Source organism: Delphinus delphis, chromosome 15 (genome assembly GCF_949987515.2).
Source record: "Delphinus delphis chromosome 15, mDelDel1.2, whole genome shotgun sequence".
NCBI classification, from domain to species: Eukaryota; Metazoa; Chordata; class Mammalia; order Artiodactyla; family Delphinidae; genus Delphinus; species Delphinus delphis.
Genome location: NC_082697.1, coordinates 44,047,004 through 44,118,859, shown reverse-complemented (window position 1 = coordinate 44,118,859; position 71,856 = coordinate 44,047,004). Strand labels below are relative to the sequence as shown.

Sequence of the window (71,856 nt, the reverse complement as noted above, 5' to 3'; positions counted from 1 at the left end):
ATTTTCACTGAATTCCGTAGCTAGTGATTTAGTCTCCAATGTTGCGGTTTGGGGTTCTTAGTGCTTTTGTTTCTTCAAAGAGATAATTCTCTGACGCTCATTTTCCTTGATGCTTTTGGGTGGTTTGGAGGGAGCTGGACACAGCTGCTGTTATTGTAACATCTTTAAAGGGAAGACTCTTGTACTCATTCCCATGGCGACTGTAACAGGTGAGCACCAGTTTAGTGCCTTAAAACAACACAGATATGTTGACTTACTGTTTTGGGGGTTAAAATCAAGATGTGGGCGGGGCTGTGTCTCCTGCGGGGACTCAGGAGAGCCACCTCCTTGCCTGCCCAGCTTCTGGACCTGCTTGCATTCCTTGGCTCGGGGCTCTTCCATCTTCAGAGCCAGTCACAGGGGTTCAGTGTTTCTCCAACTATATGGTCCTCACTCAGACACCTCCCCACCCCCACCTCCCTCTCTCACTTATAAGGACCCTCGTGATGACGCTGGGCCCTCCAGTTTATCCAAAAGAAACTCCTCATCACAAGATCAGCTGATGAGTAACGTTAATTCATCTGCACCGTTGGCCCCCTTGCTGTGTAACATAAGGTATTCCCAGGTGTGGGGTTTCGGATGCAGGTGTCCTTAGGAGGGGAGTACTGTTTTGCCTGCAGACAACTCCTGAACGCTTTTTCCCAAATCCACTCCCTCACCCCCTGGGATTTGGGCCCCCTGACATTTGCTGAGCTGCATCTGGCAGCAGTTGTGGGCAGGGAACCCATCATAGACATGAACTGGGGAGGGACAGTCCAGAGGGAGTGACCTTCCTGGGTCTGAGCTTTGTACAGAAAGAAGCCCCCTTCCCCCATGGAAGCCTCCCTTGGGCCCACCTCTCTTGAATCCCCTCAACAACCATATTAGGTAGTGATTTTCCTCTCAGCCATGATTAAGGAACTGAGGCCCAGAGAGGTTCGGGGTTGTAGAAACTCAGCCAAGAATAAAGAGTCTGGAATTGTAGCCCCGTGTCCTGAGTTCCCCCAGCACGCTGGAAATACCCCAGGAACTTAACTCAGGAGAACGTGGCAGGAAATCACTCCTCGCCCCTCCTTATCAAGCCTCTCAGCTGGTCTCCAAATATGGCACGAGGGCAGAGAAGTTGTTTCACAGACACACTCGTGGATTCTGAGCGTTAAGGGTGTTTTCTGTTACAGAAGGGTAGCTTCCTCTCAGACTGCTGGCTGGCTGTATACTGCACAGAGCAGGGGATGTGGCCAGCGCCCCTGTAGCCCCACTTTCTCTCACGGCACACCATCCTGACATCCAGCTGCTCCCCTCGTACCTCTATGCTCTGGACAGGCAGGGGCTGGGGTGAGGGCACCCAGCTCTCTCTCCCGTCCAGCAGGAAAGCTCTGAGCTCCCACGGTGGTCACCTGCTAATAACACAGTCCCCTCTGCTGCAGAGGAAGGCAGCCAGCGCCTTTCAGGGAAAGAGAGACCTGGGAGATGCACCCGCCCGGGGGTCTGCCCCTGCAGCCCTCGACTCCTCGCAAGTGATGCCCCCAGGGTCGGACCCCTCTCAGACCTTCTGCAGGCCTCCTTGTCTGTCTCTGCCCATGGAGAGAACGGGGTGTTTGCGGGCAGGGTCTGTACACATAGGCATGCTGGCCTGTCACACGAGTGTACGCGAGACACCTGGAGGTGCAGAACAGCTGGGGAGGAAGGGCAGGGAGGCTACGGCCAGGTCAAGTTCCGCCCAGGAATGTGGAGGGGTCCAGGAGCTCTAAATTCAGCCCTGAGTTTCTGGGTCATTAGGAAAGCATATTTTTCAAGATAGCAAGATAATCCATGTTTTATTCAACACTTTGCTAGCTTGAGTTAAGAATTTTAAATATTTAAACCTACAGTAAATTGCCCAACCATCTCTAGGGCCAGCTGGGAACTGGATGGCGGGGGTGTCAGGAGTAGGTGATGGGAACACAGCAGGGTGTTTGGGATCAGAAACCCCTGAGCACACCTGACAACCTCACCCAGGCTGGCAGGCCCCAGGCCTTGGTGGCAGCCCCTCCTCCGCTGAGGTTCACATCCCCAGCTCTGGTTTTGTTTTTTAGAAAAAATTATTGATAAATAAAAAGACAACAGCCAAAACATGGAAGCAACCTAAATGTCCATCAACAGATGAATGGATAAAGATGTGGTACATACATACCATGGAATACTACTCAGCCATAAAAAGGAACGAAATAATGCCATTTGCAGCAACATGTTGCAACTAGAGATTATCACACTCAGCGAAGTAAGTCAGAAAGAGAAAGACAAATACCATATGATATCACTTAGATGTGGAATCTAAAATATGGCACAAATGAACATATGTACGAAACAGAAACAGACTCACAGACATGGAGAACAGACGTATGGTTGCCGGGGGGGAGGTGGGTGGGGAAGGGAAGGACTGGGAGTTTGCGATTAGCAGATGTAAGCTTTTATGTATAGGATGGATAAACAGCAAGGTCCTACAGTATAGCACAGGGAACAATTAATAATACATTCAGGGCTTCCCTGGTGGCGCAGTGGTTGAGAGTCCGCCTGCTGATGCAGGGGACACAGGTTCATGCCCCGGTCCGGGAAGATCCCACATGCCGTGGAGCGGCTGGGCCCGTGAGCCATGGCCGCTGAGCCTGCGCATCCGGAGCCTGTGGTCTGCAACGGGAGAGGCCACAACAGTGAGAGGCCCGCGTACCACAAAAAAAAAATAATAATAATAGTAATAATACATTCAATACCCTGTGATAAACCATACTGGAAAAGAATATAAAAAAAGAACGTCTATATGTGTATAACTGAGTCACTTTGCTGTACAGCAGAGGCTGGCACGACACTGTAAATCTATACTTCAATAAAAACATAAAGAAAAGGGGAGAATCAAGTGTGTATCCTGCCTTTCCTGTATTAGCTGTATGTTAGGGCAACACAATAGCTGATGAAACCCATTTTTTCTCTATGAAAATATTCCAGCTATTAAATGAGATAGTAATAATAGAATTAAAATATCATTATTTTGCCGCCCCTGGTCAAATAATAGCAATGACCATCAATGGCTGTTAAGAAAGCAAAAAAAGGGAGAGAGAGAGACAAGTGGGCATTCTGTACCTCCTGAGGGAAGGACCCCGCACCTTCCACGATGGGTCATTGCAAATAAATAACCAAACGAACAAACAAACCCATTCCTGAGGTTGATCAAGCTAGAAGATCTAACTACCCCCTTGCAGACAGTACAGGGGACAGGAGGACGTGGTTAAAAAACACCGTGGAGATTCGGCCAACAGATCCAGACCATAGAACCCTCTGCAGGACAAATAACCATCTTCTAACCAAGTAGAGAGAGGAGCGTACAGATGAAAAGAGGCTTAAGAGACATGACAGCCAATTGCAGTTTTGCACAATGTTTGGATCCTGGCTCCAACAAGCAGCAAAAAACAGCCCGTAGGAAAGTTGGGGTAATAGGAACCCCAATTGTATATTTGATGGTGATTATCATTTTTAGGTAGGTTCATGCCATTAGACTATATACTTTAAAAGATTCTTTCCCTGTTGGAGATATTTTCTGAAATATTTGCAGATAAACTACTAACCTTTCTGGGATTTGATTCCAGTGGGCTGGGGGGATGGGTGGGATGCAGGAGAAATGGGGTTGGCTGTGCAGTGAACTTCTGAAGCTGGGTGATGGGTACCCAGAGGTCATTATATTATCAATTTTTATTACATCATTCCCTTGACTTTTATATGTGATTGAAAAATGTCCATTTTAAAAAGTTAAAATTGCAAGGAAAGAGCCGGAATATACTGTAGGATGAGAGTTTAAGGGACTGATGGTTTTTTCCCATGAAAGCATTCTCCTGCATGTGGACATCGAAATGCAGGAGAATTTGCCCTGAAGAAACAAATCTACGTGCCCTGAACACATTCACTACATGAAATGAGGAGTGACCCAATAATGGCTTCAGTGCAGAATTGGGTAATAATTGTGAAAAAAGCTCTCTCCCTTCCCAACTGCTGGTAACTCCTCCGTTTCTTCCTCATGTAATTGTTCTGACTTTTATAATGGCCTGTTGAGTAACAGCATGTCTCTGCAAAGTCTCACTTTGGAATGAAGGGAGCTTTTGTTGAACTAAAGAGGTGTTTGGGAAGTGAAATGTTTGATTGGGTTTCGAAGCTGAGCGCTGATGCAAGTGCCGGAGATCACTGTCAGCTCCAGCCATGAGCAGACAGTGCCCCGGGGATGAGCCGGCCGGCGCTGTGACTGAGGTCAGAGCTCCAGGTGGCTGGAGGGTGGAGGAGGAGTGCTGAATGGGGGTCTCGGTGCCGATTTGGCTCCAGAGCCCACGGGGGTAGAGGCTGGCCCAGGAGTGTCTGTGGACGATCGGATCTATGCTTCACCCTCCCGTTTCCTGAAACAGCAGTAACTTTTACCTCTGATGTTATCCAGGCCTGCTGACCTCTCCGATGCCAAATTCAGGGGCCCATCCCCGTCCCCTAGGGCAGGGGTCCCCAACCCCCGGGCCGCGGACTGGTACCGGTCTGCAGCCTGTTAAGAACCGAGCCGCACAGCAGGAGATGAGTGGCGGGGAAGCGAGCGAAGCTTCCTCTGCCATCCCCATCGCTCGCATTACCGCCTGAACCATCCGCCACCCATCCCCCACCAGTCCCTGGAAAAATTGCCTTCCACGAAACTGGTCCCTGGTGCCAAAAAGGTTAGGGACCGCTGCCTTAAGGTACCCCATCCACTGCTCAACCACGTACACTGCAGCATGCCTACCTGGCTGGAGCCAGGGCTCCCTGACCTCCGCATCACCTCCCACAGCCCTGCATGTCAAGTAAGGCCAATGGATGTTAAGGGGCCCCTGTGAGGGGGCCAGGGCTCAGCCCCCAGATATCGGAAAGACCAGTCATGACCACTTTGGTCATTTCTTTGTCATGTCTTTTTATCTCCATGGCAACCCCAGCAAACCCTAGCATCACGCCATTTACAGACAAGAGACTGGGGTGCATGGGAACCAGGGTCCTGCCCCAGGGTCGTGGCCGAGGCGGACTTTGAACTCCAGGTCCTCCTATACCGCCAGGTCCACGACTCCCGCAGCAGAAGGCCCAGAACTGGGGGCAGGCAGGGCCGGACAGGCAGAAGTGGTCACCACGCTGGTGGAGATGGCCTTGCCAGTATCTTGGCTGGCACTGCCTTCAGACACCCAGCAAGTTCGTCCACGGTAAGAAGGTCCAGAGCAAGCGGGGAGGAGCTCCCCGGAGGAGACTGTGGGGAACTTGCCTCCATGTGCCCAGTGCTGTGCTGGCCGCTGAGAGCACAGCAATGACCGAGAGCATCCTCAGCGAAGGGTCCCGGGAAACTACCAACTGCCTTCTCCCCAGGGAGAAGCCCCTCCGTGTAGCGGTTGCCTCTCTCCGAGGTGTGAATACCTCCACTGTGGCCCAGTGACACTGCCCAGCACAGAGCAGAGAGGAGACAGAGCCAGGGCCTTACCTCCACTGGACAGGTGCGCAGGCAGGCGTCACGCACGAGCACAGAAGGTCCTAGAACAATTGGGAAGTCAGAAGCATTCACTAGTGAATATAACTCAACTATTCTTTCGCAGTTTACTTTTGAGAAAGGCTGTGTTTGTGCGGTCTCCCCAGGTTCACGGTTGTCTCTCACAAGCCGGGGGAGTCCAGGCTCCAGCTCCCAGAGAGGAAGGCACCGGTGCCCATAGTCTGGTCGAGACTATGTTTCAGGTGGAGTCGCAGGGCGTAGCCATGCTGGAGGGTGGAATGGTTCTTCCTAAAACACAGCTGCCGGGGACCCCAGGCGACCGCTTAGCCGAACCTGCCCTGCAGATTGGAGTGTAGGCTAAGCGGCCACGGCAGCCAAACAGGGACCCAGGGTTTTCCTCTGCTGGTCCAGGGACGGGAGCTCAGGGAGCTCGTCGTGCTCCTCATTCCGTTAGAGTCACGGGCCGGGAAGTGGCGACAGCCTTGTTGTTCTCCATACCCACGACCCCTGCCCTCAGCTTGTCTGCAAGGCCAGCTCTGTCTGGCACCCTGGGGACTCCTGCCTGGACCACTGCCAACCAGTAAGCGGAACAGAGGCCGTGCAGGGGGAGGTGACGAGGGCGCGGGAGATAAACTGGGAACACACGAGTTCCATGGCCCAGGAACCTGGACACAGTTTGAGGAGCAGAAGAGGCCCATGCGCAGGGTCCCGGGGCTCGGGGCATGGCTTTGGGCCTCGTGGCCTCTGGGTCCGCACCGCCCTCACTGAGGGCTACATTCACTCTGCACCGTCAAACATCACCTGTTAAAAAGCCACTTTCAGGGAATTCCCTGGAGGTCCAGTGGTTAGGACTTGGTGCTTTCACTGCTGGGGCCAGGGTTCAATCTCTGGTCTGGAACTAAGATCCTGCAAGCCAGGAGATGCGGCCAAAAAAAATCCACTTTCAGAGGAGGTGGGTGGGGAGGGGAGATAGGAAGAAAGTGGTCACAAGGCAAAATCTTCCAGTTATACAACAAATAACGTCCTAGGGATGTAAATACAACACGATGACTAGAGTTTACGCTGCTGGGAAGGTACGTAGGAATGTTGGTGAGTCAATCCTAAGAGTTATTACAGGAGAGCTTTTTTCTTTTCTTTTCAGTGTATCTATAAGAAGGTGGATGCGAACTGAACTTTCTGTGGTCATCATTTCACAATATATGTGAATCAAACCATCATGCTGTACATCTTAAACTTGCACAGCGATGTGTGTCGATGATTTCTCAATAAAACTGGAAAAAATCTGCTCTAGACTAGGAAGCAGAAATCCGTGTTACCACAAAGTTGGTGGCGACTTTAAAACTTTGGGGGAAGCTGGCTTCCGCTTGGCCTGTTTTCTGTGACACACAATCACGGTGTTAGTAAGACCTACCTCCACGATGTCGTGAACCGCTTATAAACTCAGTTGTGTTGACTCCCTAGTTATTCTTGGCCTTACCACCAACCACACCTGTATCACTTGCTTCTGACCTGGAGTAAGATTAATGAATCTCCCGGGGCCTCAGTGTTGGCTCCTGACTTAGTGATAGCCCATCACTGGGGAAAGCTTTGGGGGGTTCCATCCGGTTCCAGAAGCGCCCCACCCCCACTGTTGGGTGGACTCAGCCCTGCGGGCATGATTAGCAAGGTAACCCCAGAGGTCTGGGCTCCCTGGGCTGGAAGGAGTAGCCAGGCCTCAGCACGAGGGACCCATTGCAGGTGAACCGTATGGAGACAGCCAGATCAGGCTGGGCATCAGAGGTGGTTGGAGTGCAGAGTTTACAGGGGAGGGGGGCTCCGAATCCCTGGGAGAGTGCAAGCCCCCCGCTCCCCACACCAATGTCGCTGGAACGTGGGGTCCCAGAGGTGCAGCTGTTCAGTGGGCCTCCTGAGATCCACACTCACAAACCCACAAACACACACGCCTACCTACACGTTGTAGCTCCTGGACGTCATTCGTGATTTAAACTGTGAGTTTCTCCTCCAGGTTTAAAGCAAGGTGCCTGGGGGACTTTGGAGAACTCTTTCATTTCTGGTCCTTAATTCAGGGCCTGTGAAAAAATTGGGACAAAAGTAAGAGAAAAAGGGCCGATGACGTTAACAAATGATCTTTAATATTTCTGCCGTGCCAGCTGGCCGGGAACCCGCTTCAAACCCATTTCACCACCCTGGGCCGCACTCAGGTCTCCAGGAGGGAAGCTTTGGAAAGACCAGAGCAGGCCCACGTCCACGTTGGTCTGGGACGCTCAGGAAGGTGTGATAGAATCAGGCTTCTCTTCTGGATACTCTCGGTTGTGGTTTTCAAGCCTCCACCTTTCCCGAGCCCACGGCCCTCTGCACTGGGCATGAGGAATGCCCGTCTCTGCTCTGGGAAATCCGGGCGACGCCAGCCCCACCGGGGTCACACGCCAGGGGAGCAAGCCAGCAGCTGTGCTATTTTCAACTAAAAAATAGGGCAAAACTTAAGCGTTACAAAGCTTTCATATGCGGATCAACAGCAGTACCTAGTTGTAATTTATAAACAAACACACATCCACTGAGGGTGATATGAAAAATGGTTAAAAAGAGGGGCTTACTCACAAACCTCCAAGTGCCCAGGCCCACACGGACACGTGTCCACCACAGAAAGGGCCCTCACGCCAGCACTTCCGGGTCACTCCAACTGAAGGGAACTCGAGGTCACTTGCTCTGACCCCTCATTTCACAAATACGAAGAATCAGGTCCAGAAAGATTGAGTGACCAAGTGGAAACATTTGCTTAGCAGTAGAAACCAAACTAGAATCCAAGATGTGTGTGTGTGTGTGTGTGTGTGTGTGTGTGTGTCTGAGTGTGTGCATATGTGTGTCTCTGTGCCTGCGTGTGTCTCTGGGTGGGTCTGAGTCTGTGTGTGTGTCTGCATGTGTGTGTGCATCTGCGTGTGTGTGTGTGTGTGTGTGTGTGTGTGCGCGCGCAGAACAAAACCAGTGTTCTGCATTAAGATCATGGAACCATTATTGAAACAAATAAACAAACACATGTAGGGTATCGTCCTAATCCAACAGGAGTCCGGTTCAGTAAACTCTCCTGACTGACATACTATGAGTAAACCATGTTCACAAGAGTTTATACTTGGAGACGGAAGTGTTCATCTTTTAACATTCAAGGTTTAAAAGTCTCTGCTGAGTGAATGCAATCATGTCTGAAGCTGCAGAGAAATCCCCTGATCTGCCCGCAGGGAACCTCTCTGGGTGGTGGCATATGGGTGACGTTTTTGTCCCTAATACTTCTCTCTCTTTTCCAACTTTCTATAATAAGTATATATAGTACATTTTTAAAACTGGAACGAAAATGAGAAATTGTAACTGGAGGTCTGCACACAGGCGTCCTGACCTGAAGCAGTTTCGGGCGACACTGCCCGAGTCCTACCTTCCGGTCAGCTTGGCGGGCGCTCCTGGGTGCCTCGAGGCCAAAGCGGGGCCACCCGCCTGACCCGGCCTCTTTCTTGTAACGTCTGCACTTTTTGTTCTGCGTCCAGCTTGTGTTTGGCGCCCAAGGATGGCCTGAGGTTGAAAGCCCCATTTTCCAGATTTCTCCCTGCTCACACTCTGTGATCACACGTGGCGTCACTGCAGGGCCTCAGGCAAACATCTGTCCCAGGCCTCCGGAGAAAACCGGGCTGCCTGAGACATCTGACCTCGAATTCCTTGGTTTATTTCCCTAAAGTGTCTGGAGAATCCACAGCCCCTGGCTCTGCTGCGACTCCCATGGGCCAGGGATGCACAGCCCACTGGGGGAGGGAGCAGTCCCCGCCCCTGGCCCCAGGCCTGCGGGGGAAACTGGGTTTTCTCCCCCTGATTTTTCCCTTTATGAACATCAGTTTTGGCACGGTTAGAAAGCGGCCGGGGCAGATGCTGGCCACCAGCCGAGTCAAAACCATATCCTTTCCTGGGGCCAGTGGTGGTGGGAAAGCAGTTTTATGAGTTAAACTACCGCCATCTCTGCTCTTCCTTTCACAACGTGGAGGAACTTGCTTGGGAAGGGCGACGGCCCCACCTTTGTCGTCCTTTGTTCGTCACCAGGGCCTGTACCGCAGTGGGCTCGGCTGGTCCGGGAGGGCAAGCAGAACTCGCTGCTCCGCTAAACCAGCAACACCGCCCAGAGCACAGGGGCTCTGTCATAATAACCGCCCTCACACCACTGTCAGGGGAGCAGAAAGGGGGCTAACTGAAGGGCCAGGGAAGTTATTCGCAATAACCTTGACCCAAACTACTCTGAACTACTGTCCACTATGTTCGCCGCAGACCCCAGGACAGCAGCGCCCAGCTGGACACCTCTGGACACACAGCCTTTCATTGGCTCTCCTTCTGCTCCCAGAAACACGGATGAGTTTCCACAGGGCTGGGCAGGTAAATGGGCTCGAGTGGGGCTCCAGGCAGAAGGGAGACAGGCGTGCAGAGTGTCGCTGCTGCAATGGCAGCTCCCGGCACCCTGGGGACGCACGGACCACGAGCTCCTTGGTGAGAAGGGACGCGAAGACACTGCTTGTTCCCGGGGAGGGGCGCGAGGACGGGGTTGGGTGTAACAGCTGAGCTGGAGTGTTCTGGGCCAGGGGTGCAGGGTTTGCAGGCAGAGGAGAGAATGTGCAAATGCACAGAAGGGTGGGGCACCAGCGGGAGGCAGGGGAGGCAGGGACAGGGGAGACGAAGCTGGGAGGCGGCAGCTGCAGGGTGGGGGTCAAAGGCCCGCCTGGACAGACATCCTCTCCACGTGCATGTGTGCGGTGGGCAGGGCTGACCTGGCCTGACCTGGGTCAGGGATGTTCAAAGTAAGGTCCAGACCTGGAGCATCAGTGCCACCCGGGTGCCTGTTAGTAACGTGAATTCCCACCCCCTCCGCATTGGTTTCCTGGGGCGGCTGTAACTCAGTACCACAAACTGGGGGGGCTTAAGATAAGAGAAATTCATCCTTCCACAGTTCCTCAGGCTGGAAATCCTGAGTCAAGGTGTTGGCAAGACCGTGCTCCCTCCCAGTCCTCCACGGAAAGATCCTTCCTCACCTCTTCCAGCTTCTAGCAGCTTGGGGTGTCCCCTGGCTTCTGGCCATGTCACCCCCATCTCTGTCATCACCTGCCGTCTTTCTCCCCACGTACCTGTCTCCCCGTTCCGCTCTCCTCTTCCTATAAGGAGACCAGTCGTACTGGATGACGGTTCACCCTAACGACCTCACCTTACCCTGATTATATCTGCAAAGTACATTCACGGGTACTGGGGGTTCCACATACCCTTCTGGGGAGACACAACCGGGGCCTCAGCAAGCCCTCCCGTTTGAGACGCGCTGGTCTGGGCAAGCAGAAGGTCTTCCCATACCTTCCGAGTCGTTCCCCAAGCCCAAGGCTGCAGAGCATGTCTGCTGTTTGAACCTACAAGGTCACCCAGAGTCAGGCTTGGGACCAGCAAGGGTAGGGTTCAGGGATGTGTTTAGTTTGATCAGTAATAAGACTCATAACCTTCTCTCTGTGTCTCCAGGTCACAAAGAGCTTCTCATTCCTCTACCTGTCACGGCCAGGGCCCCTCAGAGCCCACCTGAGACAAGGACCTGGATGCCTAAGTTACAACTAGGTACTACTGTCGACTCAAATATGAAAACTTTGTAACGCCTCAGTTTTGTCTTATTTTTTAGTTGAAAATAGCACAGCTGCTGGCTTGCTCCCCTGGCGTGTGGCCCCGGTGTGGCTGGTGCCTCCCGGATTTCTCAAAGCAGAGACGGGCATTCCTCATGCCCAGTGCAGAGGGCCGTGGGCTCGGGAAAGGCGGCGGCTTGAAAACCACAACCGAGAATATGCAGAAGAAAAGCCCAATTCTGTCACATGCTCTCTAGTGTCCAAGATGCACAGGTGTTTTGGGTGACGCTGAAGCTGGTTCGTGGACAGGAGGGCTTCATAAGGCTGGAATGACCTGTGACCAAGAAGCTCTGACCGAAAAGTGCTAGAGATTGAGCGTCACCTGGGCCAGGCACAGCCCCTGGGCCCTCACCCCTGACAACTCCAGTTTCCCGGGGCCAGCATGTGCATCCCCCCGGGCCTTCTTTCTCCTGGAAGCGCCAGGAGCTGACACCCCTGGGAGGAGACCTGAGTCAGTGGGAGGTGAGGGTCAGAGGACAAATACCCAACCTTCTCATGTGGTGTCACAGTGACCCAACAGGACAGAGAACCCAGCGGAGCTCTGCTCCCCAAAGCACATGGTCCAGCTCCCTCACCCCCACCTCATCCCCCCACTTCCCACCTGATACTTCCAGGGTTCTTCTCCCCAGCTTATCTCAGGGGCAGCTTACGGGGTCCCAACCCAAGGCACGGGTCCTCCGTAAGGCAGCCCACCCTGGACCTACGGACAGAAGTGGACGCAGAGGCCGGACCCAGACGCTTGCCATTGGAGGATGAATCTCCGGCTCGTACATGGGGCTGGCGCAAACGTGAGCATCAGCCTAAATGAAAAGGACCAGGAAGGAGGAACCGCCAAGTGCATACAAGGGTTATGGAGCTTAAAGGCTCATTCTGCTTACCCAGCCTTCCTGTGAAGCCGCAGAGCAGCACGGGAGCTCAGGGCAAAATCCAGATGGCTGTGTTCACGTGGCCCGCGCTCCAGGCTCCCCTGTCACGGGCTCGGGGAAATGTAGGTGGGCTTGAGCTTTCTGAACGGGATGCACAAGTGTCTGAGAGGTCAAAAGACGTAAATCTTAACAGATTTCCTGTCACTCCATTTCCCTGACGAGCATCCGAATGCCGCAGCGTAAATCACACTTGAGCACCGCTGAGTACAGCTCAGTGTAAACTCGTCATGTTCAGCTTTTCCAGTATTATTTGGCAAGGCTTTGTCCTGGAGCATGTATTTTTCACAATAAGTCCGTAGATTTTCCATTTTTAAAAACGTACAGTATCCGTGTTCTGTCAAATAAGTCTGGATCTAGCTGCATACTCATCCCCTCCGGCTGATTAAACACATCACCATATTAAAGGCACCAACAACTCCTAAATAATAAAACTGCTTTACTTTAAAGTAGTGTTTTCCAAAGTCAGTGGGTCATGGGACCTTCTTTTTTTTTTAAGTAACACTCATGAATATCCTACAGCACAGGACACCGGTTCAGGGAACCCTGGGCTTCACGTGTCACGCCTTGAGTGCCCTGCATGACCTGCACGGGGCTGGCGGTGGGTGACTGGAGCTTTCTGTGAGCTCTGATCCCAGAGTCTTAACCCAGACGCCTGGCATCTTGAGACACGTGGAGATGCCAGCGTCCACAGTCGTGTCTGCAATACTGGGCGGGGCGGGGGTGAGGGTGACATTCCCCTCTTTCGGGCATTCCGAGGATACGCTGGAGAATAGCCCAGTTTTCTATTTTTCCATGAACTGGTATTTATTTCTGCTGTCACCGGAAGATCCAGCCACACCAGCACTGCCGCTGTGTGTTCCTGCGGCGGGATGTTGCAATATTGGTCAGACTGGCATGGCATCCACAAGCTCAAACTGACCTTAAACCTCAAGAACCTGAGCGCTAGTTGGAAACACACCAACTATCGGCCAGGCCTTCTAAGAATCCCAGAGAACTCCTAGTGACCGGCTGCCCCCGTAGGCCAGCAGCAGAGAATGAATGTCGCCAGGCCCCTTCCCTTCCTTTCTCTGGTAAGTCCGGTTCCTTGTCATTATATTATCATCACAATCACTGTTTGCTTTCTGGTTGTGCGGATCACACACTCTTTAATTTTCTCGTTCTTATCTTTTTCCCCACACCCAAGAGAAACAGCCCGCACATCAAGCCAGCCTCAACATGGGTTTACTCTGCCGGGAAGGTGGGTCCCAGGGAACCAGCACACAGCTCACGCGATGATGTACATTCTGCACCTGGGACATGCAACTGAGTCTCCCCTGAGACGTCCTCCACCCGTTTGGTCCTCAGGGAGTAAGGCCCCCCGCGCACTTCCTGGGGAGGGACTGGGCCTGGAGTCCTTGGGGCTGCTCCTCCAGCCTGAACGGAACCAAGCCCGGGGCCACGGCTCCGCCCTCCCACCCCCATTTGCCCCTTGCCTCAAGGACAGCATTTGTTAAGCGCTTACTACATACGCACTAATTACCAGCAAAGTGTTCCTACGCCATTTTCCAAGAGAATGGGGACCGGAAAATGTTTCTTTCAAAGCATGAGTGAGCGGTGGCTCTGAGACAGTGGGGAGCTGAGCCCACGCTCTACATCTGGACCCCTGTGGACGCCGTCCCACGGGAGGAGAATTGGGGAGGGGGTGGGGGAGCAAAGCTGGAGCAGGCAGGTGAGGCCTCTCCCCGTCCTCTGCAAGGAGACCCAGCCCCAGCGGGCTCTACCCGTGGAACAGAGCCAAGTGGGCACTCACGTACCCACACCAGCTCCATGCTGCCCAGGCCCCAAGTCGGCGAACACTTGTCAACTGAATGAAGGATCGCAGCACCCCACTTGCCAGGGACCAAGCCAGGACAAAAGGGAAGAAGTTCCATTTGTTGTGATATCTGAGGCGCCGGGATCTCCTCCTCAGGCTGCCTTCTCCTCTCTCTGGGACCAGCCCAGGGTGGCGCCCAGGTGTGCTACCTGTGTGGTCACTGGCTGTGTTCAGAAGGGCCTGCACTTGCTTTACTGCCCTGCTGTCGCGGTCTCAAATCCCCACAATTCGTAAACGAGGACCTTGGAGAGTCCGAGGCTGGTCCCGGACACGCGGCTGCCTTGCCTCTCGGTCCTCAGCTGTGAAATGGGGTGACGGCCATGGCCGCCTCACAGTTGTTGTGATAACTAAACGAGGGGATGGGGGTCAAGTTCTTTGCTGTGTCAAGCATGTAGTGAAAGCCAAAAAGGCACTGGCTTTCAATAGTCTCTTTTCCTTCCTCTCTGTTTTCTTCGTTTCTGGGCTTCATACTGAAGAGGAGGGGCTTTCTAATGAGGTGTGTAATTCTTCACCCTAAAGCTTTCCCTTTGGAGGCCTGGAGGCCAAGAACATGAGAACCGCCCAGCCCTGTAGGGCCTGGGCTTGCTTCCACGTCCTGGGAGCCAAGACCAGCAGAAGGGAGATCGAAGCTAAACCCCCTCCCCACAGGCCCCCGAGAGTGGTGGGGTTCCAGGTCACACGGCCCCTCAGTCAGGCCCGACCGCACCCTCTGTCTCAGCGCACAAGTGGTGGTGTCAAGGGACCCAACCATCCTCAGGTTTCCAATGGGATTTTCCCAACAATTCCTGGAACTGAGAAGTCGGTGGGGTAGGTCATGGGTGAAGCGAGGTCACTGGCCTGGCTCCAGGAGCGTGGCCGCAGATAAGTCCCCTGGGGCAGAGGCTCCCCAGGCTGCAACACCCACACAACCCGCCCTCCGGGCTTCCCCTTGGGACTGCAGAGTTTAGAGAAGCAGGAAGGTGACAGCCCTGACAATGCAGGGTGGGTCCACTCCACCCCCAGAAGCTGCTGCCTTTGCCCTGGAGATAAGCCGTCTGAGGACACAGGCAGTGTGAGGCCCCCAAACACTTTCAATGACATGAGAGCATCACCCTACAGAGCCCAGGATGAGTGCCGCCTGCAACTTCTGGTCCATGACCTTCATCACCTTCGTGGATGGAGGGGGTGTGGTCCTTTTCTACGGGGCTGCACTGTGATTTCAGCTAAGGGTTTTTTTAAATGTCTGTTTATCTATTAATCAATTTATTCCAACTACAGCCTGAAAGAGACGGGCCAGGATTTAGGGAACATCAGAATCAGTTTATTGTATTTGTCTTATGCAGGTGCCATCGATACAGTGCAGATTCACTCTGTGGCCGTGAAGTTCTCAGCACTCCGGACTGGAAGGCATGGGCCCTGGGCAGGATGTGGGGATGGCTAGAGTCAGGGCCCTGCTCTCACGGCACCCTTCCTGGGATGGCTGCTGTGAGCAGTGGACCTCTCTGGGTGAGAGTCCCTTCTCTGGAAAAGTGTAAGCCCTGAACCAAGGCTGTCAGGGCTCCTCCAGCTGCACAGGCGTAGGATCCTAAGACCTTGGGGACACAGCTAGATCACGCTCTCCACGGCCTCTCCACACCCTCCACACAGAATGTACTAACAGTGAACAATCTAAAACGGAAATTAAGAAAACAACTCGGTTTACATCAGAGTCAAAGAGAATAAAATATTTAGGAGTATAATTATCCAAGGAGGTGAAAGACTTGTACACTGAAAACTACAAAACATTGCTGAAAGAAATTAAAGAAGACACAAATAGCTAGAAAGACATCCTGTATGCATGGATTGGAAGACAACATTTTTAAGATGTGAATACTACCCAGAGGGACCTGCAGATTCAGCACAATCCCTATCAAATTTCTTATGGCATTTTTTGCAGAAATAGAAAAATTCATCCTAAATTTCATATAGAATAAGGGACCCTGAATAGCCAAAACAATCTTGAAAAAAAAAATTGGAGATGTCACATTTCCTGATTTCAAAGCTTACTGCAAACCTACAGTAATCAAAACAATGTGGTACTGGCATTAAGACAGATATATAGAGCAACAAATAGAATGGAGAGCCCAGAAACAATGACTCACAGGACTTTCAACAAGGGTGCCAAGACCATTCAATGGGGAAAGGAGAGTCTTTTCAACAAATTATGTTAGGAAAACTGAATATCCACAGGAAGAAGAATGAATTGCCTTACACCATATATACAATTATTTCAAAATGGATCAAATACCTAAAACTATGAAACTCATAGAATAAAACATATGGGAAAATCTTCATGACACTATATTTGGTTATGATTTCTTAGATGTGACACCAAAGCACAGACAACAAAAGTAAAAATAAATAAATTGGATGACATCAAAATTAAAAACTTTTTATTCATCAAAGGACATAACTGACAGTGAAAGACAATCTGTGGAATGGGAGAAAATATTTGCAAATATTATATCTGATAAGGGGTTAATATCCAAAATAAACAAAGAACCTGTACAGCTCAACAAAAACAACAAAACCCAGTTAAAAATGGGCAAAGGACTTGAATACAAGTTTCTCCAAAGACGATATACACCTGGCCAATGAACACATAAAAAGATGCTCAACATCACAAGTCATTAGGGAAAAGCAAATCAAAACCTCACATCCACTGAGATGGTTACTATTCCAAACAAACAAACAAAACCACACAAGGGAAACAGAATGCAACAAGTGTTGCAGAAGATGTGGAGAAATTGGAAACGTGTGCATCATGGTGAGAATGTAAATGGTGCAGCTGTGGTACAAAATAGACTAGCAGTTCCTTAAAAAATTAAAAATTAAAGTAGACAACGATTTCACAACAATATGAATGTACTAAGCCCTGCCGAACTAAACATTTAAAAATGGGTAAGATGGTGAGATTTTTGTTATTCCTATTTTACCACAATCTGAAAAAATAAAGACTATAAACACATACACACAAAGTCATCCACACAGAAACCCTGTCTTCTAAGGAAATACGCCGTGTTGGTAGTGAGTCCGACCTGGGCTTACACACCATACCTATTGGGCCAGGCCCTCTGTGGGCCCGGAACCTGCTGAGGACTCAGGGTGATGGGGGAAGATGTCTCTCGACTCTGGCCCTGTGACCTCCCTGCAGGGCAAGAGATGCTTCCCTGCACCCAGGAGAAGGGAGGGAGAGCACCCAGGTGACACATGCATCTCGGGCTCCAGGGAAGACCTTCTAACAGGGGCCGCTGGCTTCCAGCTTCCCAGTCGGACTCCCAGACTTCATCTAAGGAAAAGCCAGTGCGGGGATGCAGGATGCATGTTCTCTGCCCTTTTGTTATGCAAACAGAAGCCACAGCATTTATCCTGATGTACAGCGTTCCACGCTGAGCAGTATTATCTCTGTTCTACAGGCTGGAAAGCTGAGGTTTCAAGAGGTTAAGTCTTGGCCAAGGCCACACAGCCCGCTGCGGCAGAGGCGAGAGGACCTGGCCGTTGGACTCTGTTGGGTAATATTTCTTACTACTTAACAGACCACCCACGTTTTAGGGGCTTAGAACAACACCCATCTTGCTGTCCCTCTGGTTCGGTGTGGTGGCTGGGCTCAGCTGGGCACCTGGCCTCTCTGTGTCCCCCATGTGGTTTCAGTTTGAGGTAACCAGGGCTGGGGCCGTCTGGAGGTGTGGCCGGGAGGGGGCCTCTCTCCCTCTCCTGGATCCTGGGCCCATCTTCTCCACAGGGCCTCTCTGCTCTCGTGTGGTCTCCCCGGCAGGGTGACTCGGGTATCCCAGGAGCGAGTGTTTCATGCCACCTGGCCTCTCGAAGGCGGGCCTGGAACAGCAGAGCCTCATCTCTGCCAAGGTCCACGGGTCAGAGTGACTCAGAACCCAGCCCAGATTCGACACTGCAGAGACCACAAGAGGGTGTGAACTCTGGGAGGTGTGCTTTGTTGTGGCCTCTATGGAAACCGGTCCCCCTAGGCCCCGGCCAGAGTCCCAACCAGGCTGCGCCCTGTGAAGGGCAGCTGGGCCGACGAAAACCTCCTGCGCCCGCATGGCTGCGGCCTTGGGCTGGTGGGCGCCCGCACTTGGACACAGGGAGGCTGTGCTCAGCCCCTCGGCAGCCCAGCTACTCCGCTGGGCCCGCAGGAGTGGAGGGAGAGGTAGCCCTTCCTCTCGGCCTGGAGGTCGTCCTGTTATTTTCTCCATCTGCGCTGATGGGGAGACAACCAGGAACCAGTGGGAACCTGTCCCAGGTCACGGGTGGCAGGCAAATCCTGCCCATTAAGCCCTCCCTTCCCCAGTCTTGCTGGGTGCACTGTCAAGGGAGCCCCGGAAGCACGGCCATCGTGGTGAACGGGAGCAGCACACCCCGCACCGAGGCATCGCTCTGTCTTTGGACAAAATTTTCCCTTCGTTATGAGGCTGCAAGATGGGTGTAAGCGGCTGAGCCCCTGTGGGGGCACTTTGTCCCTGGGGGCAGCTCGGGAGGGGCAGCTGCTGCAGGGGAGGCGGGGGGACAGGCTTTCTGTCTCAGTCATTACAGGTCCCAGTCGTCATGCCAGCATCTCTGCTCTGTATTCTGGTCTCCATTTGAGGTCAAATTTAGATTTTCTGGCTGATATTTCTTATCTGTCACAGAGTCAGCCTGATTAGACCTGCTAGCATTTTTTATGATCTAACCCAATAATAACAATAATAATTTCAAAAAAAAAAAAAAAACTTTAGGCATCCAGACAAGCAGATTTGCAAAATCAGTGTTAAAAATGTCAGAGCAACTTGGCAAAACTCACATTACGAATATTTCCTGCATCCCCACCCACCTGCAGATGGCTTGCAGGTACTGTGGCCACAGCAGCCTCACCTGGTTTACCTGCATCTCTAACCTGGCCATCTAGTCTCTGAGCCTCTCAGGCTCTTCAGGACACCCAGCCTAAGCTGAAGCCCAGCGTCCTCCCCAAGGAAGGAGGGAGAGCAGGGCTGCCAGAGGAACGTGGATGGAGAAGTTCCGTTCGTGTTTCCTGGCCAGTGTCCACTGGCCTAACGGCTACAACGCTGTCAGTCCCCAAAGCCATCTGGTTGAAGATTCCCAGGTGCTTGGAGTCCAGGACGACAGCCTGGGAACTGGTCTCAGGCCAAGCAGAGGGGACACGCAGAGCCCCGTGGCAGCTGTGGGCCACCAAGTGGGCTCTCAGATGACAGAGATGCAGGCATGGATTCTCACAGGTCTGTTCTCTCTCTGGTCGACCTTCTTCTATAAACGAGAAACCGAGGCACACGTTTGAGTTATGCTGAGTACATTAGCATAACATCCAGGAGTGAGCTAGAAAGTAAGACCGCTGGGTGCTATTCCTGCCCAATGAAGCATTCTCATTACAAGGGATTGGTTAGGTGGTACTTCAGAACTCAAGCCACGACTTCCTGGTCTCCTGTGTACGCAGGTAGGAGCACAGAGAATATTCTCTGTGGCTCTTACTCAGAGGCTAGTCTAGTGTACACACCTCTCTACCCTTAGCTTTTCTCTCTGTCTCCTGCTTTTCACGCTCGGTAGGCCAACCTTTGGGGGCTGTGCCGGGCTGGTATATGTGTCATTGTGTTGAATGTCGGCTGTTGTAGACACACAGACCCTTGTGCACGCGGGGACAGGACCAGAAACATTCCTACATGTGCACCTCCCCCGCGAGTGGTGTTAGCGCTTTTTATTCTGACGGTTGCTGCCCAAGGCCCTGCATAAAGGTTGTGCTGTCCGCACTGCCAGCTCAGCTTTGTCCCCTGGGGATGACGCTTTCCAGTAGGTCCCGACCTACGACGCGAAGCGTGACCATCTTGTAGTTTGATCACATCTCTCATCTTTTCCTCTGTGTACGAGACAATGAGTCCTCTGTCTCTATGTGCTCTGCCCGTTGTCTATGGGGTGGTTGGTCTTTTCGATGCCTCTTGATGAAATACAAAGTGAAGAAACGATCCTCTTTAAGTTTCATATGTGATGCAAATGTTGTTCACACTTGGTTATTCTTTGTAAATTTTGTCTTTTCTTAACATGATTACTGTATATAGTTAGTATAGGAATCTTTTCTTTTAATGGCCCCCTGTGCCTTAACCATGTTTCTCTCTTTCACTCCAAAGTTACTTATTTTTCTAACTCTCCCGTATTTTCTTCTTGTAGTTTCATGGTTTAGTGTTTAGGGGGTTCGTGTTTTACATTTAAATGCTTAATTCAGCCCAAATTTTAGAGCTACTTGTTCTTAGCTCTGCCCTCAGATTTTCTATGTGAGTTCTTTCTCTCTCTCTCTCCCTGGTTTGTATTTTGTGTTTTCTTTGCTGAGGGTGCTTGTGTTCCTTCTGATTCTTTCAAAATTTCGGATTTTGTTTCTGGTCCATCTTGCAGTCACGTCCTGGGTGTGTTGCTCTGAGGGGACGCGGACGAGATTTATCAGTCCACCGGGAGAACCACTATCACCTCCCTCCGTTACCCAGTTTTAGTTGATTTTGTTATTTTTTAAACTCTTCTGGGGTTTACTGCTGCTTTAAATATGACCTGATGTTCTCGGCTTTTGAAGTTTGCGTTCGAACCCTAGGACTCAGCGCAGTGATCTCAGAGGTGTTTGACTTGTCACCAGGAGCACACAGACTGGTTCTTTGAAAGGAAAATCCCAAAACATACTTAAAAAAATGTTAAACTGGGAGGCGTGAGCCATTATGGCATAAATGGAATGACCTCATGTTATTAGCTAGAACTGGGAGGGGTCCTCAGGGTCAGATATCCAGGAAACAGTGCTGGCCTGGCCCCCTCCCCAGCAGGGCGATCTCGGGGGCTCTGGGTCCTCCTGAGCTGAGTGTCATCATGTGAGGACCAAACACCCCAGGTGACCTGAACTCCCTCACCCTCCGTCCCCAGCATGTTGGCTTTGAGTCATCCTGAGACAACTTCATCATCCAGCTGTCCTGTGGCCCGCGAGCCCCAGAGGGGAGGAATTTAGGAACACTGCCCTAATCAGGGCCCTGCCCTTCTGTTACGGAGACCCAGGCTGCAAATATTCGCAAGAAGACTGTCCTGGCGAGTGCCTTCCCTTCCTTCTGTCCTGCCCTGAGGCATCGGACCACAGCTCTGGTCCAGGGCCAGCAAGAGCCTGTTGACGCTCCCCGAGCATCTGCATCCCGGACACGGGGTGACAAAGGCAGTGGGATGTGCCCGGTATCTCGGGCTCACAGTATTTTGAGAGCAGACACTTGAACATGTGACTAAAGGCAAAAGGGCAGCAGGTGCAGGGCGGGGACACTGGTGAGAAGGGACGCTGCTTCCAGAGGACACTGAGGGAGGAGGAAGAATCCCAGCTGAGGGCCCAGTAGGCAGGTGACCAGGTCGGGGGTGGGGCTCCTCTGCCCCCTGCCGTGCTCCCAGCACAGGCCCTCCACCCCACCCCTGCTTCCCACACCCCCTGCTGGATCTTTGCAACATGGTCCTAGTAGAAAGCGCTCACGTGGCCTTGGCCACCCCAGCGCCCCGTGAGGACTTGCACCTCCTTTCCTCAGAGTCATGGTCTCTGCCCTGAAGCTCAGGGAGCAGGGCAGGGGCCCTGTGTGGAACAGTGCATCCACGCCTTTACTAGTCACTCAAGTGCATTGATCAGTACCCGCTGTGACGCGCTCGGGACCCAGTGACGAACAAACTGGGCCCCTACCCGCCTTGGGCTCACCTTCTAGTGGGGCAGCCAACACGCAACTAGACGTGGGTGTGAGGCCAGGTAGGCAAACGTTATGAAGGAAAATGCAAAAAGGCAGAGGGCTCCAGGGGGTCGGGTGCTGACGTTTCAGGCAGGGCGGTCAGGGAAGGCCTGAGGAGATGGCCTTTGAGCTCTGGGTGTCCAGAGGCAATAGAAGGGGTTTGACAGGCCGGCTTCCTAGAGTAAGGAGTTAACCTTGCCGAAAGAACGAAGTTCCAGCTTCTTCAAATCAAGTCTTGGGAAATATCTGGCTTCCTAAGCAGGAGGTGGTCACAGACAGTGGGACAGGCATGGCGAGACCCTTGGGGATGGGTCTTGGGTCAGCAGATGCCAGTCCAGGGAACATGCCAGAGCAGCGCTACTGGCCAAGCTCCAGACCAGCAGGGGCAGTGTCTTGCCCAGCCAGGGCAGCCTGCCAGCCCAGGCCAGAGGAAGGTCAGCAGAAGGCCTTCGCAGGAACGTGGCAATGAGACTCCCGCAGTCACCCTGACCCCGAGTAGACAGGCTCATAAATATTTACTGGACAAGTAGATGAGAGGTTTCTCTCTTTTCTTCTAAAACATTTATTTCCTACACTGTAGCTCATATACCAGTAAGAGGCAAAGTCCACATCAGCTGAACACTGTGTGTGGTGGTGAATTTTGCTGGTTTCTGGGAGCAGATTGAGCCAATAAAAGGTAGTGACCCCTCTGAAGGCAAGAGGGGTCTCTTGTGTCTCCATAGCAAGGATTACAAGGCCCAAGTTTCTATCTCCTGTTAAATGGTGATGCACTTCCGGATGGTGGGATGTCTAATATCTCACTCTTGTGTGTACTTGTCCACTTTGTATTTTTTATTTCGGCATGTCTTTATCATTTAAAAAGGAAGCTCTTTTCCTAAATGTAACATTTCTGATTTTCATAACGCAAAAAGGAAAAGTCGCCCTCTCTGCGCTGAGTGATCAGGAAAACCTCAGAAGGCTCGGCACCACTGAAAGCGGGTCCCTCCAGCGTGTGGGGACACCGGCTGTCAGCCAGTGTTGGGGATCATGTGGCTGCCTGTTTCCTAGGAAGGAAGGACACAGGAGTCCACGCAAAAGGGATCTTTACGGGGAGGGAACACCAGAAACTCATGGCATTGTGTGCGTGGGGAGCTGCACCAGCCCAGGTGGCTCCGGCCTCCCGCAGGAACTCGAGATGCACCTGGAACAAAGCAACTTGCCCACCACATTGTTTCTCCTCCTCAGAACAGCGTTGGCCAGAGTTTACTCCACAGACCAAAGTCCCTTGCGATGCTCTGAGGGATACAAAAACTTCCTTGGCCTGAGAAGTTTGGGAAATGCACATTCTCCGGGCTAGAGACCCAACCTCCACCCGAGCCTCGCTCAGGCTCTGAGGAGACCCCCGAGGGCTGAAATCACATCGCCTCACAGCCCTGTCCCTGACACTCCGACCTAGATGCTGCTGTGACAGGGGCCCCAAACGCTCACTCAGCAGGGCCAGGAAGCAGACCAGCACCTGGCAGGGGGGCCTGAACTGATGGCAAGTGTGGGTCGGCGTTCCTGGGGCTGCCCTGCTGGCTGGTCAGAAAGAGTTAAGGTTTAGGACAGAAAAATGTGGCACAGACAACCCACATCGCTCCTAACGTCCAGGGCCGCTCCCCATTCATGGGAGGATGCTGGGGGCCAGGAGCGCCTTAGGAGGCTCCTGCAGTAGGTTTAGTGAGAGGTGACAGTGACGGGGTCGAGGATGTAGCAGGTGGAAGAGAGCCGACATGGAGAGCAAGTGCGCTTCCCGTGTGCCCAGGGGGCTTGGGACCAACGACGGATGGGCAGAGAGAGTGCCATATCCTGGCCTGACAGGGTCACGGGGGGTGCAGGGGGGAGCTCTACGGTTCACTTGACCTGACACAGCACAAAATAAAGCAAGTCCACTTAAATTAAAATCCCCGCAAGAACACCTTGTTTAAGAAAGCAGCAATGCGCAATTTGTTCGCGAGAGAAAGTCGTCCATGAAAAAATGCTTTTATAGAGATGGGAAAGTTTGATTTAAATAAAAAACGGACTTATGCAAACCAGATTTCTGGTGAGTAATGAATAACTATTGTTTTATCTAGTCAGTTACGTATTAACGGCAGATATAAATTGGTTGCATTTCATTTGAACAATTTTGAGTCATGTCTTTAATCCCCTGAAGAATGATAAAGGACGCCTTCGATGAGTCATCATTCACTCTCTCCAATCCGTGACCACCTACTGCCGTGTCTGTAACCACCCAGGGTTTCACAGATGTTTAATAGATAAACGTCATTGGACAAATAAAAGCACTGTTCCAAGATCTCAAGGAAATAATAGATCCATCTAAGGTTGGCCCTTTATCTTGGAAGATCGGGTTGACTCCCAATGATTCCTCCACTTCTCAGAAACCAAAAGGCTCAGCTAGAGGTCGGCTTATCAGAGCCAAGTCGCCTCCGGGCAGAGCCAAGATCAGCCCGAAGTCAGCGACATGAACTTGTCCACTCAGACCACACAGATTCACAGAATCTTCCTCCCAGGACACGATGCGCATCCACTCCAATTACTCAAGCCATCGGTTTAAGGACGCCCCCCCCCACTCCACTCCCAATTATCGCCATTTTTCCTGTCTTTTCTCCACGGGCTCTGTCCTGGCCTGGGGACGTGGCAGGTCTCAGGGGACAGACAGCTGCTGAGGGTCAGGGCCTGGGCCTGGTCCAGGCCAGAGGCAGTGAGGACATGGGTAGGAGGGGATATTTTGGAAAGAAAAACAAGGAGACGAATTTGTCGTGTGGAAACGCAAAGAGAAACAAAAAAAGAATCGTGTGTGGAACTCGGGGAGAAACGCATCCATTCTCATCTATTTTCTCCTCCCTCCTGCTTGCCCCCTCACCCGGGGCCAGCCATCCAGCGAGATATCAATGATCAAAGCTGCCTCCCGGTATAGAGCCATTCCCGGCGGAAGCAGCAGTGCAGGAGTGGAGCCCTGAGAGGAGCTGCCTTGCGCACCCTCCGGCAAGCAATGGGGTGCTGGTTTACCGGCATGTTAAGGAGGCTCACCCTCAACTCCTTCTGTGCAGAGGAGATGTGTCAGCCCCAGGAATCTGCATCCTGAGGGGCACCCCAGGGGACGTGGATGCCAGCAGCTCTGTGACAGGTGCAATTCTGAGGCCGTCATCTCCCGTTCTGTTGATTCTCTCCTCTCCAAAGGATAATCGCTGGGGCAGCCAATCCTGCAGAGAAGTTTAAGTGACCTCGTAGCAAAGGACCTGGGGTCACCCTGCCTGTGATAAGCCCAAAGGCGCTGTATGTAACCAGGTGGGGCCGGTCCCTGGGGCCCATTCAAGGATGGGGAATGGAGATCCCTTTCATGACCCATTCTTGCTTTGGACAGAATCTTTCCCAGCTCCAAGATGAGGGCTGGCCAGGACTGAGATGGTGAGGAAAGTGCCCGGCACTGGTTACGACGATGTGCTGCTCTCCCTTGGGGGGAGAAAAAAGGTCCTGAATGCAGCTGCAGGCAGTGTGGGGCAGGGAGCATTGAGCACTCGTGGGGAAGCCCCCCGGGGTTAAAATCCAGAAATGTTCTCTAGAACACGCCCCAGAGCCATCCGCTTCTTCACCAGGAGCTCTTTTCTCTTCCAAACCAGCTCCTTATTGAAATTACCTGTGGGGTTCATTGAACAACAGTGAACTCAGAGCCCCAGGAGTTCAGCTGGTGTCATGTTCCCACCCTGATTAGGAAATTAGAAGGCAGGAGGGTGTGTGCTCTGACTCGTTTTAGACAGATTTTTTTTAAAGTAGTCACAGTCTTAGAAAAATCTACACCTGTGCTCATGGGATGCTGGGTAGCTTTAAAATTGATGAATTCAATGTATTAACATAGAGAGACATAAACAAGGTATTGTATATGGAAAAGCACGCTAGTCGAGTTTTACAGTGAGACTCTTACCGCACCGACACACACGCTCACACACACATGCACATCAATGCCCAGAAAAGCCCAAGTTGTTTCCGGCTGGTGCCGGGAAATTTTAGTTTAGGGGAATTTGTTTATTTTATCTGGCTTTTCCTCATCTGTATTGCCAATTTTCCTGTGACAAGTGTGTGTCAGTTATGGAATAATTCATTTTTTAAACAAATGGAAACAAATGTAGTTCTTATTTGTTACCTGGTTAAAGAGGTAAGGTTCAGTCGTTGAGAACATTCATTTGTTCGAGAGATTGCCCCCCCTGCCCTCCCCAGGATAACCCCATGATGGAATGTTCAGGCCCAAGAAGCCCTTTGCTGGGTCCTGAGCCCAGTGACTGACGACTGTGACAAGGGTGACTCACGAACAGGAAGTTGCCACGTCCCCCCTGGGGTCTTGTGTGTGTCTGCACCGTCAGGGCTCCTGGCCTCGTCCTCCTCCTGCTGCAGAGACGTCAGGAAGCTGGAGCCAGGGTCTGATGCAATGATGGGTCGTAGTCACCCAGGACTCAGTGTTTGGTTGTCAAAACACAAGCAGTGATCAGAAGGGCAGCACAAAGGAAAGCCTGCAGGACTGACTCTGCAGAGTCACAGGAGCGAGTGGCACTCCTATTGCTGGGGACAGGGCGCCCGCCCCAAGAGTCACTGTCACCTGTCTCCCTGACCACCACCTGGTCACACTAATCAACATAACGCTGCTAAATGAGGGAGTGACCTCAGCTGAACCCCTACCTAAGGTGGTCCTTTCCTTTACAACATACCTGACTGGTGGTTATGCAGCCTCCTCTTGCATGCTTCTAGAGATGGGGTACTCACTACCATGTGTGAAAGGCACAGCAACTTGACAGCTGTATCTCTTAGAAAGACTGTCCTTGTACAGTCATCCTCGGTAGGCGAGGGGGTTTGGTTCAGTGGTGCTGCCGCTGCCTGGCTCCCTCCCCCAGGGACACTCAGGCCTTTGCCACAGTGATGCCTTTGCCACCTTTGCTGCCAGGCCTCCAGTGGACCCACGTGGACATCCCGTGTCCGCCAAAGGCTCAGACCAGGTGAAGAGGGGCTGAGGGGTGAGACTTTAGGAGGTCCCAGGACCGGCCACTGGGACCTGGGACGAGGCTGCCTCCAGTGCAGCCTCCTGGCCACCCCCTGCTGCGGTCTGTGCCCCCGCCTCCCCTTCCCAAGCACAGCCCTGCTCAACGGGTCAGGCGCCTCCCCGAGGGGTATGCTGGGGGGTCTGTAACACCCCAAGTTAGGAGACAGTGGATACAGGCATGTCCTGGGGAGGGGACCAGTCCCGGAAGACAGTCTGCATGCTTCCCGAGGTCCCAGACTCCACACCCTTCGCCTCGTGCCCTGCCTGACCCCCGACCCTCGTCCCGCTCCCCGATCTCCCCCAGGCTAGGGTGTCCCCCGCAACCCCGTCCTGCTTCAGCAACTGTCTGCTAAATGAATGAATAGCCCAACCCGGGACTCAGCTGGAGCTCTCATCTGACTGGTACTGTCGCCTAGGAAACAGGGCCATCCCAGACAGGACCCCACTCACACGGGCTCTCACCAGTCCCGACGTGTATGTCATGACCTCAGGGCAGAGAGGCCAGTGCAAGGATTATCGTCCCCGCTGGAAGTTTGGTCACTACCCTGGCCTACTTTTGACCTCCAGGTCACCCTCTGGGTACCACCTGGTCATCAGGACCCACACCCTAAACATGTGGCGGGGACAGGCCTGGTTTTCACTTCAGATCTGCACCTGGGAGCGAAGAATCGTCTCTGTCCTCTAACTCCTCTTCCTATTTCCTGTGTCCCACAGAGAGGAGCTGTGATGTTTCCTTCACCTGCAGCAGTGCTGCCTAAACACTGGAAGCCTGCAGAGAGCTGGGCTGGAGCAGAGACTTCCAGCGCCCGACCTGGTTCTCCTGGGCTCCCCCCCACCACCCCCCCCAGGCAGGGCCAACCCTGCTGCTCAGAATACTGCTCAACACCCAGCTCCAAGCTTCTCCTCCTGTCTCTGGAACTGACCCATGAGATGATCCGTGGGGCTTTCGCTGAACCTTCAAAAATGCAGCTGAGTCCGCTATGCCAGGGGCAGTGCCAGGGGCTGTGCCGGGTACACGGGGCTCTGCTCCCCCCTCCCCCGCCCCAGGAACTCAGAAGATACACACCCACAGGGGAGGACGGAAAAGGTCCGAGGGATCTCCAGGGGCAGAGATGGGCTGTCCACAGGGAAGGCCTCGAGCAAGAAGGGGCCCCTGGTAGAGCTGGGATCTGGGCCGGCACAGGTGCGAGGGCAGCGTGTACCTGGGGATGTGGCGGCCCCCGGATGACCACAGGGGGCAGAGGGCCGAGCCAGCGCGGCGGCTGGTCAGGTTCAGGGATGGGGAGGTGTTCTGGTTATCCAGAGCCACACCCGTGATCCACGGGCGAGTGGGGATGCCTGCTGCTCCGTTAGCTGACTACGCAGAAGAGGCCCCACCTCTGAGGCTGGCCGTCCGTGTGCACAGAGGACTGGCAGCCACCGTCGGCAGGTTCCACGGTGCCTCTGGGGCAGGCTTCAGAGCCAAGGGAGGCCTAGGGACACTGCCCGGCGCTCTCCTGCCACTGGGACGTCACCTCCCGGAGCCCAGACGGTCGGTGGGCAGCAAGAGCCTGGCCGTCTCCCCACGGGCTGCTCCAGGAGGAAGCAGGACGAGCCGCATGAAGCCAGCCCCTTCTCTGTGTGCAAGGACATCCTCCGCGGGGCCCGGGGCTGCGGCCCTTTCCTCCCCTCGTCCGGGGAGCCAGAGGCAGCCCTGAAGCTCATCCTTGCTCCGCGGTTAAAGTCCTATTCAGTTAGTGGGAAGGAACCTACTCCTGGTTCCATCCTTAGAGCCCCAGGGCTGAGGCAGGATGGTGCTGACCGAGAGGAGGATCCTCGCCCCCCACACACATGCAACCACACACATACACACACCACACATATACACACATACACATATACACACACACATACACATGCACCACACACACAACTACACACATACACACACACTACACATATACACCACACACATACATACACACACACCACATACACACACCACACACATACACACATACACACACATACACACACACCACACACACAACTACACACATACACACACTAAACATACACACCACACACATACACACATACATACACACACACCACATACACACACCACACACATACACATATACACACACACAACCACACATACACACACATACACATGCACCACACACACAACTACACACATACACACACATACACACACATGCACACACCACACACATACACATATACACACACATGCACCACACACACAACTACACACATACACACACACCACACATACACACCACACACATACACACACATACATACACACACACCACATACACACACCACACACATACACATATACACACACACACCACACGTACACACCACACACAACCACATATACACACACATACACATGCACCACACACACAACTACACACATACACACACCACATACATACACATATACACACACATACACATGCACCACACACACAACCACACACATACACACCCCACACACATACACACCCCACACATACACACACACCACACACAACTACACACATACACACACCACACACATACACATATACACACCACACACCACACATACACACCACACACAACCACACACATACACATATACACATACACATGCACCACACACACAACCACACACATACACATATACACACACATACACACACACCACACACACACCACACACAACCACACACATACACATATACACACACATACACATACACACACACCACACACACAACTACACACATACACACACACCACACATACACGTTAACACACACCACACACAACCACACACATACACACCACAGATACATGTACACACACAACACACACAACACACATACACACCCACCACACACATACACACCATACACACACACACAACCACACACACACACCACAGATACACATACACACACATACAACCACATACACAACACACATATACACCACACACAACCACACACACCACACACACAACCACACACACCACACACACAACCACACATACACACCACACAAACCACATACACACCACACACAATCACACACACATATAACCATACACACACACCACACATACATACACACACGTACAACCACACACACAGCACACATATGAACACTATACATACATATACACCACATACACAACCACACATATACATACACACATACCACACACACCACACACACACACATATACATACATCACACATGCACACACACGCCCTCTGGACACCCCACATCTGGCTTGTGCTCTGCAGGGCCACTGAAAACACTTAGAGGGTCGCCTCTCCCTTTTAAGTCCTGGGTGGGTGGTGGCCCCCCAGAACCCCGGGGTCGTCCCAGGAGGGAGACTTGGCGGGAAGGCTGGGCCCCAGAGAGCTGGACTGAAGGCCCACCCCGGGGAAAGCCGGGGCCTCGCTGTCCGCGCTGCTGGACTCCTGCTGACCGCCGGCAGCTGGGCCCGGTCTCTCCCACTGTGATGCTGACACTGGCCACAGCACGAGGGCTCCCGCCCAGGCCCCTGCTGGCCTGACCTCACCCTCCACAGAACCCGGTGACTCACGCCCACCGAGCACGGGGAGGAGGCGGCATACGGCCGAGACTCACGGTCAGCTGTGGCCCCAGGCTCGTCTGCTTCATCCACACCTGCCTCAGTACCTCTCGCCGCACAGTGAGCCACCCCAAGCCCTAGTGGCTTCAATCAAGAGTAATTTATTATTTCTCACGAGTGCGGCTCTTTTGCTGAGCGTGATGCCGGCCTCAGCTGCACCATCAGGGCCTCACCCGGGGTGGGACACCCACCACAGCCCCATCCCAGGCCCTGCGCCTTCGGGGACGGCTGGATGTTTGGCTCAGCCAGGAGGAGTCTGGGTGCAGTCTCAGGACCATCAAAACACAACCTAAGGGCTGTGTAGGCCCAGGCGTGACCATCCCCTCACCCACATTCCATCAGCCGCAATGCCCAGCTTCACGTGGCAGGGACCACATGGGGCCCCGATGCTGGGAAGCCACCTGTGGGGAGTCCCCCTTCCAGCTAAAATCTCAGAGCAAACCCTAATTTCCACTGCAGGAGATGCCGGCCACCTAGGGACTGAGGTCGGTGACGTTATCACGGGACGGCCTGTTCTGAGGGATGATAAGAACACCACGCAAAGGCAGTGCCTCCCCTCACACCTGATGATTCTTGTACAACTTTATTATATTCTTGAAGACACTGACCAGTGTCTGTATGTACCAGACGCCCCAAACCAGCCACTCCCTTTACGTGAAGCACTTGCTCAGGGTACATGCTGTTCTCTCCTACTGCAGTCACCGCGTGTCACCCTCCGACACAGTCCCCCATCCCAGTGCGGGGGGAGGGAGCCTGCATGGTCATCGGTGTGGCTTTCCAGCCTGGGTAGGCTCTGAGGTCACTTAGCTGAGACGGGCTGAAAACAGCAACTCTCAGTCAAAGGCACAGGCTCTAGTGTCACAGACGTCACCCTGACGTCCGTGCCTCCCCAAGGACAGAGTCTTCCCACGGAGGACAGCCCCCTCTCCCAGCACAGTGCCATGTCAGGTGTGACTAAACGCTTCAGAATTTAGCTTTTGGAGACGTGTCTTGGTTAATAAGCATTAATCATGTCCCTCTTGAGTAAACTGGTTTAGCCAATTTGTGTTTTCAACTAGGAATAAAATTCAAGCATGGGGACGTATATAAACAGTATTCGGTGATGTTAGATTACTATTTGGAAAAGAAGGGAAAGGAGCGTGTACTTGGGACTTAACTCAGGGCCTTGGGGCAGTGCCTGGGATTTCTTCATGGGGGCAGCATGGAAAGAGTGTTGGGAGGAGACCTCACCAGACCAGCATTCTTACCAGAACCCTTCCAAAGATGGCATCCCAACCCCCAACCAACAGAAGATAAATTATTTGCCCATAGATAGAAAATGACTTTTCGTGGTAAACTTAAAAGCTATATTAGAATTCAAATTATATTAAAATTTTCATGGACGACCCAAAGAAACACAATGATAATCGTAACTACCTCCCAGAAATTGTCTTTTTTCTTTAGGAGGTGACACATAAATAAATAACATGGGTAGACTTGTTACCGAGTCCCAGCTCGCTCTGCTCGCCGCACAACAGGCCAATGAATCAGAGACGAGGTGCTGAAGCAAAGGAATACGACTTTATTCGGAAAGCCGGCAGACGGAGAAGATGGCGGACTAAAGTCTCAAAATAACCATCTTATCGGGGTTTGGATGCCAGTTTCTTTTATAGCACAGAGAGGGGGAGGAGATGAGGAAGTAAAGTAAAAAGGCCATAAGTTTTGCAAATATCACCGGAATGGCCAGCCTCGGGGAGGGGATGTGTTAGTTTCTTCTTTCTTGCAGCCATCGGCAGGTGGAACAGGGTCCGGATGTTTGCCTGGACAAAGGCACTTTGGTTCAACATTCAGGCAGAGGGGCAGGGTCCCCCGAGGCAGGCCATTATGTACAGATGTTATCCTTTCAGCCAAAAAAAGCAGTGGAAAGCAAAGGATAAAGTAAAAGAAACTGATCCAACATGCAGTCAGATTTGGTTCTTCCCTAGTACAGAATTTCACCTGTTGCTGCCCGGGCACCATCCGCCTCCAACATGAGCGGTCAAACCACTTTCCAGGTTAAGGGGGTTAATGGCCCTTTCCTCAGGGAGCAGTTAGGATACAAGCAAGATGCCTCCCTTATTCGATCACAACATTCAGAGAAGGAAACAGAGCCTCCCAGCCCCCCAAGCCTGGGTTCCCCTTGTGATGACTGGGCACAGGCTGACATCTGTGTTCAAGATAAGCCGTAATGGACACCAGGCCTTAACCTCCTTTCTCCCTCCTGGGGCCTGAACCCCTGTTCCCAGGGCAGGGGAGGGGCTGCAGAAACAGCAGACTGAGGCCCCTCCTCTTCCCAGGAACGAAGGCCTCTTTCCTGAGAAGCCTCTTCCCATCCATAGGCAGCTGCAGCTCTGGGTCAGGATGTGCTAGGCAGAAGCTACCGCTGCAGGCAGCCCACCATAGGACCACTCTCCTAGTTAGAGGTGGTCCCATTCAGACAGCTGGGTGTAAGGAGGGGGCACCCCTACGCAGAGGCGGCTGCAGGTGTAGATGGGAGTCTGAAGCCAGTGCGGGCTCAGCACACCTTTGTTGAATTTTAAGGAACTCAGCACACCGTGTGTGGGGTACCTCCACGTCCCCTCGGGGAGAGGCTCTGACTGGGCCCTTCCAAACTCCCAGATGCTGTGAGACAATTGAGTCTAAAGACTAGTCCGTTTGTGACCCGTGGGAAAGGTTTTGGGTCAGAGACTGGGTCTTCTGCTCTCCACCACCCAACAGAAAAGAGTGAGAAGACTTCTCTTTCCACTTTCACCTCCATCCAACTCCCTAACAGTGGGAGAGGATTTGTTTCCTCGTAAGGGGCTCTTAATACATTGATCGTTTCGTCCCCATCACTGGAGTTTTCAGCTGGAGGGAGGTGGGGACAGAGGTAGGGCAGAGATCTTCCCACCACCAGCCAGGATGCGGCAAAGAAACAGCCCCGAGCAAGCAGCCCAGGGCAGGGCAGGCTCGCTGGGGCACCGCTGGTCTCTGAGGGCACGAAAGCCCCATCTGCCCGCTCAAGGGTACCATGAAGATCTCATCAAACAGCATGAGGAGAGCTCACTGCAGGGAGGGGCTCCCTGGAGTACTTTGGGATCAAGTGCCCCGTCACCCCGACCCCAGCCTGTTGCCCGATTTCGTGTCATTGTGGCCAGGCTGAGTCTGGCAGGAGTCGTACCAAGTGCATCTCAAGGCAACTAACAGTCTGTAGTGGCTGGGCACAGCTGGACAGCATCCTCCTGCCATCACCATTTCCAGATAAACGTTGGTGACTGTGTGATTAAAATACGAAAGCCCGGGCCCCATGCCTGGACCCTAACAAAACCAGAGCAGGAGACTGGTCTAAATCAAGAAATTTCAGAGAAGTAGTTCTATAGCATCAGCCGGAGGGAAGTGCAGGTCAAGGGAGCAGCAGGGAAAGGCCACATCCGCCAGGGCCTCTGAGGACATCGGACGTAGCCGTTCAGGGATGCACCCCGCTTCCCCGCATCACACCCGGGGAGGATCCACCTCGTACGTCTCCTCGATGGGGAAGACCAAACCCAGGGGCCAGACCCCCTGCACCATCCCCACCCCCAGCTATGTCTCTCTGGGTTTGAAATCAGCTATTGTAATTCTCTACCAGCATGGAAGCAATTCTGGAAAACTTACTTTGTACTGGTGCCAACATCTGGGGACGGTACGTAGCAGTAGTGTCCAAAAACTGGGGACAAGCACATTGCATGAGTGTCCAAGATTTGCCTTTGCCACTATTTGTATTTTAAAGAAGAAATGGAATCTGAAAAATGGAAATTACGTTTTATTATTTTTTTTGCAGTGTTTCATTTTAATATCTGAGCCTGGAAGCTATTAAGCTGTCCTTGCATTAAAAGTGACTAAACCTTGTGTTTGGGGTGATCTATGACCCCTGACTTTGCCCTGGGGACTCTGCCTTTCCGAAGACAAGTGCTGGGATGAGTTATAGGTTCATCGCACCCCATTATTTAAACACCTGAAGCCATTCTTTTCCTTATGAATCAGTGGGGGCGAAGACAAAGAAAAGGGCTTCATGTAACATTTCCCTTCCTCCCTTGGTGACCAGGAAAACAGGAAGGGGGCGAGGCGTGGCTGGAGAAGGGAAATGCAGAGGATGTGTGGGCCGGGGAGAGGCAGGAGATCCAGGCGAAGCGGCAGCTGAGAAGGAGGCCCCTCCAGGCCCAGGAAAGGGGCGGGGGTCCTGGTCTGGGGACAAAGGGGGAGCCACTCCCAGGGCTGTTTTCCAAGGACAATTTACAGTCCCCATTGTTGGCCTTTCCTCTGGGTAATTAAGCACTAAACGGGAGCCAGGGATGCCCAACCATCTTGTCACCGGGCTTCACTTTCCCCGGCACGCCAGCTCTCAGCTGCCTGACCGCTGTGCCGTCCACAAATGCCGGGGAATTTGTCGATGCTGGTCGGCATTCACCTTGCCCAGAACTCAGCTCTGATCTCACGGGGCTAGATACACTTTGGGGCTGTCTGCAGCAGATGAGGGAAGGGTATCTCTTTTGATGATTTATTTCTGAAGCAGGCTTCACTGTGAAATTTAAACCAGAGAGGACACTTCCTTCCTTGGCCTGGGCATTCTGCCTTCTGAAGGTGGCTAGAGCACAGACGTCTTTGCCTAAGAGGGGAGAATAAATAGGTCCGTGAAGGGAATAAAGATGGACCTTAATCCATCTGTTAGACAGAGATGGGTGCTTAATAGAAGAATGAACAGTCGATGAACGTACTCATGTCGCGATGGATAATCTCAGCTGTTTTCTTAAAAGTGAATTTCTGAGATGTGTTTCTGTATTGTGTGTGTGTGTGTGTGTGTGTGTGTTTCCCAAATATAAACTGGAGCTCCATGTGGCCCAGTCCCTACGTGGAGTCACGTTCATAGAAGCACAGCACCAAAGCCCAAAGAATGAAAAGTTAGCTGCAGTTTTCGCTCAAGGGTCTGGGGAAATACCAAAGGGCATCCAACTTACGGACCAGAGAAACACTTCTTAAAATTCTCTCTATTTGATTCTCTTTTTCTTGAAGAATTCTGTAACCTCTCTCTTTTAATGGCAAAAACTCTCCTTACTTCCAGCCTTTTCTATTTCAGTCCCCTGGGTGCCTTCTATCAGCATTTTACACGGGCTGAAAAGTTGTGCCTCCTCTATGTCTACTACCTGAATTCTTCAAAACACAGGGAGGCTTGGAGGCCGACCCCAGAAGCAAGACTCTCCTCCCTTCCTGTCCTCCCACCCCAGGCCCATCTTCTTCTCTCTCCTCTCATCAGTTTGGGGGACAGAAACTGGTCCGCCAAAGAGCTGAGGTTGAGATGTAATGCCCAGAATTCCCTTTCTTAGGCCTGTGTCAGGGCGAGAATGGCAGGGGTGTACAATTTGGAAACTTCATTCCTCATGTGAATTTTTACGCACTTCCCTGGCCAAGCTCTGCAGACTCCTGCACAGAAAAGTGCCAACCAGGGGCATCCTCTACTCATGGTCAAGCCCCTCACACGCAGAGACACTTTTCCCAGGGGTGTCCCCTCTGGGGCCTCTCTGAGGCCCTCTGGAGCTGTACCATCTGGTGCTTCCCTCACTTTTTCACAGGCCTCAGGGCTGTGCGGTGGGACCCTCCAGGGTCTCTGCCTGTGAAAACTCATGCAAGAGGCTGTACCACCAAGGAAGAACCAGCTGGTATGTCACCCCTGCCTTACGCCATCTCCGCTGGCAGGTGGGGGGCAGGAAGAGGAACCAGGCGATGCAGAGGCTCAAGACTTCACGACACCCTGGGCTGAAGCAGGGGGGCCTCCAAAAGCCCCCACCTGCCCAGCTTTCACAATCAGGGACTTACTTTCTGTTCAGACGACAGGGATTCTGACAGAGGGTGAATCCCCCATGACTGTGCGTTTGGACGTTCTTGAGCAATCCCAGCGCACAGGAAGTGTCTGTGCACCCGTGCGCAGGAGGACACATCCTCGACCCTGGAGGACAGGCCTCCCTCACCCCCAGACTGAGAGGACTGTGCCCCAGCTGCCCAGCTCTCTCCCCATTTGCTCTCACACAGGAATTTCCCCTCATAAAATCAGGACACATTGAACCCCCCTGTGGCATCTATTTGGCTCAAAGTGGGCACACCGCAGACCCCCGCTGGGCTGGCTAGAGCAAGAGCCCGATAAACGGACCCCGAGAAATCCTTACATCCTCCATCGTGGAGCCCTTTCCTCGAGGGGCTCACAACCAGTGCAGAGAAAGCAATGTACGCGATGTAATGATAAAAACAGGGAAGGAGCCTTTCTGGAACCAGCACAGCTGTGAGGGGGCTGGGGGGAAGGGGGGCAGCTTCACAGCAGAAAAGACTTAACTCGGGCCGTGAAGGCCAGGCCATCCCTGCTGAAGGGACAGTTGGCACCGAGGTGTTACCCCGGGAGGAGTGGGGTCAGGCCCTGGCACCGAAACTTCCGGAGGAAGAGGGTCTCGTTGAGCAGACCCCAGCCCCTGGAGCTGGTAGGACCCCAACTTTCCTCTGTCTAGCACCCCTTCTTGTTTTCCGCGTACCCATCACGTTTGTAATTTGGCCTAATTGATTCAGTTGTGTGTTGAACGTCCATCTCCCCCACCAGACAGCACAGCACAGCAGTGAGGCCTTAACATCTCGGTTCAGCCAGTGTCCGGCACTGTGGCCGGCAGGCATGTCAGAAGGTTCTCTGCAGCATCTGTCAACAGAGACATGAAATACCTTGGCTGCTGCCTCCCTGCCCCCCACTCCGCACCCGCAGACACGAAGAGGAGGTCGGGTCTCTCCTTGAACTGTCCCGGCCGCCAGCCCCTGAGAGAGTGACTTCCAGATGGTCCGGGCCTGTTCCAGGGACACGAGGGCCTGGGCCAGGACCGATGGCAGAAGCAGCCGCAGAGGGGGCACCTGGGCACCCTCTGCTTCAGGGAGCTCTACTTGGGGGACCCCCTTGGGGAGGGATCCACTGCTGTGAATTCCCTCAGGGACCCCCCGTGCCTCAGCCAGCTCCCACCAGCCACTCCTTTGCAGCTCTCGACAGCCCGAAAGGGTGAGCCTGGAGCAGCAGAGGCCCTGGGAGGCTGCTCTGGGCCTGACTCCCAGATGGGGGGGACCGTGCCCTCTGCTGGCCAGGCCCCGTGGAGCCTGGGAAATCAGCAGCAGGAATCTGGAGCATTCTGTAGGAGCATCTGTAAAGCCGGCTGCCCGAATGGCTTAGAATGATGGGGTTAGAACCCTCAGCTCTTGGGCAGGCATCCCCCTGCCCGGGGCCAGGGCGGGACAGCAGGACGGCCTGCCACGTGTGGACTCATGACATACACCCCTCATCTTTTCAGTCTGGAGTCGCCTCGTTCACAAGCCCCAAAGGAGAAGTGACGTTGATCCTTTACGACCAAACTGCCAACCTTTACCGCAAACAGCATTACCCAGCCAGTTTGACGCTCCATTATGTATGGTGGTTCCCAGCAATATACCCAGCCTTCAAGGATAAAGGCTGGACATTCAAAAGAAGCCATGGATCCGACACCTGGAACCAAGGGGGCTCTAGAAGCACGGTGACCACCCCCGGCCCCAGGTCCCCAGCCTGGGTGGGAGCTGAAAGCCACATCTGTTAGACAGAGCCCCTCAACAGAGGAGGGGTCCGCCCCCGGGATGCCTGGGGGTGGGACAGACAGACCACAGGGCTGGTTTGGGGTGGGGAAGCGGCAGTGAGCCTCTTCTCACCGGACCATGTACAAGAATCTACTCTTCAGGCACCAAAGATTTACTGAGCATCTCGTGTGAGCGGGCTCCCTGCCGTGCTGGGGGTCCAGCCCCAGGCCGGGTGCCAGAGCTCACTCAGAGGAGGGTGTGCTACACTGAGGTGGAAGGAGGGATGGCGGAGGGCGGGCACGGCACGGGGGCCGGGGATCAGCGCTCACAAAGCCCTGAGTGGGCAGGCGAGGCAGCGCGGCCGAGGAGCGGAGCGGAAGGCCCCGTGGCTGAAGGGCTGAAAGCAGGGAATGAACAGAGGGAGGCTGCGGGCAACCAGAGCCCTGGAGGCCTAGTCCTGAAGGCCAGGGGAGGCCGTGGAAGCCCATTAAGATGGAGGGGGGAATGGGGGGGACATCCATGGTGGTGAGGTTGCTTGGACGCAGAGGGCAGCAGGGCACACTATAGGTGACGTGAACAGTCCCGGGGACAGTTGGTGACCTGGAATTTGAGCCCCAGAGGCGTGCTCAGTTCTTCTTCCCTCACACCCATGAGGCGCAGCCCGTCTGCTCATCAGAATCACCGGCAAGCTGTACAAAATGCTGATGCCCAGGCCCCGCCCCCAGAGACTCCGGTTTCTCAGGTCTTCTGGGTTTACTCCAGACCATCCTGATGAGGAACAAGGTTTGAGGGTACTTCCCCGAGAACCCTAAGTCTTCCTCTAACCTCCGGGGCTGGTGTAGCTGAATGGGGCAGCGTGGGGGTGGGGGAAACAGGCAGGCTGCACCTGACGGCCCTCACGGCCATGGGGACCCCGGGGCCCCGCCATCCGCCATCCGCCATCCGCCATCCGCCATCCACCATCCGCTGCCATCCGCCATCCACCACCTGCCACTCGCCATCCACCATCCGCCACCTGCCACCCGCCATCCTCCATCCACCATCCTCCATCCTCCATCCTCCATCCTCCATCCGCCATCCGCCATCCTCCATCCGCCATCCGCCATCCTCCATCCTCCATCCGCCATCCTCCATCCACCATCCGCCCGCCATGCATTCGACAGGACTTAGTGTCACCTTTCTTCTCCCTCCCTCCCGCTCTCTGGAGCCTGTCTGGTGGCAGAAGCGCAAGAAAGGGAGGGAAAGGAAGTTCAACCAGGCCAGTTCCCAAGTCCATCCTGGGGAGGTGACCTGGCTGGTGAACGGGGCTCCCGTGCTGCACCCTCTCCCCACGCAGCGAGGGCCTGGCCGCAAGCTCGCACGGCTATCCCAGGGCACCTGGCCTTACAGAAATGCCTCCTTCCCGGCCTGTTGTCACATTAGGCCAGGGTGAGAGTGCCACTTCCCCTCCCAGGTGGCAGCAGGACTGCCCGTGGGCCACGCCCTGGGTCAGACACTGGCTGCTCTGAGAGTTTCTTCCCAGGTCTGTCCATGTGGGGCCTTTTCCAGGGAAACGCTATCAGCTGTGAGAAAGAGAACACACATTCTGGAAATACCGAAAAACAAGTTTATTCCATTACCCACGTGACCAAAATGCACGCGAGCTGTGGTTCATGGTTTCTCCCAGGCCCGTCCCGCTGCATCCCCCTTCCTCTGTCCCCCCTCAACCTGTGTATCCCCTAACCCACCCTCTCCCCTGCCCCAGGCCTTCCCCCTCACTGCACTCAGCTTCTGAAATTCACGTCTCAGCTGCTTTGGCAGCACCCCGAGGCTCTGAGGCCAAAGAGGCGCAAAACTTCTCATCAGAACCAGCCTGCGTGGCCCTCCCTGCGTGAAGCCGGGGCTGTGTCCCCTGGCACGTTTCTCGAGCAGCGCCTGCCACTCAGGGGCCCCGCACCGCCAGCTCCATCGCGCTCCTGGCACTGACACCCCCAAGGGTCTGGCGGCGAGCAGCCTAAGGCAGCAGGTGAGCTGCGTGCTCAAACCCGACAGCTCAGGAAGAGGCCTGTGTCGGTGCCGCCCACTTGTTTCCTGAAGACCCACAAGTCTGTGTTTAATGTATTTTAGAACAATGTCTGGAAACTGCAGTTTACTTTTGCAAACATACATACATGTCTAAACGTCAACAGTGTGGACAATTTTACTCATAACCTAAGGATGCCAGACAGGGGACCTTGAGTGTCGTGGCCATGCCACTGTGGCTGTTTCATCTCTGGGCGCAGGGAGAGCTTTGAGAATCAGAGGCCACATGCGTCCGGGCTCTCGTGGCCGGCACTACAGTGGGTGCCGGGGTGGAGACGCAGAGACAGATCAAGTCCCCGTGCTCAAGGGGCTTGTGCTCTGGGTGGGAGCTGCAGATATCAAACCAACAGCTAAACAGGAAGAGGTGCAGCGCCAGCACTCACACCAAACGGTTCTGTGACCGTGGCTGGGTGGGGCGCCTCCGTGGCAGGACGACCAGGGAGAGTGGCCTCTGACCCAGACTCAGGGTGGAGCTGCTGCAAAGACCCTGGGCGGGGCTTTCCGTAGAGCTCCATGGCCCTGGAGCCTGATGAAGCTCGAGTGTGCAAAGAGGTCAGTGTAGCCGAGCGGAGCAGGGCCAGGGCACGACGAGAAGGCCTGGGGACTACGGGCAGAGGCCAGCACAGCTTCCGTCACAGGTGATGGGGACACGTCGTGTGCTGACAAGCCATGTCCACGCAGGCGTGGCAGGACCTGAGTTATGTTGTAAAAGGCCACTCTGGGAACTCCGTGGAGAAGAGGACACAAATGCATCCTTTTGCTCTCTCTTCCTTTAGGCAGTGGGAAGTCAGGGGGAGGCCCCGGCAGGACACCACCAGGTGGGCCACCATGCCCCGGCCACCGCAGAGGTGAGAGAGCACGTGGCCAGAAAAGAATGACGCGTGCTGCCGCTCGGGACTTTTGCCTCCGCTCCAGTCCTCCCGGGTTTACTTTCTTTTTAAGAAATTTTACTTTAGAAAATGCTAATTGAGAAATGCAAGCAGAGGACAGCTGAACCCCACCCGAGAACCCCTGCCGAGGGCCCATCCTCAGAGGGAGTTTCCTCAGGCCGTCCTCAGTCTGTAAGAAGAGGACACATGGACACTGGCTGCAGGGCAGCTTCAAGGGAGGTTTGGTTTGGTTTGTGTTTTGTGTTTTCGTGACTATTTCAGCATCCCCGTCACTCGGCACACTAGCTCCTCTGAAGGACTTGCTGATACACGTAGCCCCTTCCCCTCTCAGCAAAAGAGGACCTTCGGGGGGGCAGACTCTCCCCGCGCCCCCGGAAGTGGCATTGTGGCCAGACAAAGATCTCCCTGTGGAGCACAGAGCTCTGGACCACAGTCTGCGGTGAGACAAAGCTGACGTGCTCTTTGTGAGATCATTGAGTCCCTAAACCACAGGAAGTGCCCCAGAAGCAGGGGTCAGAGTGGAAGACACTGAGGACGCTCGCTGTCACGGCAAGGACCTCAGACAGCTGGAGGGGGCGAGCTTACTCCGCCCGGGCAGCTAGAACCACGCACCTAGCTCAGGTGGACCATAATCACAGGAGTTTAGTCCTCCCAGCTCTGGAGGCTGCAGGTCCAAGATCAAGGCACCGCACATGCAGCTTCTGCTGAAAACCCTCTTCCTGCTTCACAGGCGCCCATCTTCTCGCTGTGTCCTCAAGTGGAGGAAGGGGCAAGGGGGCTCTCGGGAGTCTCCTTTATGTGGGCACTAATCCCTTTTATGACCTAATCACCTCCTAATGCCATCACGCTGGGGGAATAGGTTTCAACATAGGAACTTGGGGACACAGTCAGCCCATAGCACCCCCATGTCAGCTGCACGGAGCCAGACCTACAGGGACCAGAGAGGGCAGAAGAAGCCAAGGTGGTACGCGCCCAGCAGCCGACCCAAGACAAGGATGCGAGTGCTCATAGGTTATCTGATCCCAGGACACCGGAGTGGGGAGGCGGAGCTGAGACAGAGACGGGAGTGACCCACACAGCAGTCCTACTACAGGCAACCAGGGCTTCCCACGGAGGGAGGTGGCGGGGTGCTTCTACCCTCCCCCCCGTGAGTCACAGGTTGGGGTCTGCTCCTGGAAGGTGCTAATTCCCCCCACTTCGGTCCTGCACACTAGCAGGCCCCATGGCCCAAGTGAGCCCTCGGGCAGAGGCAGGAGGCCCGCGTGCCCTGAACGGGGAAGGGCATGGGGCCGCGGAGGGCACTGACCGCTCACCAAGTGGCCCATGGACGTCTCATTTCCGATCCGCAGGGCTCCTCTCCCCACACTTACGATATGCTTCACTCTGTCATCCGTCTGCCCGTGGCCAGGCCCACCCATGACCCTGGCACTGCCCTTGCTTTGCATCCCTGCCCACCCTCCGTCGTGAGCACAGTGCCCCAGCCCCCCGGGGCCACGGGCAGTGGGCGTTTCATCCATGCTCAGTCATATTTCAGCAACTCAAATACTTTAGCAACTAACAAAGACCCAATGTGTCCTCCCAGGGGGGTTCGCTCTATTTTATTTTACAATTAATTTTTCAACTTTATAGAGGCTTTATACACATGGAATAAAATAGACCATAAAGGGTACAATTCAATGAGTTTTGACAGACCTCTACTCCTGTGTAGCCACCAGCCCAATTAAGATATTGAATATTTCCATCACACCCGAAGGTTCGGCACATCCCTTCAAAATCACCCAAGTCACCCCAGACCAGGGAACCGCTGATCTGCCTTTTGCCCTACACATGAGTTTCACTTACCCCAAATTTCACAGTTTTCCTTCGGGTCTGCCTGCTTTAGGTGTCGCCTCCCGCGCCAGGTCATTCCTTTTTGTTGCTGAGTCGTGTCCCGCTGTACAATGGACCACAGCTGGGTTGTTTGTCCAAAGGCATCCGGGGCTGGTGCAGTCCGGGGCCGTCGTGGAGGAAGCTGGTGTGGACGTTCGAGTTACGTCTTTGTGTGGCTCTAGGTTGCCGTCTCTCTTAGGTAAGTACCTCAGAGTGGAATTGCTGGTAAGTTAAAGTTTAACTTTATAAAAAGCTGCCAGTCTGTTTTCAAAGTGGTTGCCCTTTCCATTTATTTTTTTAACAATTAATACATGAATGATCGTCGTAGAAAAAATAGAAAATACTGAGAACTTTAGAAAAATAAATATCTGAACTACCTCTACCCGGAAATAAGCATCTTAACCACGTGTTCACAGAGCATTGCCTTGTCAGCCGTCATTTGGGTGCAAAGAATGGAAATTATGTCCAGCACAAAGGAATATTCTGAGCCGGACAGAGAGGCATCTATGGGTGACAAGGGGGAGGGGACACAGCTGAACTCCATGATGGTGGCCATTCTGGAGCTCTCTCTGTCTCTCTTGCTCGCTCCCAGGGGCCAGGGGCCCTCCCTCTCTAGCCCCCAGTCCAGTCTCCCTGCAACAGGGGACTCCCTTGGTTGGCTTCTGACCCACATGCCTCCCTCCCCAGTGGTTACATCAACAGCACTTGGGCTCAGAGCTGTCTGCTTTCCAGGACTCGGTTTGTGTTCCCAAAAGAACGAATCTGGTTGGCTCAGCTTGGTTCAGCCATCCTCTCCTGGTCCCTGACACAAAGCAGGCCATGGGCCACGGGCCACGGGCCGCGGGAGGCTCTCCATGGGGAGTTGTGGGTAGGAAAACAGTGGTGAGCGTGACTAACACGGACCCCCGACCCAAGACCGTTCTAAAGAAAAGGTTCGATAACCTGTATTTTTTAAATGTATAATCTCTTGTGTACACCCTTTCGTGTCATTGAAAATATACCTGCACCATCATCTGAAGAGACCACATCCTGGTACCCTATAAGTGGATGAACAAATGCCCTAAGCATTCAGATTGTTTCTCATTATTCCCTCTAAGAAATCACTTTTTGGTGAACATTCTTGTACATAAATATTCTATTTTTCTCTTAGGAAGACTTCCCTAGGATATTCTAGAGCCAACATCTACAGCCACAATTTCATTCCATCTTCACCGTGAAACAGGGAATAACGCATCCACTTTCCAGATGTAGAAACGGAGGCAACATGAAAGCAGCCGAACGCCCGCAGGTGAGAGCGCTGGGATTCCAAAAGCTCTGTCCGCAAGGCTTCCAGGAAGGTCCTCCTCCACCCTCCCCACCTGTGGGCACGAAACCACATTCATGCCTGGACCTGGGCCGGGTGGACCGTAGGTAACAAGCCCAGCCCCCCGAAAGAAGTGTCTGTTCCACACAGAGCCTGCTTCTGGGCACAGACAAGAACTTCCACAGTGGTGCTTGGGGTCAGATCTTCCCCTGCACACACCAGAGGCGTCCTCTTCTGAGTAACACCCCGCCCACAGCCAAGAGGAGCAGAGGGTCTGGATGAACGATGCCACAGAGGAAGAGACGACAGCCGTGAGCTGTCGGACTCTCTCCAAGGACACAGGAGCCCTCAGAGGTGACGGCCTGAGGCTGTGGGCAGCCCAGGGATGGGAACTGTCACAAGCCAACAACAGGGGAGCTGCTCCGTTTTTCCCATTTTATTCTTTCCCTTCCAGATAAAACTGCACTTGGGCTGCTCTGGAGGTGGGGTCCCCAGAGTCTCTGTCCTGGATGTTGGCAACTGCCTGGACAAACCTTTCCAAGGGAGTGGCCAGGTCGCTGTGAGGGTCAGAAGACAGGAACAGGACCACGGCAGCTGTGGGCGGTTGGTGTGTGGGACTCTGGGAGCGGCCGTCTCCTCCCCCCGCCACCCCGGCCCCTTCCTCGGTGTCTCTCTCCAGGCCTGGACCACACACTGAGTGCAGAGGATTCATCGCTGCCTTGGGGGTTGAGGGACAGCCCTGCCAAGTGCCATCCTGAAGGTCAGCCACCCAGGAGACCCAGACCAGGCCCTGCCCGGGACCCGGAGAGCCATCAGGCACTCGGGAGCTGGGGCAGCCCCTTCACCTTTTCTGGACGGGAGAGGCCCTTGTTTGTGGAGCCTATCCTGAGGGTGACAGAGGACAACCCCTCATTCCCAGAGGAGGACGATGCAGCAGCTGCAAACAGCTGATGGGGTGGAGAGCTTTCCCAGGCCAAAAAGGCCCCGTGAGCTGTCCCCCACACATGTGTTAAAGGAAAGAGAAGGAAAATGGGATTCCACCTGTGGTCGGTCACCAGGGCCCAGGTCAGGAGGAGGGTTAAACCCCCTCGCGTTTCAGAAGCCAGGTTTGCAGGACGGCTCGCCTCCCCTCTGGCTCAAAATGTCCCTCGAGCTGCTTACTCATGGGGCTGCCCTGACAGCTGTTCTGACCATGCCTGCGAGGCTGGGATGGCTCGTGGTGACTTGGGGTGGCCCCTCCGCACACTGGGACGGTTAAGGAACCCGCCTATTGTGCTTGGTACCAAGAGACGCTTCATGGCTAACTGCCGTTGTTGGTAGCATGGTTATCACTTATAGGGTAAGTATCCTTCACAGCAGCCCCTGCTCACCGTACTGAGCTCACACTCAGAATCTACACAACGCATCCCTTTTCAGTCAAGCTCCAACGCCGTCCTGAAGCCGGGAGGGCGTCTTGCAGGGGGTCTGTGTCTCCAACAGATGCCCGCACACCCGCTGCTCGTTGAGATCCAGCTTGTCTGTGCCACCAGGAGAAAGGACGTTCTCTGCTGCTGGGAGGGTTTCCTGGTCACTGGACTCCTGAAAGGAGCCCAGCCTGGCTGAAGGGGGACGTGAGCGAGTGTGCTCCGTGACCCTCTACCAGCCCTCACACGTCCGCTGGCCCATGTCCCCTCCCCAGGACCTTCCTCTTCTTCAAAGCATCCCAGACCAGAAACTCGACTTAACGTGTGACTTGCCCCCTTAGCTGTGGTGAAATTATATCACTCAGAGCAGTTTTATAGACAAAGATTCAGAATGAGGGCACGGCACGAAGAGGGATGTGTTAGCCACTCGGGTGGGGTCACAAGGGTCATTCATGGCCAGGCTTTGAAGGCCGAACGGGAGCTCAGGCAAAGCAGGAGAGGAGGGAATGATGATGGCAGAGGGGGTAGAGGGGGTGGGAAGGTCCAGGGGAAGGAAGCAACGTGGAGCTCAGGGCACACCCACTGCCCGAGGAGGAGGTGAGGGAGGAGGGGAAGAGCTCCCAACCTCCAGCCATGCTGGGGAGAGAGCCACACCAGGGAGAGCCATGCCAGGGAAAGCCACGCTGGGGGTGCTGGCTCCAGAAGGCCCAGCGGCACCTCAAGATTATAAACCATGATTTTTCCTTCTTAAAAAGGTGACTTGTTTGATGTATAGCCAAGATATCAGCTCCAGCCCCAAGTTCCACAAGCTCCCCAAGATGTCTGCCCATCCCCCACGTCTATGATTATGTATACAGAATGCCTGCTGTGTACCAGGCACAGTTCAAGCAGCAACAATGAAGCAATAAAGCAGGGGTCCCCAACCCCCAGGCCTCAGAAGGTACCAGTCTGTGGCCTGTTAGGAACTGGGCCTCATGGCAGGAGGTGAGTGGTGGGCAAGCAAGCTAAGCGTCATCTGTATTTACAGCCGCTCCCCATCGCTAGCATTACCATCTGAGCTCCACCTCCTGTCAGATCAGCGGGGACATTAGATTCTCTCAGGAGCGTGAACCCTACTGTGAACGTGCGTGTGAGGGATCTAGGTTGCACACTCCTTATGAGAATCTAATGCCTGATGATCTGAGGCGGTGACGCTAGTGCTGGGGAGCGGCTGCAAATACAGATAATCATTAGCAGAGAGGTTTGACTGCACAGAAACCATAAGAAATCAATTGGTTGCAGACTCATATCAAAACGCTATCAGTGAGTGGCAAGTGACAAGCTGCCTCTGGTGGCAGGCTTTAAGTCAGAATCCAACACTTATTTTAGTCCGCGAGTAGCCCGCCCATTATTTTCTTTACCACTTCGTCTGCGCCGCTTTCCCGCGCTGCGCACTTGTCTCAGTCACGGTTTTGGTAAGCCCACAGGCTAACCCGGGACAAAATGAGTAAAAAACAAACGTTGCTGGAGAGCTTCTTTGAAAAAGGGAAATGACCCAATGATGAGACAGCAGAAGACTCTAAGACTGCCAACCCAAAGAAAGCTGCATTTGAAAGAAAATACCAAGAGTCCTACTTAAATTACACATTCAGTGCAACAGGCGATTCACATTCTCCAAGCCTGCTTTGTGTAATATGTGGCGACCAGCTATCCAGTGAAGCCATGAAACCTTCAAAATTGCTTCGCCACATGGAGACCAAGCACCCTGCATTAAAAGACACGTTTTCGGAGTTTTTCAAAAGAAAAAAAAACATGAACACAAAGAACAGAAGCAATTATTGAAGGCCACCCCTTCATCAAATGTGTCTGCACTGGGAACATCATTCTTAGCGGCTAACCGCATTGCTAAAGCTAAGAAGCCCTTTACTATTGCTGAAGAGTTGATCCTGCCTGCTGCTAAGGACATTTGTCGTGAACTTTAGGAGACGCTGCAGTTCAAAAGGTGGCACACGTTCCTCTTTCGGCTAGCACCATAACTAGACAAACTGATGAAATAGCAGAGGATACTGAGGCGCAATTGTGAGAGAGGATTAATGAGTCACCGTGGTACGCAATCCAGGTTGACGAGTCTACCGATGTTGATAACGAGGCAACAATGCATGTTTTTGTGCGACATATTTTTCAGGAGGATGTGCATGAGGATATGTTATGTGCAATTTTGTTGCCAACCAACACCACAGCTGCAGAACTAGGCAAGTCTTTGAATGATTACATATCAGGAAACCTGAATGGGTCATTTTGTGTCGGTATATGCATGGACGGAGCGGCTGCCATGACCGGACGGCTTTCTGGTTTAACTACTTGAGTCAAAGAGTCGCTTCTGAATGAGTCTATGCACTGTGTCATCCATAGAGAAATGCTGGCTAGCCAAAAAATGTGACCTGAACTTAACAATGTTTTGCAGGATGTGATTAAAATTAGCAACCACATTAAAATACATGCCCTTAACTCATGTCTGTTCGCGCAGCTCTGTGAGGAGATGGACGCAGAGCACACACGTCTTCTCTTATACACAGAAGTGAGGTGGCTTCCTAAAGGTAGATCACTGGCCAGAGTTTCTGAGTTACGAGAGCCGCTCCAGAGATTTCTTTTAGAAAAACAGTCACCACTGGCAGCACATTTCAGTGACACAGAATGGGTCACAAAACTGGCTTACTTGTGTGACACATGCAACCTGCTCAACGAACTCAATCTGTCACTTCAGGGGAGAACGACAGCTGTGTTCAAGTCGGCAGATACAGTGGCTGCATTCAAAGACAAACTGGAATTATGGGGGCGACAAGTGAACATTGGGATTTTTGACCTGTTTCAAACATTAGCGGAGATTTGTTTTTGTTTTTTTTCGCGGTACGCGGCCTCTCACTGCTGTGGCCTCTCCCATTGCAGAGCACAGGCTCCGGATGTGCAGGCCCAGCGGCCACGGCTCATGGGTCCAGCCGCTCCGTGGCATGTGGGATCTTCCCGGGCCGGGGCATGAACCTGTGTCCCCTGCATCGGCAGGCGGACTCCCAACCACTGTACCACCAGGGAAGACCTTAGCGGAGATTTTGAAAGAGACTGAGGCAGGGCCTTCTTTCTCCCAGCCAGTGCAGGATCACCTATCTCAGCTTTCAAAAGAGTTTGAGCATTACTTCCCAACCACAAAAGGCCCCCAAACTGGGAAAGAATGGATCCACGACCCATTTGTGAATAAGCCAGGTGAATCGACTTTGTCTGCGCTAGAAGAGGATCAAGTGCTTGAGATCGCAAATGATGGTGCCCTTAAAAGTGTGTTTGAGACAACTTCAAATCACCAAATGTTCTGGATTAAAGTCAAGCCGTAATATCCTGAGATGGCCACAAAAGCACTGAAAAGCCTGCTTCCATTTCCAGCATCCTATCTTTGTGAAGCAGGGTTTTCTGCAGTGACAGCAACCAAAACAAGATCACGGAGTAGACTGGACATAAGCAACACACTTTGGGTGTCACTGTCTCCCATCACCCCCAGATGGGACCGTCTAGTTGCAGGAAAACAAGCTCTGGGCTCCCACTGATTCTGCATTATGGTGAGTTGTATAATTATTTCATTATATATTACAATGTAATAATAATAGAAATAAAATACACAATAAATGTAATGCACTTGAATCATCCCGAAACCATCACCCACCCACCCGGTCCGTGGAAAAACTGTCTTCCACGAAACGGGTCCCTGGTGCCAAAAAGGCTGGGGACCACTGCAATAAAGAACGTCTGCCCTCACGGGGCTTCGATTCCACTTGGGGCAAAGGAGGTGAGGAGAAACAGGTAACAAACAAAGCAGAATGTATTGAAGGTCCTGTGGAGATAATCGCCACGAAGAAAAATCAGAGTGAGGCTGAGTAAGAGATGAAGCTCTAAGCCATCCTTCTTCCTCCCTCCCCTCCCCCTCCTCCGTCCTCTCTGCGGATTATGACGCAAAGCTTGTGTCCTCACTTCTCCTTTGCTGCCTTTGCTTCCTCTGGAGATAATGAGCCTACGCACATGTCTTTCCATACCTGGTAGAACATTGAGCTCAGCTACTCAGGGGAGCACTGTTGTCTCCCGTTAATTTCCCAAAAATCACTTTCTCTATAAATAACTCGGGCAATTAAATTGTTTAGAAAACCTAAGTGTTTGCTGAGAACAAACATCACATTGTCCACATGTTAACTGGAAGGTTACCAAATGATTCCTGTTTCCCAATCTGATTGTTAAAACCTGATAAGTCAGCTTATTTTTGTTAACAAAATCGCTGGATTCCTCCTGCTACATGATGTTCAAGTGACTTAACAGAGATTGGAAACAAAAATTGGACATGAGGAGTAGCCAGATTCACAGTGAGTTTCTATTCACAGACTAATTAGAATGAGCTGTGATGATGTTAGGAAGCGTGGGCTCATCTAGGTGTGCAAACAAGGCCTCCTGGCTCATGGAAGAACTAAGAATAGCGTGGCAGCCCTTCTCATCACACTGAGCTACTGAGACCTTGTATTGTTCTGCCCTCAGGAGAATATTTTTGTTTTGAAGATTTCTAACCTGCTTTTTCTCTGGGGGGTAATCTTAATAGAAACAGATCCCTACATCGGGATCTGTTTTGATTCAACCCCGTTCTGACCCTGTGAAGAGGAAGGACCGAGCCTGAGGCTCCCTCACAGCCTATTGTCCTACCCTACCTGCCTCTCCTCAGGACCCAGATCTAGGGCCGCCCGCTGTCCACACTGCTGGCCATGTGCCTGACCCTGAAGGGGACAAGGCACTTCTAACATTCAGTGGTTTTCTCCAGAATCTCGTTACCCAACATGTGTGCACATCTCCAAGGCATTCAAGCAGCTTGAATTGGTGGACACAAGGGTCAGGGGTCAGGGAGCAGAGGCTGCCCTGGGTCGGGGGGACTTCCTTCCACCCCCACCACTGTTGGGGCCTCTCCTCACTGTGTGGGTGTCCTCACAGTAGCTCTCTGTTCAGGTAGAATCTGGGCCACACCTTTGTGTGGAGCTGTCAGTAACGTACAGACTCACTTATCACTACAGGTGAGCAGGGGTCTCTAACGCTCTCTCTTTCCATCATCCCTTTTAGCCCCAGGAAAAGGGGAGAACAGATGCCACTTGGAAGAAGCAGAGTGCATAACTCAGAGCTCCGGAACATCATCGAGAGGGTGTGATGTCACCTCCATGCCGGGCACCGGGGGTGGAGGGAGCCAGGTCAGCGGCTGCCTCCGTCTCCAGGCCACCGTCCAGCCTGAGGGTGACGCCTGGAGCAGGAAGGCAACTGCGTTGCTCCTTCCAAGCCCTGGGGGCAGCAGACCACCCCAGCCTCAGGGCAGCGCCTGACCACGAAGACCCTGGAGCCAGCCTCAGGCCAGGGCCACAAGGCTGGTCAGATACACCCCATAAATTCCCACATTTCTGGAGAGGAAGGCAAGCGGTGCCTGAGGACCAACTCTGGAAGGCGGACCATCTCAGAACAGCCTGGTCAGTCTGCAGAGGCCCCCGGCAGCATCGCAGGGACTTCCAGGGCGGGTGACGGCCACACGCTTGGCCCACTGTCCTGCTGACTCAGAACAAAGCAGCATGTCTTCATGAACCCAGGAGCCTGGCACGCAAAGAATAGGTCGTAGAGACTTACTTCAGCTGTCTCAGAATCCTCTGTGGAACAAAGAGAGAGACGAGGAGGGAAGGAGGGCGAGAGGGGCAGAGAAGATGGGGGGGATGGAGGGAGGAAGGAAAGGGAAGGGAGGGGAGGGGAGGGGAGGGGAGGAAAAGACAAGGAGGGAAGAGGTTAGTCCCCTCCACCCCCACCACTCCCTCTCAAGTTCAGGAAACATGATGGAAGGATGCAGGGATGCAGGGTTAGGGTGGCCCGTACACGTCCCCTTTCCCTGCGCCCACCTGCCGGCCGCTCTGCTCTTCGTGTTCTTGTCCCTGGTCCCGGCAGGAAAGTGAAATGACCCACTTGCCCGAAGTGCCTGTTGAGCTAACCCGTCATCAGGGCCACCGTGAGACGGATTTCCTGACAGCACACTCTTGTGCAAGCAGGTCCCTGCTCGACACTTCTCAACAAGGCAAAGACCCTACCGTAGGTGGGAGGTTACATTCCAGCCGTGCGCTGAGCTTCCCCGGAACAAGGGCGTGGTAGGGAGGGGGGCTCAGGACTTGCTGGAAGGGGTCATGTGTCCTGATCGTGAGGCTGCTGAACGTAACGGCTTGTTCTGAACCTACTCAGTCTCACCAAACCCTGCTTTCTCTCCCAGGCCAGGCCCTGCAGGGAGCAGGCCGCCCCAGGCTCTGTGCTGGGTGTGTGGGGTGCAAGCCAGACGCCCTGTGACCATGGCCCTGGGGAGGTGCAGCTGAAGTGATGCGGCAAGTCCCCTCCTGGCTGGAACGCTTTGTGAGTTAGTTTCCTATTGCAGTGCTGATGACAACAGAACACAATAGCAGGACCTCTGAGAGTTTGTGCAAGTTAAATGAGATAATGCACAGTGAGTCTTTTGACCAGTGCCGCGGTTGAAATCAATGATGAGTTGTTGCTGGATTAACTGCTTTTTTTTTGAAATACACATTTCTCCAAAGAAAGAAGCGTCGGGGTGGGTGTACTTCGGAGGTGTATATATAAAGCTGTGGACACCAAACCATCATGAGAGTCTGGTGAGGGGTGTTTGGGGCCATGGCACCTGCCAAGGGGGCAGCGAGAGGAGTGTGGAGGTCGCCCTGGTGTGGGGGAAGGGCACCGCACCGGGCCCGGAAGGTGACTCGGCCTTGAGAGCGGAGCCCTGTCAGTGATGGTTCGCAGAGGTGAGGCCTCAGACCTGCTCACTCCACGCTGCCTGGAGAAACCCCAGCCTCTTCCCAGGAAATCCCCTTTCCATTTCAACTGACTCAAGCCGGTGTCCTCTGCCTGCAGAAGAGAAAGGGGCCTGAGGCAAGCTGCCAGCTGCTCTTGTGTGTTTAGGTGCTGTCCTCTCTGTGCCCAATGGCTGACGTGCAGCAGAGACCCTGGTGGTGGTTCCAGCAGAAGCTTCTACACCCCGAACAAGCTTGGAGACCATCTCCGGGCAACCAGTCTTCACTTGGGAAATCAGGAGGTGGCCCTGCCCTCCCACCAGCTCTAGCGGGCCTGGGTTCTGGGGCTGATGCCAAGTTCTGCCAGCAGTGGACAGAGACCCTATGGGGGATGGAGGACAGGGGCCGGGGCAGGGGGGCCAGAGATGGGGGATGATGGGGCAGAGATCTTGCAGCGTGGACCTCCCTCTAATACCAGCCCCAGAAATTGTATTTAGCTGCTATAATTAAGCAATTAACCACTGGAAAAAAAATATTTGTAATTTTTCCAGATCTTCTTCCTCTCAGCAGAAATGTAGGATGTGTTTTTCTAGTTCCCTTTCCTTGAAACGTGTGTGTTTTGAAGGAAACACAGCCCATATGTTGCTTATTCGTGTTTCACACAAAATGCTCTTAGGGAATATTTACTCAAGGTCCAAAACATCTTCCATTTGTTTATGTTTTTAAAGAAATCTTCTGAACTTAAAAACAGGAAGTCCTTGCTGGCGGAGTACATGAACGTAAACTCTATGGGTTTTGTTGGTCTGGGATTAGGGTCCACGATGGGTCAGAAGAGCTCTCAAACCAGAGGAGCTGTGTTGGCCCCGGGGCCTGGTGCAGAAGCCCAGAGCTGACGAGCAGAGACCAGCTCCACGAACCAGCGGCCAGGCTTGTGGATGGCAGTTCCTAGGGGAGGGCGAGGAAGGGCCAGGCCTTGTGAAAAATCAGCTCTGACCCACAGCCCCAAAAGGCTTTGGCCCCAAATGCCCGTCATCCTCCCCCGGCCTTGAGAGGGAAGGGACAGGGCATCTTGGACCCAGCTCTGGCAAGTAGGGCAATGTTTCGTTGCAGAAAGAGTTAGAAAACTCTGCCTTGGTGGAGGTGCCCCTCCCACTGCCAAAGGGAAGAGGAGCCAGGCAGCTGACGGAAGGAGGTGAGATGGAAGCCGGGGACTAGTGGACAGGGCATGGGGCGGGGCCGCCCTGCCGTTCTCCACCCTGTGGTCTCAGTCCTACCACCTGTAAGATGGGAATAAATGCACCCACCTAACAAACTCACACGCATCAGAAACACACATCTACGGTTCCCAGCACGTACCTGGTGACCCATCAGCAGACAACACAGCAGAGTCTGGTGGGAGGATCTGCCCTGTCGGTGTGACAGTGCTGGTCACACCTGCCCTGACCAGTGTGCCAGGAAGGTTTGGGGCCAGTTTCCAGAGGACACCTGTGCAGGCGCTGGCTCAGGCTGAAGCTCCTTCCCATCAGCATTAAGCCTAGATCTGGGGTCCCCAGTGTGGACCGCGTGACCCTAAGAGTGTGCGAGGCAGTCCAGCGAGACCTGGAAAGGACACCAGGGCTTTCTTTACATTAATGTCACCGGAGTGTGAGAAAGAGCACCTCCCAGTACTTAGTGTAAGGACTGATGCTGTGGACAAGTACCGTCACAAACGTCCACATCCATTGGGAAGCCTGGGCAGCCTCAGCGGGGAGAGGCTGGCCTGCGGCCTCTGCCCGATGTGGTGGTTTTCACGTGCCTGGTGTGCGGATACAGACACGGGAGGATCTCGGCAGTACGTCGACATGAGACGAGGGTGACCTTGTAAAGCTTTACGCCCCTCGGCTGGCGTGGATCTGTGCGCTCGGACAAGCAATTCTAGAGACCAGGTGGGCAATTCTCTTTTACAAAAAGGTGGACACTTCTTTAGCTGCACTGTCCTCTGTGGACAAAGGCTAGTCACTGAGAGCAGCCTGGCAAAGTTTCTGAAAAAATAAACCCACTGACGCCGTCTTTTCAAGGAAAACGTGGTGTTTTCACAGAGGAGGAAAAAGGGACTGCTTTCCACAGAAACTCGTCCCACGGAGAGATTGAAAAATGTACAATGTTTTCCATCCTCATGCCATTTTGTTACCAGAAACGTATAAACACGTTGCTTATAAAAACCGCCCTATCTGTACACCGAGAAAACTTGCAAACATAATGTGGCGTCTGTGTCTTCAGCCAGAACAGCCAGGACGGGGTTCTGTAGAACCAGGTCCCAAAGTGCCCTAAACCCAGAAGCTTGAATCACTGCTTCAGAAAGTGTGGTCAGGATTTATACAACTAATAGTGCATGTTCAGTCATTCAATCCTATTAATGTTTCCAATACCATTTAGTTAAAAAAAAAAAGAGAGAGAGAGAGATTGTGTCCACCATAAAAAATAATACCCATTATTTTAAATGTTGTTTATTTCGTCTTTGTTCTATTATCTTTTTATTTTGACGGATATTCGATTACCCAGATAATATACTACTTCAGTGTCATGGGTATAGAACATGTGTGTGTACACATATACACACGTAATGTGTTAGTATTTGGGGGATGAGTTTTTAGATTTGGGGGGATCGCCCTGGTCCAGATGGTCCCACTGAGTAGAGACCCCACAGAGGTGGGTGATACCAGCCCCAGCCCCAAACCCGACGAAGCCCACCTCTGCCCACCAGCCTTCACCTCACCTGAGAGCTGGCCTTTCTGTTCCTTGTCTGCGCCTGCCTGGCCCCAAAACACTCGGAGTCTGTTTTTAGGCCAATGTAGAAACAGCACCCAAGTGAGATCCTCAGATATGAGCCAAAGAAAACTAGTGCCCGTCCCCAGAAACGTGGCCTGGGAGCGCGACTGCTCTGCATGTCTGCGGAGAAAGCACGCCCTGCTGTCGCCTCCCCTCTGTCTCCCCCACGCGCTCTCCTGGCTGGGATAGACATTCCGTGTGCGTGCACACAGGTGCACACGCACACCCGTGCACACACACACACGCATGCAACGCTTAGCAAGTCTGTTGGCCTCTGATGAGCAGATACTCTTCATAATAGTTTTAATTGCCCAGAGAATTGGCAATGGGATGACCGAGTCATAGAAGAAAAGCAAGAAAAAAAACTTGAAACCTGAAAGCTTAGACTCCAAATGGAGGGAAGAACGCTTTTAGACATCAGGGACAGCGAGAAGAAGATAAATACTTCTTGGATGAATAAAATAAAATCAAACGGAAACACAGGTGTACCCCCAGAGCCAGGCCCCAGCAGGCATGTGGTTCAGGCCAGCAAATGACGATCCAGGGAACAGGTGACGGGGAGCAGACGCCTGGCTTCCCGCCCTGCTGGGCACTGCTCTGCCAGCCCCACCAGCCCCAGAGGGCCCGGCCCATGAACACCCCCTCCTCCAGCCCCTCTCACTTCCCCACTTCCTGCTTCCTGGGACCCCCAGGTACACCCTCGGCCCCCATGTCCTGCCATGGCTCTGCTTTCAGGGACCAGATTAGACACAGGACATCCGTCCAGCAGGCACGGCCTCCCGCCAGTGGCACCTGCCGGGTGGTCTGAACGACATGTGCATTTCTCGTTCAGAAAATCAAAAATCATGCTACCTGTGGCTTCACGGTCACTGGCTCTGCATCTCCTGGGAGCGTGTGTGCCAACACTGGGGGACCAGGGTTGCCTCCATGCCACCAGCTCCAGAATGTGCTGGGCGGAAGACTGGTCTGGCCTCGGCAGGAAACGGTCCACCTTGTCCGACAGACGAGCTTCCTGAGCCGGCCCCACAGCCCCCGGGCACCCGCCATGTTTTCCATCCAGGACAGCTGCTGGCACAGAGCCACTCTCCAATCCTGTGAACTACCTCTGACCAGTCCACCCCAGAGGGGGGAGGCCAGGTGGACGTGCTCTAAGATTCCCGAGCCCCAGGCACCAGCGTGTTCGGAGCCTGGACCCCCTGGGTTTGTTCGGTCCACAGCCCAGACACCCTTCACGGCCCTCCCTCCCCATTGGTCACCTTTGCCCTTGTGCTGAATCGAAAGGAGGCCTCAGTTGTCATCCCGCGGACCCCGTCCTCATCCCCCCTCTGCTGTCCTTTCCCACCTCTCCCTCCGTGACTTGCAACAAGGCCATGAGTCGGCGTCTGTGTCTGCAGATTCTAACTGCAGAATCTCCACCAGAGCTTCCCCGGAGCCCCCCACTCCACGCCCTCCCTCACACTCCATGCCAAGGCCTCTCCCTGGTCCCCCCAGCCCCCTTTGTGCCAGCGCCCAATCCGCCCATTCCTCCTAAAACAGTGACCCGACAGGCTGTTGGCAGGGCCCACACTCTTGTTCTCATAGCACTTTGCTCCTGATGCAAGTAGAGAATTCCCCAGATAGCATGAAGGGATTCTGGGTCCAAGCCTAACATAGACTCCCAAGCCTTCCCTGAGGGAGCAAGGGCAGCCTGGGGGTCCTGGAGGCCTTTGAGAGGGTCGCTTTCCCAGCAGTTATCCACAAGTATGCCTAGCCAAAGGGGAAAGATGGAGGCCCAGCTGGGAGGAAGACGTGGCTATAAACTTGAGACCGGCTTGTTTGTCAGAAGTAAATGAGAGAGAAGTTCGCCAGCCAGGTGGCCAGGGAGGTCTGTGGGGTGGGCACCTGGAATTGTGCAGAGGGGTGCCAGGTCCCTCGGGAAACTTGGCCGAAGCCCTTACGTGGAAAGCCCTGCACATGGTCAAGCCGGGCAGCTCTTGCAGGAGTTGCCCTGGCCGGGGCAACAGCGATTTCCATGAGGGCACAGAGAATGTCTCACTTCCCACCCCAGGACATGGTGTGTAAGTGCTTGTTAATTAATCAATTCACAAGTAAATGAATGACTTCAAGATGGTCATTTAGGTAATTAAAAAAAAAGTGTCTTGTAAAACGCTTTCATCAGAATGTCTGGGAAACATTACTTTTTGGTGCCTCTCGGTGCACCCCCTTCCCACCCAGGTCAGTACCATCCCTTTCCTCTCTTTCTCATTGTAAAGCATCTACAAGAGTATGAGAATGTACATGTATCCGTTAGCTTTTGCCGCATAACAAACTGCCCCAAAGTTTGGAGGCTGTATAAGCTCCCTATTGCTGCCGTAACAAATGACCAGAGATTTAATGGTTAAAATATCACAAATTTATTCTCTTTCAATTCTGGAAGTCAGAAGTCCAAGATGAGTTGTTATGGGGTTAACATCCAGGCATCACCTGGGGCTGGTTCCTTCTGGGGGCTCCGGGCACAATGCATCCCTCACCTCTTCCAGATTCTACAAGTGCCTGACGTTCCTCGCTGTGGCTGCATCCCTCCAGTTTCCATGTCTGTTGTCATTGTTATCACATCTCCTCCTCTCTGTCTGACCTTCCTCTATCCCTCTTAAAACGGCCCTTCTGATTACATCATGTTCACCTCGATGATCCAGCATGATCTCCCATCTCAAGATCCTTCTCCTTTTGTGGAAGGTAATGTATTCGCAGGTTCCAGGGATTAGGAGGTGGACATCTTTTTTTTGGCCCGGGGTTGGTGGGGGGTGGTGGTGAGGTACATGATTCAGAGCCCACAGTGTCTCAGAACAACAGGGTGTGCTCTTCTCACCATCTGGCCAAGTTCACCGGGGCAGTTATCTGATCCCAGCTGGGCCCCCTCCTGTCCGGCTCAGCTAGGGGCTGGCTGGCCCAGAGGGCCTGAGCCTGGACAGCTCATCTCTGCCATAATAGCCTCTCACCCTCCAGAAGGCCAGGGTGGACCTGTTTACATGGCTGGTCAGCATTCAGACGGGGAGTGCGGGAACATGGGAGGCCTCTGGGGGCCTCATCTCAGAACCGGTCCAGCATCACTTCTGCCTGTTCTATCGGCCAAAGCAAGTCAGTTCAGCTTCAAGAGGAAACAAGTGAACTGCAAAGTCAAATTGCAGAGCTCTAGATACAGGACGGATGCAGGGCTTCAACCCTTTCTGCAGCAGTAGATGTCTAACCGCTGCGGAATCTGTAATTCCCTGCGTACTCATCAAGCACCTACCCTGGGCTCTGCTCACACACAGGCAGGCAGCACCACCCTGGTACCAAACTACCAAACACTCCGTGAGAACTCTCCACTTCTAACTATTACGTGCTCTGAGTGCATTGCACACCCACACCCCTGCCCACCCAGGCGCGCCCACCTGCCTGCCCTCCCCAGTCCTTCCTCGCAACCAAACCCAGCCCCCATCGAGGCCAGAGCTATGCCAACATCAAGAAGTCCTGTCACGTCCCCGGGGACATCAGCCACCCCCACGGCACCTCATAGCCACAGGTCAGCCTTCCCTCCAAGTCCAAGGAGCCCAGCAGGTGTCAGGCAGCTCGGGGCCCCACTCCGCACAACTGCAGGTGGACGTGCTGCCTGCAACAGCACCACCGTGTGGCAGGAGGGGAAGGGCAGCGCGGTACAGGCCGGTGCCGGCCTTGGCCCCCGGGGGAGGAAGGAACTCTGTCACTCCCCCACTTGTCTCTAAGGCCTTCCCGCCTTTAAGACATTAAGGCAAATAGGACAAGACGGAGGTCGTGATTGAAAGATAAGTGGCAGGACCCTACTTGCTCCCCGTGTGCTGCAGCAGGTCCTCTGGCTGTAGTCTTCTCCACAGCACACTTCTTTTTTGTAATTTTTACTTTGAAATAATTTCAAACTTAAAAAAAAGTTTCAAGAGTAGTACAAGGAACTCCTCTTCACCTTTCACCCAGATTCACCGGTTAATTATATATTGCCCCATTTCCTTAATCATTCTCTCTCTGATACATATAGGGATATATATATATGAATTTATATTTTTTCTGAGTTTGAGAATTATTAGGAGAAACTGTCCTCTAATTTACTGCTAATTTCAGTGTGTAGTTCCTAAAAACAAGGACAATTTCTTACGTACCTATAAAGTTACTATCAAAAGCAGAAAAGTTTTCATTGATGCAATTCTATTACCTAAAGCATAATCAATATTTAATTTCCATCAATTGTCCCTATAATACCCTTGAGAGCAATATTTTTTCCAGTCAACTTTTTAAAATCCTTAATGACTAAATACGTAAATTCAGTTAAGAGAATGTGAAATGCAGTTGACTAACAAGTCAAACTCATCCACACCTTTCACCCAGCAGCTCAGGTAGCAGAGACCTTGCCGTGTGATATGGTCAGGGATAATGCCAGGTGATTGACCTGCAGGTAAGTCCCACGGAGAAAGACTGTGAACCATTATTTCGGTGTTAAACCTTTCTGCAAGCCTGAAATACCCACCCCCCAAGGGTCTCCCAGGCAGAGGAGGATTCCAGGTAAACTTATGAGAGACACTGTTCCAGATAAACTATACCAGGTAGTGGGGACTACGGGGCCTGAACAAATAGAACTGAGGATGCAGGACAATGGAGAGAAAGCAGAGACGGGGGTGACAGTTGCCGGGCTGTGTTTCCAGGACACCTCGGGGGCTGGACAGCCGGCTTCCCACTCAGTCCAAATCTTACCATTTGCCTTACGATATGAAGTCATTGTTCAGAACAAAAAAGGGGATGAGAGGGTAGGGTCGTGTTTGGCCAGGATGGTGCTGGTACCTAGTCGTGACATTCCATCAATTATCCCGCTGATCATGGAAGAATTCAGAAGGCATCTTAGGTGAGTTCTTCCAGAAGCTGATTCTGGATTAAGGAGTTTATTTGGAAGGTGAGCCCAGGAACTCAGGTAGGGGACTGAGAAATTGATCCAAAGAAGGGAAGGCAGCAAATAAAAGTGGCCCATCAAGCAAGATACCATGTGGGCAACTGCAGTGCAGCCTTTGTGGGGAGACAGTGTAGAGCACGCCCTGCAACGGCCCTGAGACGAGAGAGCTGGGGTATTAACACACCCACCCCTTCCTGCAGCCCTGGGTCGAAAGCCCTCCCGGGCTTTTAATTCCCTGGCACTTCCAGCCTGCCATGGGCAACAAAGCTGCATCAGGTGACCAGAGAAAGTCCTCAGACAAAGAAATGTCCAGACAGGCAGCTGGAGACGATGTGCCCTGACAAGTTAATGGTGAGGAGATTTGGCCACAGCAGCAACAGACTCTGTCACAGTGACATTACCACAGGTGACCCGATGCACCATTAAGTCACGAAGTGTAATTAAGTCCCAGCACAGACACTAAGTTGCTAATAATGTGTCAAGTAGAAAAGTACATGAAAAGTTAGGGAAATGAAAAGACAGCACCACCAACATTTATCAGAGAGAGTTCCCTGCAGGAGGTGGGTTCAAAACTGGTATTTTAGAGGGAGTTGGAACTGTCCACCCTGCTCATCAGCGGGTCTCCCGTGTTCTCTGTTAGCCTGGTCAGTCCAGGGTCCCTGAGCCAGTTAGAGAGCTCCGTGGGTTGGAATGCCAGGGGAGCCAGACTTTGCCAACGGGGTCAGTGTGGACACAGAGCAGGATGTGGTGCTTCTGAGCTTGTGGGGCAGTGCTGCCTCCCCCAGCGTCCTCTACACGTGCCCATAAGGCTGACGTCAGAAGGTTTCTTCAAGACGTTGAGCGAAAGATGGCCACCTTGTAAAGTTGCTAAAGCCCTGCCAGCCGGATCCCTGGGGAGCAGCCCACAGACAACGTCCAAGGGGTGGCTGCCAGTCTGTGGCCCACCGAGAGAATGCCTGCCCTCCCCGAGGAAGAAAGAGCGTGGCCGAGACCTAAGATTCCCATCCACACGCTGGGAAGGAAATGACGAGCTCTCCACCATCTTCGCTGTTACTAGTCTTACTATTATTATAATGACCATGACTATGTATGTGGCATGTGTTCCATGCTGCCTGTTGGTTCCTTTTCTTCTCAAAATGTCATCTCATTTATTCCTTAAGACAAATTCTTTGGGTGGGTCCTATTGATACCCAACTCAACCAATGCAGAAACTACAGCTTCGGGAACATGGGTTCCCCACTTACAGACGCACAGCTGTGACGATTCCAGAATTCCAGCCCATCACCAATCACCCATCGCTGTCTGCCTATGAAATCATCCTCTCATTATGCCATCCTGCCTCCCCCATACCTTATGTGCTCCCCCCCAGGAACATACATGCTCCCCACCTGAAACACTGCCTGGAACCAGGAAGAAAATTCACCCCCTTCATTTTTCCAAATAAATGTGGGTCAGTTAAGTGATCCTCAGGGTAAATTCTGCCAGGAGCCAATAACTAGTCCTGGGAGTGTTTCCTTCAGATCTCTGCTCCCCTCTGGGGAAGCCATTGTCCAAGGTGACTCAGAGGACATTAGCACAACTTGTGAGGAACCACGTTCTTGCCTCAGGTCGCTTTGGGCAAAAGCCAAGTCCCACTTCAATTCATTTTCTTCTAACAACAAACCTTATTTATCCCCTAAACCAGGGATGTTTATTGTGTAGAAAGAGTCCATGTGGGTGAAACCAGGAGCTATGGTGCTGCCGCATCAAGCCTTAATGCACCTGCTTCTGTGGTCAGCCTTGGCCAGGGGGCCAGGAACCTGCGCCCGCACAGCCCACGCTCAGAGCTGCTGGAAGGATGCCGTCTTATATTTAAGCCCGCTGTGACTGACCTACCTTCCCGTCCTTACCCTCCCTCTCGTTGTTTCCCTATTTTAATGTCTCACCTAGGCTCTCCAAGCATCTGTACAGATGATAATGTGATCATTCCTGTATATATATATATATTTTTTTTTTCCGGTATGCGGGCCTCTCACTGCTGTGACCTCTCCCGCTGCGGAGCACAGGCTCCAGACGCGCAGGCTCAGCGGCCATGGCTCACGGGCCCAGCCGCTCCGCAGCATGTGGGATCTTCCCGGACCGGGTCACGAACCCGTGTCCCCTGCATCGGCAGGCGGACTCTCAACCACTGCACCACCAGGGAAGCCCCATTCCTGTATTTTTAAAAACACTGTTTGCAGCAAGTAAAAACTAAAATGACCTAAATATCCACCAGTTTCAAAATAGATCAACTGCGATATATTCGTACAGTGGCCCTCTAGACAGTGGTTAAAGTCAACGTGTTAGTTGTGTATTTTCAACGAGATTAAATCTTTAAAACCAAATGGTGCTGAGGAGAGAATGTGGAGTTATTGTTTGATGGGGACAGAGTTTTGGGGAAGATGAAAAAGGTCTGGGGATGGACGGTGGAGATGGTCGCACAGCAACGTGAATGTGCTTAATGCCAGAGAACTGCACTCTTAGAAACGCAAAAATGCCTAAATGGTACGTTCTGTATATGTTACCACAGCGAAAAAGCACAAATCGTCATTTGTAAATAGTTTGAGGTACTTTTCTGTATGTTTGAAATACTTCATAGCAAATAAGTACATAAATAAACAAATAGAAGTGAGCATAAAAACAGCACTGCTGACCCAACTTCACCTTGAAAAGATCCTTTAGGTCAACAAGCATCTTCTAAAGCACATGGGGATGTTTCAGCATTCACGTTCATGTGCATTAGCGCCCCACCCCCGGCTCTTTCCACCAACCTGGTAGGAAGTGGATCACATGAGTTGGGTCCGTGGGTCACGGCTCAGAGGCAGAAGGTCGGGTTGACCTGGTGTCCGAAGGGAGCATGAGGGTGGATTGGAGGGACTGGAGCCCCCATGCCTGACGCTCCTGGGCCTGGCCAATCCTAGGGGGTGTCCTCATCAGAGCTGGAGGACTCCGGACTCCATCCACGGCCCAGGCTCTTGCCATTCAGGGCCACTCGGTCACCCATTCAGCTCACTGACCACCGTAGGACCGCGGGATTTTTCTTGACTCTGAGGTTTTTGTGAAAGTAATGAGAAAAATGCCTAAAATTGGACCCATGATGAACTCAAGATGCACATGGCCAACCCGCTTGTTGGAAAGACCTCCCTGAGTTAAGTTTTTCCCAAATGGTCCCGGGAGCTGTGGGTGAACATTCCCAGAGGCTGGGACAGCAGGGAGGCATTGTCACTGCTGTTGGGCCACCAGACCTGGGATCTCTGACCACGAGCTGCCCACGTCACTCCAGGTGCCTTGTCCCCGCATCCCCAAGCTTCTCTTGGGCGACGTCCACCCTTGGCTTCCAGACCGGCTATCACGGCAGTAAAAAGGAACGACCAATTAGGTCAGGAGGTCCCTGCTGGTGAAGCAGACACAGAAGGTGGCCGCGCCCTTGCTGACCCTCGGGCTGACCTGGCTTCCTTGCCGGGCAGTCCTGTCGGCCACGGTCGCCTTCTGCAAGGAGCAGCCTTAAGTGGTCAGCCTTCAAGAGCCATTCAGTCTCTGTCACGCTGGTCACCAGCAGTCGAGGCGTGAACACAGACACAGGCAAACACGAGCAGGTGGGCATCTGTGTGCCAAGCGAACGGGGTTTCTGGGCACCGGACTCTGAATTTTCCCATGTCATGCAATGCTGATATCCTCTTGGTTTTTTTCCCAACCACCTAAAAATGTAAAAACTGGGAATTCCCTGGCAGTCCAGTAGTTAGGACTCCGCGCTTCCACTGCCGGGGGTCAAGTACAATCTCTGGCCAGGGAACTAAGATCCCACAAGCTGCATGACATGGCCAAAAAAAAAAAAAACAACTAAAAATGTAAAAACTGTAATCAAGCAGGACCCTGTGGGACCTTCCCCGGGACAGCTCCCGCCCCCATGTCTTCTGCCTGCCTCTCATTTGTAGGAAAACTGAAGTCTCCCAGGCCTCCCCTGAGTCATAGAAGAGCAGGCCCAAGCAGTTCATAATCAGGACGATAGAATCACAGGACTCCCAGTTCCTCCCTGAAGGACACAGATAACAGTATCGAGACACATTCCTAAACTGTTTTGCAGATACTATAACCGCCACCAGAGGAAAAAGCTAACTTCATGATGACCAGACTGCAGCCATGACACCAGCTGCCCCATCCCGTGCAGCCCTGAGTTTGTGACCGGCATAATTCTGAGAAGTGGTCTCAAGGAAACGAGAAAAAACCGACCCTGGAACTGAAGATTAACTGGGCTGAAAACAATCAAGATGACACTGACCAGACCACCACACGACCAAGGTGACAATCAAGATGATTGCAGAGCTTGGCGTGCTGTTTTGCACGTAGCCCCCGCCATACACCCCTGAAATGTCCCGGGTTTTCCCTATAAAACCCCTTTCCCTCTAACTGACGAAGGGGAGACAGTTTGGGGGATGCTAGTTCGCCATCTCCCCAGGTTTCCAGCTTCCTGGATAAAACATCCTTCTTTTTCTACCAGCCCTTGTCTCTAGAGCATTGACTTTGGAGCGACGAGCAGCCTGAGTTCGGTTTCGGGTCTGGCCAGTAACAAAACCCCTGGCTGTGCACAGCCAGGTGGAACCACATTTGTGCCAAGGGTCATAGGCTGCTGACCCCTGTTCTAAACGCCCAGAAAGGTTCTTGGAGCTGACATCACGGTATGCCTCCACGAGGGCTGTGAGTATGAGAGGACCAGCCCTGTAGGAGGAACAGAAGGAAGAGAGGGAAAAGGTGCAGGCTCTCCCCATAGACACCACCCACCCTCTGTGGTCAGGCTGGTCGTTCGCTGTCCACTCGGCTACAGCGGCTGAAGCTGAAGCATCAGTTCCAACAGCGAGGCCTCTCCTGGCTCCTGTGTGGGGTGCCTCACTGGTCCCCACAAAGGCTGAGGCCGCTGCTGCCATCCCATCGTTTGGAGGAGAAAACTGGGACACGGACGTCAGAAGGATGCTGCCCAGGACCACACAGACAGCAGGGTGGGCTCAGTGTCGGGCCTGGCCATCTGGTCTCAGCCTTGGTGCCCATTGGTCCCACATCCGGGGTTCTTGTTCAGAATGCGTTGGTGCCCCCTCCTTCACCCAGGGTCCCGAGGTCTGTCCTGTTTCTGCTCTTCTAAGTTCTGTACTCCTCCACCCCCTTCTCCACATCCACAGACCCAGTGAAGCCCTTGGAATCCATGCCCAGGCTGTACGGGACTGGAAACCACTGCTGTGGGCTGCTGTCCGAGCGACCACGTGCGCCTACATCCCTGTCCCCTGGTCCCCTTCAGGCTGGGTTGAGCTCCATCTGGGAGACGAGTAGGATGGATGGATGGGGGGCTTAGGGGCCTGGCTGGGGCAGCCATGGGATAGAGGGTGGGGCCGTGGTGCGGGCCCTGCAATGCCCCATTCACCACCTCGGCAGCTGCAGCCCCGGCTCTCACCTGCGATCGCCCCTGCCTTCCAGCCGAGCCCGTTTCTATTCCCATCCATGGAGTCTGAGAATTCCCAGTTCCCCACCTGGTCCCCAAGACTTGGATTCTTGGACTTTTAACTTTTGTCGCTTTGCCAGGAGTGAACTTGTATCTCGTTGTTTTAATTTGCATTGTGCCTCTACCCCCAGCCCAGTGACCTCATCAGCTGTTCTCCCTGCCCCAGGGCCTTTGCACCTCCCATTCCCCCAAGCCTAAGTGCTCGCCCCAGGTGTCCACATGGCGCCTCCCTCTCATCCCCGCCCTCCCCTCACACTTCACTTCTGCCCTTGTTCTTATGATAACTGACGTGGGAACACAGGGTTTCCCTCCCTCTAGCACCAAGGAAGCCCTCCGGGGCACAGCTTGACCTCACTTCCCCCTGTAGCGCTGCAATGCTTCTGTGAAAACAAAGCATAGTGCTCTCAGCCGCAGAGCTACAGGTGGAAGACGAGCCTCATGACCAAGAGACCATTAAGTTAAATTTATGTAGAATCAGGCCAGGCTGTACCAACAATGACGATAAACACAGGACACGGGCTCTCACTTGAGGATCAAAGAGAACGGCCAGAATGCATCTTTCTCTTAGAATGCACCTCCGTGGAAGTTGGAATTCTGATGTTTTTGAGTCTTTATTATGTTGAACTTGGCACTGACCATTTAGACTGTGTCATTGTTTACAGCTTTCAAAAAATAAGATTTTTATGCTCCGTGGAATTGTTCGAGGTGAAGCAATAGCCAAGTTACCCGGAGGCATAAACCGCCCACGTCTGGGGGGCCAGGAAGGGAGGGGGGCTGAGCCGTCTCTTCACAAAAACAGTCACCCACTTCCCCATCGCTGCCACCTCCCCCCCTCAATCAGCCCCAAGGCCTCAATTCTCAGCCTAAATATGTCCCCGACCCACTCACATTCCCTGTCCCTCAGTCCCAGCCCGAGCCACTGTCTTGCCAGACTTCTGCAGAATCTCCCACCGGGCTCCCAGGCAGCGCGCCCCCCACCGAGACCAGACCCCACACCTGCCCGTGGTGTCCGGCTCAGGGACGGGCACCGAGATGGCCCCGTGGGAGGGAGGGCGGCAACTGATTTCTCTGAATGCCTGTGGTCACTGCTGGTGTGAGTTGGTGGGGCATCCCCCTTGCCCGCTGGCCCCTCAGTGGTCAGCCTTAGGTCCTGGGGAGACGCCCACAGTCCCCATTCTCCATCCTGCCCTCGATGTGTGCCCACTGCCCCCTGTCCAGCCCCCGCCCAGGTCACAGATGGCAGAACCAGACTGCAGCAGACCACCAGTCGGCCACGCCGCCTTGTCTTTATGGAGACCCAGTGTCCTCCCCAAATCCTAACGGGCTTTGAATTAATCCAATGAAAGACAGTGGAATTTGTCCAACAATGTATATAAGGAGAACTTCTAAAATAAGTGATATTAACAGTAGCACGTCTGAGACATGGGCCGCGACCCCTACTTTACAGTCCAGAGACAGAGGCCCTTGCCCGTGACCCCGGCACCATGCTGTCATGCCATTGGTTTGGGGGGTCACTGCTCACGAAGAATTGGAGGAAAGGAATCTTTTCGAAAAGATGAATATGAGAATGAGGAATGTTCCCACACTCCGAGGAGAGTGGATGGTGATGGAGGACCCGCGCAGGGGCTCCCGCGTAACAGAATTACCAGTTATCCAGGGCCCTGGGGGAGGGGGCGGGACTTGGTACGTGGCCCAGTGGCCGGGGCGGGAGCAGCGGGGGCACTCTTGTGGCTGCCTCGTGGCTTGAGGGGCCAGACGACTTTCCCCAAGGCGTCTAGGCAGGGCAGGTCCTTTCAACCATTACTCGTGCTGGAGCTCCGCCAGGACCCTTCAACCCTGCTCCCCTGCCTGCTGCCCTGCGTTCACCCTGAGTCAGTTTAGCTGTTGTTTGCAAAATCAGTCCCAGGGTCAGGACCTTCAGCTCGGTCTGGAATTTGGGCTCCACCTTTTGGAAGAGGACTACGGAGGTGGCTTTTGGTCCACCTGCAGGACGTTCTGCCTCCATGCTTTGAGAAGGATCTGCTGACTCTGCGATGTCCCTCTCCCGCTGACAGCTGCCGCTGCACGAGCGACACTTGGTGCAATCCGCCACATTCACCGCGACCCATGTACACCCTTTTCCCCAATTTGCTCCAATGCTTATGAGAAACATTTTCTCTCTACAGTTTGCGTTGCAAAGGGTTTTGTTTCCTCAGTCACCGGAACCACTGGATTCTCAGTGATGGTCAGCGCTTCTCGTGATGCAGAAGGATGTACAGTGACACGAGCCTCATGTCCCGACCAGACGCCTAGAGCGAGGTTCTGGTTTTTAGTAAATCTCCTTGAGCCTGGAGACAAAAGCAGAAATCTTATCCTACCACCAATATTTCTAACACAGCCCGCCTGCATGGAGACCCTTCAGGACTTGGGGATCTCAAGTCATAATACCTATAATTTAGTCAAGACCCCAAAGCAACGTGTCCTTTTATCAGGGCTTTCGTGGTGGATTTGATGCCTGGGAAATCTGGAGCCCGGTGACCTGTGTTTCCTCCAGTCCCGGCCAGTGAAGCAAGAGCAGATTCCTGGGCCAGTTCCTCCTCAGGGGGCGTGACTGTGACCCCGGCCTGGCGGGCTACGGATGCCCAGGGAAGGTTCAGGTCTCGAGAAAGTGGATGCTGCTTGGAACCGCAGCCGAGTCCAGGGCCCTCACTCTGGACTCGGGCCCCAAGTCCCCTTGGAGTGGCCAAAGCTCCTCATACAGCTTTGCCCAGACTCCCAGCAAGGGACCTACTGGTCTTGGAAACTGTTCCTTCCCACTGCAGCCTGTGGGTCACTCAGTGCCTTTTAAACACGACCGTCCAGCTCTGCTTTGTCCCCGCCCCGTCTGAGAGGCTTCCACACACAGAACCTCCAGGCCCCGTGCAATGACCCCGGGAGGCAGGGGAATGAGTGAGGGGGCGATGACCTCCTGGCTCAAACTGTCCACAGTGGGCAGCAGGGGTGGTCGTGGTACCCCGTGCACTGCCATGTCCGCCTGGGTCCTGTCAATCTCAGGACAGTCCACCCTGGAGTAATGCGTCTGGCTTGCTCTATTTAAGACCTGCTCAAACCACATGGAGAGTCCAAGCAAATGGCAGAATCTGCAGGGGGTCTGGGTAACGCACAGGCACGTGGTCGCCACCCAGCCCCCAGGCTCGTGGCAAGGGGGTGAGAGGAGTGCCCTGACCTCAGGGGAGACAGGGCACCTCCAGTCAGGGATGTGGGGTCTGGACATCCCACAGGTCCCCATAGCCCATGACACTCCCCCTCTTGCCTGGCCCCAGCCCCTCCCAATTGGCCAGCTTGACGTCTGCCTAGAAGGCGGCCACTCCCAAGGCTCACGGTGCTCTCGGAAATCAGCACAGGGTGCTGCTGGTTCGCAGGCAGCGGCCTCTTTTAAAAATATATTACAGAGAAAATCTATGCTTTTGTAGAAAAATCAGGAAATGAAGAGAAGCGAAACCAAAAAGTGTCTCAAAATTATCTACGATCCCACTGTGCACCACTAATGTTTTGATGTTTTCTTTCCCATATGTATTATACATATGTCCACGCATAATTTTTGCTCAAAAACAAGTTTATTCTGTAATCTATTTTTCTCACCTAGCAATTTATTGTTTTAAATCAGTACCTGGATACATTACAGAAGAGTCAAGCAATGTGAAAATACAGAGAGTCCCTCCCCGTGAGTCCCCTCCCCGCGAACCAGCCCCCCCATTCAGCCCCTGCGACCTGAGCTCCTGTCTGGTGACAACACCGCCCTGAACATCTTCCTCCACCTCCAATGTGCACTTGTTTCTCTAGAGTGGCACGGAGCAGTGGAATCGCTGAGTCAAAAATCCGTGCTTATTCTTTATTTTAATAAATACATCAAATTGTTCTCAAAATAGATGTACGGATTCACTCTCCCCAAATCAGAACAGCTGTTTTCCCACCTCTGCTAACATATGAAATCATCACACACATCTTAATGTTTGCCAGCCTGATAGGTGAAAAGTATTATCTCATGGTTGTTTTAGTTTGGATTTCCCTGAATAGTGGTGATGTTTACATTGGCCGGTGAGCTTCCTCTGAATAACCTGGTCATATCCTGGCCTCCACGCTGTTACCCTTTTAAAATGGTTTTAGAACTTCTTTCTATGGTCTGGTATTAAATCTTTATATGATATATATGATACATATATAATGTGTATGATGTTTTTCTCCCAGGTTTTTCCTGTGCCTTAAAACTTTGCTTATGATGCCTTTTATCATAGAGAAGATTTTGAAAATTATCTTTACGTAATCCAAACTTTCAATTTTTTATAATAATTTTGTAGATTTTGCCTTATTACTTACCAACTACAGATCGGTTTTTATATTTACTTCTTTTTCAAAAATACATTCTACAAATACTAATGATATTAAAAAGGAATCTAATTTTGTTCCAAAGTTATATCCAAGTATCATAATTGAATCCAAGTATCATTACTGAATATACCAAAATTCCCCCCTTAATTGGAAAGCTGCTTCCTCATACGGGGTTATCACTGGTACCACTTCGTACCTGTGCTGAAATCACATTCTGTGTGCTGTGTCTTCTCGAGTGTCATTTCCATTTGTTGAGTCCAATGCCTGTCTTCTGTGGCTCTGACTTGTCATCTGTGTATTTGAGAATCCTTCCCAGCTGCTTTGAGGAGGTAGGAAGCTTCTGAGGGTCACAGTGGGCCAGACAAGGGAGCACTAAACTCGGATGGTTCCTTCTGTCTTCTTGGGCCTAGAGGGCTTATTTTTGTCACCTGGGACATCCTTCTAGCCCGCTCAAAACTTTCAAAAGGGCCTAGGGTGCCGTGTCTGGCTTGCGCTGGTCACTCCTCGGTCACTAGGTCAATGAATGACCCCGCCTTGGGGGCATCGTAACTGTCCACACAGGGCACCTGACTCGTCTTCACGGTGTGTGCAGGGTGTTAGGACATTGCAGAGCCATCAGTTTCTCATCACCAATGTTGTATTTGAATTTCTGACAACTTCTATATTTGCTAGTAGAGTGTGCCCAGGGGAATAGCTACTGATCGAAGGGAAGGGACGTGTTATTCACTGGGCAACAGCTATGCGATCGAGGTGCAACTCTGTGAGGATGTGTAGAGAATGGATCCAGTAATGTGATGTGTTTCGAGGACTGAAAGTGAGAGAAACATAATCTGAGATAATAAAAATCCTCACTGAGGCATTGCTCTTTCCTATTCCATCCTGAATTGGTAGTCAGGGGGGATAGTTTTTAGCTGATCTATTTGTTTCTTGCTAAATTCCATTCTCTGCAAAAACAGACACTGTGTCGGCAAAGGAGCCTTGCTTTTTACCATGAATAGATGTCTAACATTTTGCTAAATAAATTCTATTCTGAATGTCCCAAGAAAGGTTGCTCTTTGAAGGTCTCACCCCATAAAACATGTATATGGTGTTTGGATGAGGTGGTTGACCTACTGTAACTGGGAATAAAAGGTAACAGGTCTGTGAACAGAATCAGTACCACGTGAGTCTCAACAGACTAAAAAGATGGGCCAAACCAACTGGACAGTATTTAACAGGAACTTAGCAGTGGATGCGGGAGGGCTTGAAGCAGGAGGAAGCGTACCTTGGAGAAGAGAAAATGCAAGGAGGGGGCGGGTTGAGGGCAGCCCTTTCTCTGCATGGTCTCTGGGAGCTTTAGAATCTGTCCCCAGGGGCAACAAGGCCTCATGAAGGGAGGGTCTGAAAATAACCTTATGCCAAGAAGGTAACGTTAATTTCATGTGGGCGACGAGAGAAAGCTGAAAGGAAGGCTGGGATCTGAGAGCAGGTGGCAGGACAAAGGTGCAGGAGGGCTGGGGCTCCGATCTGCACGCTGCCCAGACCCTGCACGGGGAACAGTGGGCTGGCAGGGAGCGTGGACTGGATGGAAGAGAGAGACATCGGGGAGGGAGGGAGGGAGGGAGAGAGGGAGGGAAGGAAATACCTCCTTTGAGGGGAATCAGTATATTATGAGACAGAAGACTAAATCAGCTTTGCCCTAAAGAAAAAGAACCTTTGAAGAAGTGCTCCAACACCCACTGGTTCGAAACCCGTTCCTTACTTTCTCATTCATCCTTCACAAGCCACTAAAATCACAGTCTTATCACCCCAGTTTTTCAACGTGACCCCAGAAACACTTCACAGGTTGCCCAGGTCACACACCCAGCTCCCCCTCCCAGCCC

General features: G+C 53.0%; 1 long non-coding RNA gene across 1 annotated transcript; it reads right to left on the bottom strand.

Moving 5' to 3' along the window:
• Positions 1-31,980: 31,980 nt before the first annotated feature.
• On the bottom strand, positions 31,981-42,907 carry LOC132438669 (uncharacterized). The gene is made up of 3 exons (XR_009522211.1): positions 42,829-42,907; positions 34,088-34,214; positions 31,981-32,315 (listed from the first exon to the last, which is right to left on the bottom strand). It is a non-coding gene; the product is annotated as an uncharacterized lncRNA (long non-coding RNA).
• Between the last annotated feature and the right edge of the window lie 28,949 nt (positions 42,908-71,856).